General features: G+C 45.2%; 2 protein-coding genes across 2 annotated transcripts in view; one reads left to right on the top strand and one right to left on the bottom strand.

Annotated features, from left to right (window-relative positions):
• Window positions 1–647, top strand: part of LOC109746005 (endoglucanase 11-like) — a 1,993-nt gene extending 1,346 nt beyond the window's left edge. Inside the window, exon 4 of the mRNA XM_020305117.4 lies at window positions 1–647. This exon is cut by the window's left edge and continues 132 nt beyond it. Within this exon, the coding sequence (XP_020160706.1) occupies window positions 1–489 (489 nt within the window). The 3' untranslated portion in view covers window positions 490–647.
• A 24,796-nt stretch (window positions 648–25,443) lies between these two features.
• LOC109775609 (uncharacterized) lies at window positions 25,444–30,159 on the bottom strand. The gene is made up of 10 exons (XM_020334336.4): window positions 29,681–30,159; window positions 28,726–29,205; window positions 28,492–28,649; window positions 28,269–28,352; window positions 28,126–28,178; window positions 27,788–27,869; window positions 27,128–27,235; window positions 26,711–26,834; window positions 26,283–26,368; window positions 25,444–26,115 (listed from the first exon to the last, which is right to left on the bottom strand). Exons 1-10 carry the CDS (start codon window positions 30,036–30,038, stop codon window positions 25,894–25,896), a joined length of 1,755 nt encoding a protein of 584 aa, XP_020189925.1. The 5' UTR covers window positions 30,039–30,159; the 3' UTR covers window positions 25,444–25,893.
• Window positions 30,160–72,089: the final 41,930 nt, after the last annotated feature.

Genomic DNA, 72,089 nt, shown 5'->3' with positions numbered 1-72,089 from the left:
CGGCGGGGCAACGTGAACATGCAGTACGTCGCCTCGGCCAGCTTCCTGCTCACCACCTACGCCAAGTACATGGCCGCCTCCCGCCGCCGCGCCTTCTCCTGCCAGAACAGCCACCCCGTCACCCACAGGGCCCTCAGGGCCCTGGCCAAGCGGCAGGTGGACTACGTGCTGGGCGACAACCCGCTGGGGATGTCGTACATGGTGGGCTACGGCGCGCGCTACCCGCAGAGGATCCACCACAGGGCGTCCTCGATGCCGTCCGTGGCCGCGCACCCGGCGCGCATCGGCTGCCAGGAGGGCTACCGGAGCTACCTCAACGCCGCCGGCCCTAATCCCAACGTGCATACCGGCGCCGTCGTCGGCGGGCCGGATGAGAACGACGCGTTCCCGGACGACCGCGCCGACTACGCGCGGTCGGAGCCCGTCACCTACACCAACGCGCCCCTCGTAGGTTGCCTCGCCTACTTCGCCGGGAGATACAAGAACTGACCACCGCTGCCGTGTGGATCTTAATTTATTGTGTGATACATACAGTTTTTTTTTCCAAGAAAACTTCCAATAAACTACATCATTAATCATGGCAGTACAATCGATGATTAATGATCAATAAACCGGATCCCGATACAATAACAAAAAATTGCTGGTTGCATGCTGGCGTTTTTTTTCTTTTTTTTCTGTGGGCTACTACGTCAGAAGAATTGGAAGAGGCACCTTGCAAGGCATATGAAAGGATGATGAGCCCAACTAGGGCGTGTTTGGTTGCCCGCATTAGGCCCAGCCTGGCCCGCGCGGGAAGAAAGTGGCCTGTTTGGCGGCATGCGTTCACTGTGCGGCCCGCATCGCACGAACCTTAAAGCACGTCCAGGCCAAGCTCATGAGAAACGTCCAAATCGGCACTAGCTCGCGAGCCTGGCTGAGGCGAGCGCACAAGGTGGGCCACTTGCAGGAGGGAAGATGGGAGAGATACGAGCTGGTATGCAGCCTGTGCGTGCTTATCTTCTCCTGCCTCCAGTAACCATCCCTCTAATTCTGTTCTTCCTAACCCCTTCCGATCTACACAACGGTGCTTCGATTCGAGGTATGCTCTACACGAAAAAGATGCACCTAGATGCTACGGTTCCATTCAGGCGATCGGTTCGTAGTTTCATCGGCCGTAAGTTCTTAATTTCGTCTTCCCGTTTGAAGCTGTTCTTGACGAATTTTGTCAGATTCGTCGCACACGATCGATCGGTTGAATTTTCCTTTGACCAGCAGCCTAATCTCGCAGTTCCTCACAACATTCGTGTTGTAAGTTTTTGGTTTCGACGACATAGCTTCATCTCTCTTTGAGCAGCAGTCTACTGCACTGACACCGCCATGTCGAGTTCCTCTGTCCTCTGCTCAGAGCCCTCCTATTCGTCCCTCTCGACACCGTAGCCCTTCCCCTTGATCTCCTTGCCCACGTCCTACTACACTAGAGTTGTTTCAGGCGTCGCTCATCTCGGCCTACTCTCTGTCGTCTTCCTACTGCACTGATGCTGCAATGGCGTGCACACTGCTTTCTTGTGTCCTCTGCCTCCGTGCACACTGCAGTTCGCCACGCCGCCGACGGAGTCGATCATCTTGGCCTCCTCTCTCTCGCCCTACTACACTGGAGTCATTTCCGGTGTCGATCATCTCGGCCTCTCCACTGCACTGACGATACCATGGCGCGGGCACTGCATTCTCCTCCTCTGTCGACTGTCTTTGCGCGAGCACCGCAACTAGTTCGCCGACGGTGTCGCTCGCCGTGCCGCCGACGGGGTCGCTCGTCCACGACTCCATGCTCGTCATGTCGGACACGGCGCCACGGCCACTATCCACCGCAGTCACCATGGTCCGGCGCACACTGCATTTCTTCTTCCACTTCCTCTGCTATCTCTTAATCCTGTGTGCTAAGTGCAAGTGCTAGCTCTTAATCATACCCCATGCGGGCAACCAAACAGCGTGTAGTTGCATGCGCCGAGACAATGCAGGCAACCAAACAACGTGCCAAAGTTGATCTCCTAATGCAGGCAGTCCATATGCAGGCAACCAAACAACTAGCAGATGGCGTATTAGGGCCTGTTTTTGCTCAACCAGGCTGGGTTGAGAAGTGCATGCGATGCAGGAACTGTTAACAACGGCAACCAAACACGCCCCTAACCAATGGTTACCCTCTGGGGGGCTCCCGCAAGGGTCATTCTTTTTTCCTAGGAGTGTGCCAAGTGGTGCATCAAGCCGCCACCACGCGTCGCCTGCTGGGCGCTTCATTTGGATTTAGTTTTTTTGGACGCGTTTTGGGTGGACCAGAATTGACATGGCAGGTTGTTATTGTTTTGAATAAATCAAATAGCTTGATGCAATCCTTCCACTAGAAAGAGCCCTTGTTGTTGCAAGCACGGCGGGCCTCATTATTTTGGTAATATGCCTTCCAAAGTAATTTTACCCAAGGTATATCCGCATGATTGTAGAACTTATAGAGATGTTTGATAAGAAGAGCTTTGTTTTGAGTTCTGAGATTATGCACTCCAACCACAGATAATGTATGTGAGCCTACCAGAGTGGTTCATAAATCTGGCCACCCCAGATAATCTTCTGTCTATCTTAGTAATCACTGGTATAAGATCTTGGACAATGGGCTTAGTTGTACCCAGGGGAAGTCCCAGGTAAGTAAATGGCAGACTCTCAAATTTGCATTGCATCCAAAAATGTTGGTCAGTTTAGAGACTGTTTGCATATCAATGTTAGTAGGAACCATGGATGACTTGCTATAATCACAAAGAGACCAATGGATAGGCTAAATAAATGGAGCAGGTATTTGAGATGAACAAGTTGATCTTCATTTGTTGGCATGATCATTAATGTATCATCATCATATTGAATACTTGGATAATCTTGACCATAATCATGGTTTATTGGGAGTGTAATTTCACCATTTGCCCATGCAACATTGATAACAGACTGAAGTAGGTCAGCAGCAATAACAAAGAGAAGAGGGGAATAAGGGTCCCCTTGTCTAACACCTCTTTTGCACATAATTTTTTGCCAGCAACTCCATTAAGTAGAACAGAAGTGGAGGCAGAGTTCGGTATGTTGGACACCCAATTAATCCATTTAGGGCCAAAACATTTAGCCTTAAGCATAGCAATAATAGCCTTGTATTCAATTTTGTCAAAAGCCTTTTCAAAGTCAAGCTTGAGAATGATGATAGGCTTCTTGGATTGATGGCATAGGTGTAGATATTCAAAAGCACAGCCCAGGCAGTCCTGAATGTTTCTACCTTTAATGAACCCATAATGGTTCTAATGAATAACAGAGGTGATAATCTTTTGAGCTCTGTTGGCCATTAACTTGGTAAAAAAATTAGTGGTAAACTAACCAAGGATATAGGCCGAAAATCATTCATTGTCTCAGGATCAGCAATTTTAGGAACGAGGGTGATAAATGCAGTGTTGATGCTTTGAATATCACAATTGCCCTCAAATAAATCCCAAATCATAGTGTAGAAATCCTGTTTAATAAAATCCCAGCATTTTCTCAAGAATAATCCATTGAAACTGTCAGGCCCTGGTGCTCTGTCAACAGGGAAATCTTTAGCAACCGAGTCAATTTCATCAATGGAAAAAGGTGCATCTAGATCAGAGAGATCATGAGACTGGATGAGTTCATCAAGGTTGAAAAGCATAGTAGGGTTAATGGATTTGCCAAGTCTGTCTTTGCAAGATTACCAGATGATGGCAGCTTTATGATCATGGTTTTGGTATGTGATGCAATCATCATTGAGGATGGAAGTAATGTAATTCTTCTTGAAACTCTGAGTTTCCATGGCATGGAAAAAATCAGTGTTTTCTTTCATCAAGTCTGACACTTCTCATTTCAAACCTGGTCTTCCAATAAATTCTTTTTTCTTCCAGGGGTTTGGAGGTGTGTTTTCTTTGTATTTTCCTAAATTAGATTCCATAACAGAAAGTGGCCTTTGGTCCTCAATACCATCCAAGATGGTGAGAACAAAGTTGCAAGCAGCAGTAGTGGTGTTCAGTCTGGAAAGGTTATTGCTACATTTTCTTAAACCTTGTCTGAGACATTTAAATCCGGCAGAGACATCTTTAGCAGAATTACTCAATTATTGATTTATGTTCCAGCATTGTATCACAGTCTCATAAAATCCACCAAACTCAAACCAATAATTTTCAAACCTGAAGATAGAGGCTCTTGGGATCTCACTGCCAATTTGAATATGGATGGGAACATGGTCAAATGAAATTTTGGCTATGGATGAGCCATTGTATTTGTTGGGGAACGTAGCAGAAATTCAAAATTTTCTACGCATCACCAAGATCAATCTATGGAGTAATCTAGCAACAAGGGAAGGGGAGTGCATCTACATACCCTTGTAGATCGCTAAGCGGAAGCATTGCAAGAACGCGGATGAGGTAGTCGTACTCGTTGCGATTCAGATCGCGGTTGATTCCGATCTAAGCGCCGAACCACGGCGCCTCCGCGTTCAACACACGTGCAGCCCGGTGACGTCTCCCATGCCTTGATCCAGCAAGGAGAGAGGGAGAGGTTGGGGAAGACTCTGTCCAGCAGCAGCACGACAGCGTGGTGGTGGTGGAGGTGTGTGGCACTCCAGCAGGGCTTCGCCAAGCACTGCGAGAGACGAGGAGGAAGAGGGGTAGGGCTGCGCCAAGAGGGAGAGCAAATCATGTGTTGGGTAGCCCCCATAGCTCAAGTATATATAGGGGAAGAGGAGGGGCTGCGCCCCCACATAGGGTTCCCTCCCTAGGGGTGGCGGCAGCCCCCAGATCCCATCTGGGTGGCGGCCAAGGGGGAGAGAGGGGGGCGCACCTAGGATGGGCCTTAGGGCCCATCTGCTCCTAGGGTTTGCCCCCTCTCCTCTTGAGGGCGCCTTGGGCCTTGGTGGGAGGCGCCCCAGCCCACCTAGGGGCAGGTCCCTTCCCACTATTGGCCAACGTAGGCCTCTGGGGCTGGTGGCCCCACCTGGTGGACCCCCGGGACCCTCCCGGTGGTCCCGGTACGTTACCGATAGCACCCGAAACTTTTCCGGTGACCAAAACAGGACTTCCCATATATAAATCTTTACCTCCGGACCATTTCGGAACTCCTCGTGACGTCCGGGATCTCATCCGGGACTCCGAACAACATTCGGTAACCACGTATATCTACTCCCTATAACCCTAGCGTCATCGAACCTTAAGTGTGTAGACCCTACGGGTTCGGGAACCATGCAGACATGACCGAGACGTTCTCCGGTCAATAACCAACAGCGGGATCTGGATACCCATGTTGGCTCACACATGTTCCACGCTGATCTCATCGGATGAACCACGATGTCGTGGATTCAATCAATCTCGTATACTATTCCCTTTGTCTATCGGTATGTTACTTGCCCGAGATTCGATCGTCGGTATCCCGATACCTTGTTCAATCTCGTTACCGGCAAGTCTCTTTACTCATTCCGTAACACATCATCCCGTGATCAACTCCTTGGTCACATTGTGCACATTATGATGATGTCCTACCGAGTGGGCCCAGAGATACCTCTCCGTTTACACGGAGTGACAAATCCCAGTCTCGATTCGTGCCAACCCAACAGACACTTTCGGAGATACCTGTAGTGCACCTTTATATATAGTCACCCAGTTACGTTGTGACGTTTGGTACACCCAAAGCATTCCTACGGTATCCGGAAGTTGCACAATCTCATGGTCTAAGGAAATGATACTTGACATTAGAAAAGCTCTAGCAAACGAACTACACGATCTTGTGCCATGCTTAGGATTGGGTCTTGTCCATCACATCATTCTCCTAATGATGTGATCCCGTTATCAACGACATCCAATGTCCATGGTCAGGAAACCGTAACCATCTATTGATCAACGAGCTAGTCAACTAGAGGCTTACTAGGGACATGGTGTTGTCTATGTATCCACACATGTATCTGAGTTTCCTATCAATACAATTTTAGCATGGATAATAAACGATTATCATGAACAAGGAAATATAATAATAACCATTTTATTATTGCCTCTAGGGCATATTTCCAACAGTCTACCACTTGCACTAGAGTCAATAATCTAGTTCACATCGCCATGTGATTAACACTCATAGTCCACATCGCCATGTGACTACACCCAAAGAGTTTACTAGGGTTTGATCATGTTCTGGTTGTGAGAGAGGTTTTAGTCAACGGGTCTGCAACATTCAGATCCGTGTGTGCTTTACAAATCTCTATGTCATCTTGTAGATGTACCTACCACGTGCTACTTGGAGCTATTACAAATAACTGCTCTACTATACGAATCCGGTTTACTACTCAGAGTCATCCGGATTAGTGTCAAAGTTTGCATCGACGTAACACTTTACGACGAACTCTTTTACCACCTCCATAATCGAGAAAAATTCCTTAGTCCACTAGATACTAAGGATAAGTTCGACCGCTATCATGTGATCCATTCCCGGATCACTCTTGTACCCCTTGACCAACTCATGGCAAGGCACACTTTAGGTGCGGTACACAGCATAGCATACTGTAGAGCCTACGTCTAAAGCATAGGGGACGACCTTCGTCCTTTCTCTCTCTTCTGCCGTGGTCAGGTCTTGAGTCTTACTCAATACTCACACCTTGTAACACAGCCAAGAACTCCTTCTTTGCTGATCTATTTTGAACTCCTTCAAAATCTTGTCACGGTATGTATTCATTTGAAAGTACTATTAAGCGTTTTTGATCTATCCTTATAGATCTTGATGCTCAATCTTCAAGTAGCTTAATCCAGGTTTTCCATTGAAAAACACTTTTCAAATAACCTTGTATGCTTTCCAGAAATTCTATATCATTTCTGATCAACAATATGTTAACAACATATACTCATCAAAATTCTATAGTGCTCCCACTCACTTCTTTGGAAATACAAGTTTCTCATAAACTTTGTACAAACCCAAATCTTTGATCATCTCATCAAAGCGTACATTCCAACTCCGAGATGCTTACTCCAGTCCTTAGAAGGATTGCTGGAGCTTTGCATACTTGTTAGCATCTTTCAGGATTGACAAAACCTTCTGGTTGTATCACATACAACCTTTCCTCAAGAAAATCGTCGAGGAAACAATGTTTTGACATCCTATCTGCAAGATTTCATAAATAATGCAGTAACTGCTAATATAATTCCAACAGACTCTTAGCATCGCTACGAGTGAGAAAGTCTCATCGTAGTCAACTCCTTGAACTTCTCGGAAAACATCTTAACGACGAGTCGAGCTTTCTTAATGGTGACACTTACCATCATTGTCTGTCTTCCTTTTAAAATCCATCTGCACCCAACAGCCTTACGACCATCAAGTAGTTCTTCCAAAGCCTATACTTTGCTTTTATACATGGATCCTCTCTCGGATTTCATGGCCTCGAGCCATTCGTCGGAATCTGGGCCCACCATCGCTTCTCCATAGCTCGTAGGTTCATTGTTGTCTAGCAACATGACTTCCAAGACAGGATTACGTACCACTCTGAAGTAGTACGCATCCTCGTCGTCCTACGAGGTTTGGTAGTGACTTGATCCGAAGTTTCATGATCACTATCATAAGCTTCCACTTCAATTGGTGTAGGTGCCACAGGAACAACTTCTTGTGCCCTGCTACACACTAGTTGAATTGACGGTTCAATAACCTCATCAAGTCTCCACCATCCTCCCACTCAATTCTTTAGAGAGAAAAATTTCCTCGAGAAAAGACCCGTTTCTAGAAACAATCACTTTTGCTTCCAGATCCGAAATAGGAGGTATACCCAACTGTTTTGGGTATTCTATGAAGATGCATTTATCCGCTTTGGGTTCGAGCTTATCAGCCTGAAACTTTTCACATAAGCGTCGCAGCCCCAAACTTTTAAGAAACGACAGCTTAGGTTTCTCTAAACCATAGTGTTGGAAATATGCCCTAGAGGCAATAATAAAATGGTTATTATTATATTTCCTTGTTCATGATAATTGTCTATTGTTCATGCTATAATTGTATTAACTGGAAACCGTAATACATGTGTGAATACATAGACCACAACATGTCCCTAGTAAGCCTCTAGTTGACTAGCTCGTTGATCAATAGATGGTTATGGTTTCCTAACCGTGGACATTGGATGTCATTGATAACGGGATCACATCATTAGGAGAATGATGTGATGGACAAGACCCAATCCTAAGCATAGCACAAGATCGTGTAGTTCGTTTGCTAGAGCTTTTCTAATGTCCAGTATCATTTCCTTAGACCATGAGATTGTGCAACTCCCGGATACCGTAGGAATGCTTTGGGTGTACCAAACGTCACAACGTAACTGGGTGGCTATAAAGGTGCACTACAGGTATCTCCGAAAGTGTCTGTTGGGTTGGCACGAATCAAGACTGGGATTTGTCACTCCGTATGACGGAGAGGTATCTCTGGGCCCACTCGGTAATGCATCATCATAATGAGCTCAATGTGACTAAGGAGTTAGTCACGGGATCATGCATTACGGTACGAGTAAAGTGACTTGTCGGTAACGAGATTGAACGAGGTATTGGGATACCGACGATCGAATCTCAGGCAAGTAACATACCGATAGACAAAGGGAATTGTATACGGGATTGATTGAATCCTTGACATCATGGTTCATCCGATGAGATCATTGAGGAGCATGTGGGAGCCAACATGGGTATCCAGATCCCGCTGTTGGTTATTGACCGGAGAGTCGTCTCGGTCATGTCTGCGTGTCTCCCGAACCCGTAGGGTCTACACACTTAAGGTTCGGTGACGCTAGGGTTGTAGAGATATTAGTATGCGGTAACCCGAAAGTTGTTCGGAGTCCCGAATGAGATCCCGGACGTCACGAGGAGTTCCGGAATGGTCCGGAGGTAAAGATTTATATATGGGAAGTCTTATTTTGGTCGCTGAAAAAGTTTCGCGCATTATTGGTATTGTACCGGGAGTGCCGGAAGGGGTCCGAGGGTCCACCAAGGGGGTCCACCAGCCCCGGGGGGGCACATGGGCTGTAGGGGTGTGCGCCTTGGCCTATATGGGCCAAGGGCACCAGCCCCAAGAGGCCCATGCGCCAAGAGATAAGGGAAAGGGAGAGTCCTAAAGGGGGAAGGCACCTCCGAGGTGCCTTGGGGAGGATGGACTCCTCCCTGGCCGCACCCTTCCTTGGAGGAAGGGCCAAGGCTGCGCCCCCCCCCCTCTCCCTTGGCCCTATATATAGTGGGGGGGAGGGAGGGCAGCAATACCCAAGCCCTGGCGCCTCCCTCTCCCTCCCGTGACACATCTCCCTCCTCCCGCGGCGCTTGGCGAAGCCCTGTTGGAATGCCGCTACTTCCACCACCACGCCTTCGTGCTGCTGGATCTCCATCAACCTCTCCTCCCCCCTTGCTGGATCAAGAAGGAGGAGACGTCGCTGCTCCGTACGTGTGTTGAACGCGCAGGTGCCGTCCGTTCGGTGCTAGGATCATCGGTGATTTGGATCATGACGAGTACGACTCCATCAACCCCGTTCTCTTGAACGCTTCCGCTCGCGATCTACAAGGGTATGTAGATGCACTCCTCTCTCTCGTTGCTAGCATCTCCTAGATTGATCTTGGTGACACGTAGGAAATTTTTTGAATTATTACTACGTTCCCCAACACATAGTTCATATGGTGTCGTCTCAACGGAATTTCGTGGTGCCCTATTTAAAGTGAATGCGGTTGTCTCTAATGCCTAACCCATAAACGATAGCTGTAATTCGATAAGAGACATCATGGTATGCACCATATCCAATAGGGTGCAGTTATGATGTTCGGACACACCATCACACTATGGTGTTCCAAGCGGTATTAGTCGTGAAACAATTTCCACAATTTCTTAATTGTGTGCCAAACTCGTAACTCAGATATTCATCTCTATGATCATATCACAGACATTTTATCCTCTTGTCACGACGATCTTCAACTTCACTCTGAAATTACTTGAACCTTTAAATAATTCAGACTTGTGTTTCATCAAGTAAATACACTCAGCATCTACTCAAATCATCTGTGAAGTAAGAACATAACGATATCCACTGCATGCCTCAGCACTCATTGGACTACACACATCAAATGTATTACTTCCAACAAGTTGCTCTCTTGTTTCATCTTACTGAAAACGAGGCCTTTCAGTCATCTTGCCCATGTGGTATGATTTGCATGTCTCAAGTGATTCAAAATCAAGCGAGTCCAAACGATCCATCTGCATGGAGTTTCTTCATGCATATATACCAATAGACATGGTTCGCATGTCTCAATCTTTTCAAAAACGAGTAAGTCCAAAGATCCATCAACATGGAGCTTCTTCATGCGTTTTATACCAATATGACTCAAGTGGCAGTGCCACAAGTATGTGGTACTATCATTACTATCTTATATCTTTTGGCATGAACATGTGTATCACTACTATCGAGATTCAATAAACCATTCATTTTAGGTGCAAGACCATTGAAGGTATTATTCAAATAGACAGAGAAACCATTATTCTCCTTAAATGAATAACCGTATTGCGATAAACATAATCCAATCATGTCTATGCTCAACGCAAACACCAATCTCGATGGTAGAGGGAGCATGCGATGCTTGATCACATCAACCTTGGAAACACTTCCAACACATATCGTTATCTCACCTTTAGCTAGTCTCCGTTTATTCCGTAGCCTTTTATTTCGAGTTACCAACACTTAGCAACCGAACCGGTATCTAATACCCTGGTGCTACTAGGAGTACTAGTGACACATTAATATACTTCTGTCGACCTTGCCTGCCTTCTCATCTACCTAGTATCTGGGGTAGTACTGCTTCAGTGACCGTTCCCCTCATTACAGAAGCACTCAGTCTCGGGTTTGGGTTCAACCTTGGGTTTCTTCACTAGAGCAGCAACTGATTTGTTGTTTCATGAAGTATCCCTTCTTCCCTTGCCCTTCTTGAAACTAGTGGTTTTACTAACCATCAACAATTGATGCTCCTACTTGATTTCTACTTTCGCAGTGTCAAACATCACGAATAGCTCAAGGATCATCATATCTATCCCTGATATGTTATAGTTCATCACGAAGCTCCAGTAGCTTGGTGGCAGTGACTTTGGAGAACCATCACTATCTCATTTGGAAGATAACCCCACTCGATTCAAGCGATTGTAGTACTCAGATAATCTGAGCACACGCTCAACGATTGAGCTTTTCTCCCTTAGTTTGTAGGCTTAAGAAACTTGTCGGAGGTCTCACACCTCTTGACGCAGGCACGAGCCTAAAATCCCAATTTCAGCTCTTGGAACATCTCATATGTTCCGCGACGTTTCAAAAATGTCTTTGGTGCCACAATTCTAAACCGTTAACATTACGCACTGAACTATCACGTAGTCATCAAAACGTGTATGTCAGATGTTTCGCAACATCTACAGACGACGCTGAGGTTCGGCACACCGAGCGGTGCATTAAGGACATAAGCCTTCTGTGCAGCAATGAGGACAATCCTCAGTTTACGGACCCAGTCCGCATAATTGCTACTATCAACTTTCAACTAAATTTTCTCTAGGAACATATCTTAGTAGAACTAAAGCGTAAGCTACGACATAATTTGCAAAGACCTTTTGACTATGTTCATGATAACTAAGTTCATCTAATTATTTAATGAACTCCCACTTAGATAGACATCCCTCTAGTTATCTAAGTGATACATAATCCGAGTCAAACTAGGCCGTGTCCGATCATCACGTGAGACGGACTAGTCATCATCGGTGAACATCTCCATGTTGATCGTATCTACTATACGACTCATGTTCGACCTTTCGGTCTCTTGTGTTCCGAGGCCATGTCTGTACATGCTAGGCTCGTCAAGTCAACCTAAGTGTTTTGCTTGTGTTCCGAGGCCATGTCTGTACATGCTAGGCTCGTCAACACCCGTTGTATGCGAACGTTAGAATCTATCACACCCGATCATCACGTGGTGCTTCGAAACAACGAACCTTCGCAACGGTGCACAGTTAGGGGGAACACATCTCTTAAAATTTTAGTGAGGGGTCATCTTATTTATGCTACCGTCGTTCTAAGCAAATAAGATGTAAACATGACAAACATCACATGCAAATCATAAAGTGACGTGATATGGCCAATATCATCTTGCGCCTTTGATCTCCATCTTCGAGGCGCGGCATGATCACCTTCGTCACCGGCATGACACCATGATCTCCATCATCATGATCTCCATCATCGTGTCTTCATGAAGTTGTCTCGCCAACTATTACTTCTACTACTATGGCTAACGGTTAGCAATAAAGTAAAGTAATTACATGGCGTTTTCATTGACACGCAGGTCATACAATAAATTAAGACAACTCCTATGGCTCCTGCCGGTTGTCATACTCATCGACATGCAAGTCGTGATTCCTATTACAAGAACATGATCAATCTCATACATCACATATATCATTCATCACATCCTTTTGGCCATATCACATCACACGGCATATGCTGCAAAAACAAGTTAGACGTCCTCTAATTGTTGTTGCAAATTTTTACGTGGCTGCTATAGGTTTCTTAGCAAGAACGTTTCTTACCTACGCCAAAACCACAACGTGATATGCCAATTTCTATTTACCCTTCATAAGGACCCTTTTCATCGAATCCGATCCGACTAAAGTGGGAGAGACAGACACCCGCTAGCCACCTTATGCAACTAGTGCATGTCAGTCGGTGGAACCTGTCTCACGTAAGTGTACGTGTAAGGTCGGTCCGGGCCGCTTCATCCCACGATGCCGCCGAATCAAGATAAGACTAGTAACGGCAAGTAAATTGACAAAATCGACGCCCACAACTACTTTGTGTTCTACTCGTGCATAGAAACTACGCATAGACCTAGCTCTGATACCACTGTTGGGGAACGTAGCAGAAATTCCAAATTTTCTACGCATCACCAAGATCAATCTATGGAGTAATCTAGCAACAAGGGAAGGGGAGTGCATCTACATACCCTTGTAGATCGCTAAGCAGAAGCGTTGCAAGAACGCGGATGAGGTAGTCGTACTCGTTGCGATTCAGATCGCAGTTGATTCCGATCTAAGCGCCGAACCACGGCGCCTCCGCGTTCAACACACGTGCAGCCCGGTGACGTCTCCCATGCCTTGATCCAGCAAGGAGAGAGGGAGAGGTTGGGGAAGACTCCGTCCAGCAGCAGCACGATGGCGTGGTGGTGGTGGAGGAGTGTGGCACTCCAGCAGGGCTTCGCCAAGCACTGCGAGAGACGAGGAGGAAGAGGGGTAGGGCTGCGCCAAGAGGGAGAGCAAATCATGTGTTGGGTAGCCCCCATACCTCAAGTATATATAGGGGAAGAGGAGGGGCTGCGCCCCCACATAGGGTTCCCTCCCTAAGGGTGGCGGCAGCCCCCAGATCCCATCTGGGTGGCGGCCAAGGGGGTAGAGAGGGGGGGCGCACCTAGGGTTGGCCTTAGGGCCCATCTGCTCCTAGTGTTTGCCCCCTCTCCTCTTGAGGGCGCCTTGGGCCTTGGTGGGAGGCGCCCCAGCCCACCTAGTGTTGGGGAACGTAGTAATTTCAAAATTTTCCTACGCACACGCAAGATCATGGTGATACATAGCAACGAGAGGGGAGAGAGTTGTCCACGTACCCTCATAGACCGACAGCGGAAGCGTTATCCCAACGCGGTTGATGTAGTCGTACGTCTTCACGATCCGACCGATCAAGTACCGAACGTACGGCACCTCCGAGTTCTACACACGTTCAGCTCGATGACGTCCCTCGAACTCCGATCCAGCCGAGTGTTGAGGGAGAGTTTCGTCAGCACGACGGCGTGGTGACGATGATGATGTTCCACCGACGCAGGGCTTTGCCTAAGCTCCGCAACGGTATTATCGAGGTGTAATATGGTGGAGGGGGGCACCGCACACGGCTAAGAGATCTCAAGGATCAATTGTTGTGTCTCTGGGGTGCCCCCCTGCCCCCGTATATAAAGGAGCAAGGGGGAGGCAGCCGGCCAAGGGGAGAGGCGCGCCATAGGGGGGAGTCCTACTCCCACCGGGAGTAGGACTCCTCCTTTCCTTGTGGGAGTAGGAGAAGGGAAGGGGGAAGGAGAAAGAAGGAAGGGTGCGCCCCCTTCCCTAGTCCAATTCGGACCAGACCATGGGGAGGGGTGCAGCCACCTTTTGAGGCCTTTCTCTCCTTTCCCGTATGGCCCATTAAGGCCCAATACGAATTCCCGTAACTCTCCGGTACTCCGAAAAATACCCGAATCACTCGGAACCTTTCCGAAGTCCGAATATAGTCGTCCGATATATCGATTTTTACGTCTCGACCATTTCGAGACTCCTCGTCATATCCCCGATCTCATCCGGGACTCCGAACTCCTTCGGTACATGAAAACTCAATAAAACTGTCATCCTAACGTTAAGCGTGCGGACCCTACGGGTTCGAGAACTATGTAGACATGACCGAGACACGTCTCCGGTCAATAACCAATAGCGGGACCTGGATGCCCATATTGGCTCCCACATATTCTACGAAGATCTTTATCGGTCAGACCGCATAACAACATACGTTGTTCCCTTTGTCACCGGTATGTTACTTGCCCGAGATTTGATCGTCGGTATCTCGATACCTAGTTCAATCTCGTTACCGGCAAGTCTCTTTGCTCGTTCTGTAATACATCATCCCGCAACTAACTCATTAGTCACAATGCTTGCAAGGCTTATAGTGATGTGCATTACCGAGTGGGCCCAGAGATACCTCTCCGACAATTGGAGTGACAAATCCTAATCTCGAAATACGCCAACCCAACAAGTACCTTTGGAGACACCTGTAGAGCACCTTTATAATCACCCATTTACATTGTGACGTTTGGTAGCACACAAAGTGTTCCTCCGGTAAACGGGAGTTGCATAATCTCATAGTCATAGGAACATGTATAAGTCATGAAGAAAGCAATAGCAACATACTAAACGATCGAGTGCTAAGCTAACGGAATGGGTCAAGTCAATCACGTCATTCTCCTAATGAGGTGATCTCGTTAATCAAATGACAACTTATGTCTATGGCTAGGAAACATAACCATCTTTGATTAACGAGCTAGTCAAGTAGAGGCATACTAGTGACACTCTGTTTGTCTATATATTCACACATGTATTATGTTTCCGGTTAATACAATTCTAGCACGAATAATAAACATTTATCATGATACAAGGAAATAAATAATACTTTATTATTGCCTCTAGGGCATATTTCCTTCAGTCTCCCACTTGCACTAGAGTCAATAATCTAGATTACACAGTAATGATTCTTACACCCATGGAGCCTTGGTGCTGATCATGTTTTTCTCGTGGAAGAGGCTTAGTCAACGGGTCTGCAACATTCAGATCCGTATGTATCTTGCAAATTTCTATGTCTCCCACTTGGACTAAATCCCGGATGGAATTGAAGCGTCTTTTTATGTGCTTGGTTCTCTTGTGAAATCTGGATTCCTTTGCCAAGGCAATTGCACCAGTATTGTCACAAAAGATTTTCATAGGACCCGATGCACTAGGTATGACACCTAGATCGGATATGAACTCGTTCATCCAGACTCCTTCATTTGCTGCTTCCGAAGCAGCTATGTACTCTGCTTCACATGTAGATCCCGCCACGACGCTTTGTTTAGAACTGCACCAACTGACAGCTCCACCGTTCAATGTAAATACGTATCCGGTTTGCGATTTAGAATTGTCTGGATCAGTGTCAAAGCTTGCATCAACGTAACCATTTACGATGAGCTCTTTGTCACCTCCATATACGAGAAACATATCCTTAGTCCTTTTCAGGTATTTCAGGATGTTCTTGACCGCTGTCCAGTGATCCACTCCTGGATTACTTTGGTACCTTCCTGCTAGACTTATAGCAAGGCATACATAAGGTCTGGTACACAGCATTGCATACATGATAGAGCCTATGGCTGAAGCATAGGGGACATCTTTCATCTTCTCTCTATCTTCTGCAGTGGTCGGGCATTGAGTCTTACTCAACTTCACACCTTGCAACACAGGCAAGAATCCTTTCTTTGCATGATCCATTTTGAACTTCTTCAAAACTTTATCAAGGTATGTGCTTTGTGAAAGTCCAATTAAGCGTCTTGATCTATCTCTATAGATCTTGATGCCCAATATATACGCAGCTTCACCGAGGTCTTTCATTGAAAAACTCTTATTCAAGTATCCCTTTATGCTATCCAGAAATTCTATATCATTTCCAATTAGTAATATGTCATCCACATATAATATCAGAAATGCTACAGAGCTCCCACTCACTTTCTTGTAAATACAGGCTTCTCCAAAAGTCTGTATAAAACCAAATGCTTTGATCACACTATCAAAGTGTTTATTCCAACTCCGAGAGGCTTGCACCAGTCCATAAATGGATCGCTGGAGCTTGCACACTTTGTTAGCTCCCTTTGGATCTACAAAACCTTCTGGTTGCATCATATACAACTCTTCTTCCAGAAATCCATTCAGGAATGTAGTTTTGACATCCATTTGCCAAATTTCATAATCATAAAATGCGGCAATTGCTAACATGATTTGGACAGACTTAAGCATCGCTACGGGTGAGAAGGTCTCATCATAGTCAATCCCTTGAACTTGTCGAAAACCTTTCGCAACAAGTCGAGCTTTATAGACAGTAACATTACCATCAGCGTCAGTCTTCTTCTTGAAGATCCATTTATTTTCAATGGCTTGCCGATCATTGGGCAAGTCAACCAAAGTCCATACTTTGTTCTCATACATGGATCCCATCTCAGATTTCATGGCCTCAAGCCATTTTGCGGAATCTGGGCTCACCATCGCTTCTTCATAGTTCGTAGGTTCGTCATGGTCTAGTAACATAACTTCCAGAACAGGATTACCGTACCACTCTGGTGCAGATCTTACTCTGGTTGATCTACGAGGTTTGGTAGTAACTTGATCTAAAGTTACATGATCATCATCATTAACTTCCTCACTAATTGGTGTAGGAGTCACAGGAACAGATTTTTGTGATGAACTACTTTCCAATAAGGGAGCAGGTACAGTTACCTCATCAAGTTCTACTTTCCTCCCACTCACTTCTTTCGAGAGAAACTCCTTCTCTAGAAAGGATCCATTTTTAGCAACGAATGTCTTGCCTTCGGATCTGTGATAGAAGGTGTACCCAACTGTCTCCTTTGGGTATCCTATGAAGACACATTTCTCCGATTTTGGATTTGAGCTTATCAGGATGAAACTTTTTCACATAAGCATCGCAACCCCAAAATTTTAAGAAACGACAACTTCGGTTTCTTGCTAAACCTCAGTTCATAAGGCGTCGTCTCAACGGATTTTGATGGTGCCCTATTTAACGTGAATGCAGCTGTCTCTAATGCATAACCCCAAAACGATAGTGGTAAATTGGTAAGAGACATCATAGATTGCACTATATCCAATAAAGTACGGTTATGACATTTGGACACACCATTATGCTGTGGTGTTCCAGGTGGCATGAATTTGTGAAACTATTCCACATTGTTTTAACTGAAGGCCAAACTCGTAACTCAAATACTCTTCTCTACGATCAGATCGTAGAAACTTTATTTTCTTGTTACGATGATTTTCCACTTCACTCTGAAATTATATGAACTTTTCAAATGTTTCAGACTTATGTTTCATTAAGTAGATATACCCAAATCTGCTCAAATCATCTGTGAAGGTGAGAAAATAACGATATCCGCCACGAGCCTCAATATTCATTGGACCACATACATATGTATGTATGACTTCCAACAAATCTGTTGCTCTCTCCATAGTTCCGGAGAACGGCGTTTTAGTCATCTTGCCCATGAGGCACGGTTCGCAAGCATCAAGTGATTCATAATCAAGTGATTCCAAAATCCCATCAGTATGGAGTTTCTTCATGCGCTTTACACCAATATGACCTAAACGGCAGTGCCACAAATAAGTTGCACTATCATTATTAACTTTGCATCTTTTGGCTTCAATATTATGAATATGTGTATCACTACGATCGAGATCCAACAAACCATTTTCGTTGGTGTGTATGACCATAGAAGGTTTTTATTCATGTAAACAGAACAACAATTGTTCTCTAACTTAAATGAATAACCGAATTGCAAAAAACATGATCAAATCATATTCATGCTCAACGCAAACACCAAATAACACTTATTTAGTTTCAACACTAATCTCGAAAGTATAGGGAGTGTGCGATGATGATCATATCAATCTTGGAACTACTTCCAACATACATCGTCACCTCGCCTTTTACTAGTCTCTGTTTATTCTGCAACTCCCGTTTCAAGTTACTACTCTTTAGCAACTGAACCAGTATCAAATACTGAGGGGTTGCTATAAACACTAGTAAGTACACATCAATAACATGTATATCCAATATACCTTTGTTCACTTTGCCATCCTTCTTATCCACCAAATACTTGGGGTAGTTCCGCTTCCAGTGAACAGTCCCTTTGCAGTAGAAGCACTTAGTCTCACGCTTAGGACCAGACTTAGGCTTCTTCACTTGAGCAGCAACTTGCTTGCCGTTCTTCTTGAAGTTCCCCTTCTTCCCTTTGCCCTTTTCTTGAAACTAGTGGTCTCGTCAACTATCAACACTTGATGTTTTTCTTGATTTCTACCTTCGTCGATTTCAGCATCACGAAGAGCTCGGGAATTACTTTCGTCATCCCTTGCATACTATAGTTCATCACGAAGTTCTACTAACTTGGTGATGGTGACTAGAGAATTCTGTCAATCACTATTCTATCTGGAAGATTAACTCCCACTTGATTCAAGCGATTGTAGTACCCAGACAATCTGAGCACATGCTCACTAGTTGAGCGATTCTCCTCCATCTTTTAGCTATAGAACTTGTTGGAGACTTCATATCTCTCAACTCGGGTATTTGCTTGAAATATTAACTTCAACTCCTGGAACATCTTATATGTTCCATGACGTTCAAAACATCTTTGAAGTCCCGATTCTAAGCTGTTAAGCATGGTGCACTAAACTATCAAGTAGTCATCATATTGAGCTAGCCAAACGTTCATAACGTCTGCATCTGCTCCTGCAATAGGTCTGTCACCTAGCGGTGCATCAAGGACATAATTTTTCTGTGCAGCAATGAGGGTAATCCTCAGATCACGGATCCAATCCGCATCTTTGCTACTAACATCTTTCAACATAATTTTCTCTAGGAATCATATCAAAAATAAACACAGGGAAGCAACAACGCGAGCTATTGATCTACAACATAATTTGCAAAAATACTATCAGGACTAAGTTCATGATAAATTTAAGTTTAATTAATCATATTACTTAAGAACTCCCACTTAGATAGACATCCCTCTAATCCTCTAAGTGATCACGTGATCCATATCAACTAAACCATGTCCGATCATCACGTGAGATGGAGTAGTTTCAACGGTGAACATCACTATGTTGATCATATCTACTATATGATTCACGCTCGACCTTTCGGTCTCCGTGTTCCGAGGCCATATCTGTTATATGCTAGGCTCGTCAAGTTTAACCTGAGTATTCCGCGTGTGCAACTGTTTTGCACCCGTTGTATTTGAATGTAGAGCCTATCACACCCGATCATCACGTGGTGTCTCAGCACGAAGAACTTTCGCAACGGTGCATACTCAGGGAGAACACTTATACTTTGATAATTTAGTGAAGGATCATCTTATAATGCTACCGTCAAACAAAGCAAGATAAGATGCATAAAGGATTAACATCACATGCAATCAATATAAGTGATATGATATGGCCATCATCATCTTGTGCTTGTGATCTCCATCTCCGAAGCACCGTGCTTGTGATCTCCATCTCCGAAGCACCGTCATGATCACCATCGTCACCGGCGCGACACCTTGATCTCCATCGTAGCATCGTTGTCGTCTCGTCAATCTTATGCTTCTACGATTATCGCTACCGCTTAGTGATAAAGTAAAGCATTACATGGCGATTGCATTGCATACAATAAAACGACAACCATATGGCTCCTGCCAGTTGCCGATAACTCGGTTACAAAACATGATCATCTCATACAACAAATTATATCACATCATGTCTTGACCATATCACATCACAACATGCCCTGCAAAAACAAGTTAGACGTCCTCTACTTTGTTGTTGCAAGTTTTACGTGGCTGCTTTGGGCTTAGCAAGAACCGTTCTTACCTACGCATCAAAACCACAACGATAGTTTGTCAAGTTGGTGCTGTTTTAACCTTCGCAAGGACCGGGCGTAGCCATACTCGGTTCAACTAAAGTGAGAGAGACAGACACCCGCCAGTCACCTTTAAGCAACGAGTGCTCGCAACGGTGAAACCAGTCTCGCGTAAGCGTACGCGTAATGTCGGTCCGGGCCGCTTCATCACACAATACCGCTGAACCAAAGTATGACATGCTGGTAAGCAGTATGACTTATATCGCCCACAACTCACTTGTGTTCTACTCGTGCATAGCATCAACGCATAAAACCTGGCTCTGATACCACTGTTGGGGAACGTAGTAATTTCAAAATTTTCCTACGCACACGCAAGATCATGGTGATACATAGCAACGAGAGGGGAGAGTGTTGTCCACGTACCCTCGTAGACCGACAGAGGAAGCGTTATCACAACGCGGTTGATGTAGTCGTACGTCTTCACGATCCGACCGATCAAGTACCGCACGTACGGCACCTCCGAGTTCTACACACGTTCAGCTCGATGACGTCCCTCGAACTCCGGTCCAGCCGAGTGTTGAGGGAGAGTTTCGTCAGCACGACGGCGTGGTGACGATGATGATGTTCCACCGACGCAGGGCTTCGCCTAAGCTCCGCAACGGTATTATCGAGGTGTAATATGGTGGAGGGGGGCACCGCACACGGCTAAGAGATCTCAAGGATCAATTGTTGTGTCTCTGGGGTGCCCCCCTGCCCCCATATATAAAGGAGCAAGGGGGAGGCAGCCGGCCAAGGGGAGAGGCGCGCCATAGGGGGGAGTCCTACTCCCACCGGGAGTAGGACTCCTCCTTTCCTTGTGGGAGTAGGAGAAGGGAAGGGGGAAGGAGAAAGAAGGAAGGGTGCGCCCCCCTTCCCTAGTCCAATTCGGACCAGACCATGGGGAGGGGTGCGGCCACCTTTTGAGGCCTTTCTCTCCTTTCCCGTATGGCCCATTAAGGCCCAATACGAATTCCCGTAACTCTCCGGTACTCCGAAAAATACCCGAATCACTCAGAACCTTTCCGAAGTCCGAATATAGTCGTCCAATATATCAATTTTTACGTCTCGACCATTTCGAGACTCCTCGTCATATCCCCGATCTCATCCGGGACTCCGAACTCCTTCGGTACATGAAAACTCAATAAAACTGTCATCGTAACGTTAAGCGTGCGGACCCTACGGGTTCGAGAACTATGTAGACATGACCGAGACACGTCTCCGGTCAATAACCAATAGCGGGACCTGGATGCCCATATTGGCTCCCACATATTCTACGAAGATCTTTATCGGTCAGACCGCATAACAACATACGTTGTTCCCTTTGTCACCGGTATGTTACTTGCCCGAGATTTGATCGTCGGTATCTCGATACCTAGTTCAATCTCGTTACCGGCAAGTCTCTTTACTCGTTCTGTAACACATCATCCCGCAACTAACTCATTAGTCACAATGCTTGCAAGCCTTATAGTGATGTGCATTACCGAGTGGGCCCAGAGATACCTCTCCGACAATTGGAGTGACAAATCCTAATCTCGAAATACGCCAACCCAACAAGTACCTTTGGAGACACCTGTAGAGCACCTTTATAATCACCCATTTACGTTGTGACGTTTGGTAGCACACAAAGTGTTCCTCCGGTAAACGGGAGTTGCATAATCTCATAGTCATAGGAACATGTATAAGTCATGAAGAAAGCAATAGCAACATACTAAACGATCGAGTGCTAAGCTAACGGAATGGGTCAAGTCACTCACGTCATTCTCCTAATGAGGTGATCTCGTTAATCAAATGACAACTTATGTCTATGGCTAGGAAACATAACCATCTTTGATTAACGAGCTAGTCAAGTAGAGGCATACTAGTGACACTCTGTTTGTCTATATATTCACACATGTATTATGTTTCCGGTTAATACAATTCTAGCACGAATAATAAACATTTATCATGATACAAGGAAATAAATAATACTTTATTATTGCCTCTAGGGCATATTTCCTTCACCTAGGGGCTGGTCCCTTCCCACTATTGGCCCACGTAGGCCTCTGGGGCTGGTGGCCCCACCTGGTGGACCCCCGGGACCCTCCCGGTGGTCCTGGTACGTTACCGATAGCACCCGAAACTTTTCCGGTGACCAAAACAGGACTTCCGTTATATAAATCTTTACCTCCGGACCATTCCAGAACTCCTCGTGACGTCCGGGATCTCATCCGGGACTCCGAACAACATTCGGTAACCACATATATCTATTCCCTATGACCCTAGCGTCATCGAACCTTAAGTGTGTAGACCCTACGGGTTCGGGAACCATGCAGACATGACCGAGACGTTCTCCGGTCAATAACCAACAGCGGGATCTGGATACCCATGTTGGCTCCCACATGTTCCACGATGATCTCATCGGATGAACCAAGATGTCGGGGATTCAATCAATCCCGTATACAATTCCCTTTGTCTATCGGTATGTTACTTGCCCGAGATTCGATCGTCGGTATCCCGATACCTTGTTCAATCTCGTTACCGGCAAGTCTCTTTACTCGTTCCGTAACACATCATCCCGTGATCAACTCCTTGGTCACATTGTGCACATTATGATGATGTCCTACCGAGTGGGCCCAGAGATACCTCTCCGTTTACACGGAGTGACAAATCCCAGTCTCGATTCGTGCCAACCCAACAGACACTTTCGGAGATACCTGTAGTGCACCTTTATAGTCACCCAGTTACGTTGTGACATTTGGTACACCCAAAGCATTCCTACGGTATCCGGAAGTTGCACAATCTCATGGTCTAAGGAAATGATACTTGACATTAGAAAAGCTCTAGCAAACGAACTACACGATCTTGTGCCATGCTTAGGATTGGGTCTTGTCCATCATATCATTCTCCTAATGATGTGATCCCGTTATCAACGACATCCAATGTCCATGGTCAGGAAACCGTAACCATCTATTGATCAACGAGCTAGTCAACTAGAGGCTTACTAGGGACATGGTGTTGTCTATGTATCCACACATGTATCTGAGTTTCCTATCAATACAATTTTAGCATGGATAATAAACGATTATCATGAACAAGGAAATATAATAATAACCATTTTATTATTGCCTCTAGGGCATATTTCCAACAGTATTAGGAAAAGATAAAGTTCAATTAGCAGAAGTAAATATCCAGTCAAGTTTTTTCAGAAGTGGCAAATCTCGCATATTACTCCAAGTAAAGTTTCTGCCCTTTAATGGTATTTCCATAAGATCCAGCTGTTGAATAAAACTATTAAACAACAACATGTTATTTGCGTCTCCTCCAGGTCTGTTTCTATCATGTGGGCTTATGGTCAGGTTGAAATCACCAACAAGCATCCAGTGATCCGTAAGGGTGGCATCCATATTATTCAACCAATTGAAAAAGTCAGCTCTGTCTTCATTGTGGCAAGGGCCATATACATTTGTGATATGAAAAACGTGTCCAGATAAGTTGCAAGCTAGTTTGACAGTAATTTGAAAGTTGGTTTGGCTGATGATAGATCCAGTGAATAGACTACCATTCCAGATATAGTGATTAAACCTCCAGAGTTTCAAACAGAAGGGTTGTATGCATATTGATTATATCTTTTGGGGGAGAAATTTCCGAGGCATGTCAGATCAAAAGTGTCTCTTTTAGTTTCCTGTATACATATAATGCCATAGTTACTCTCTTCAATTTTTGCTCTCAAGTCATCCCATCTAGTTTGAGAATTTATCCCTCTTACATTTCAGTTGAGAATATTCCATGATCTATTCAAAATGAAAATGTTGTGGGATGTGCTCATATCCAGGTGATGACTTAATCATCCATGCAACAACTGACTGCTGGTAATGCTGTGGCAAACAAATTCAACCCAAGGACATAACCATATCAACACAGAGCAACATAACATAATAAACTTTTCATGACCATTCAGACACCTCTCATAGTGATAAGATAAGCAGTATGAAATATCATGATAAAAGTGCCTTATTATGGAGTATAACTTCTTACAAACCAAAAGCATGAGTTCAACATAGCATAAAGACCAACGGAGTGTGACATAACAATAAAAGGACGAAAGGTCTAAGGAGGTCTTGACACTATTACAAGACCAATAAGCAAGATAGCTAAAATTATTCATGATCAGCAGTGGCCTTCAATAGCTCTCCAGAGACCTCCTCGGGAGGGATCTGACACTGCTCCGTGGCAATGGCTTGGATGGTAGCCAGTGGAAGTTCAGGTGGGGGCGCAGCCAGTGGATCACGGAGTTCATATTCAATTCAGCAGAGAGGTTTTTCTTGCAGTTGATCAGGTTCTTGGCTTTGGTAGCTGCAACCTTATCTTTGAAACCCACACTGAGACCAGCTAAACGGCGGATGCGGCGTAGCTCAAGGACATCCAAAGGAGCGTTGACCTTCTTGCGCTTGTTGACAGCAGGTGAGGCATTGATTGCAGAGCTCATAACGGTAGGATCACCAAGGACTAGGGAGTTACTGGTGGGGAGCACATTCTCCAACTGAGCAGGTAAGATAGGGTACTCTAGCTCCACAATGTTGTTGTGCTCCACAACTTCAGAAAATTCAGTGATGGTAGCAGAAGGAGCATGGCGTTGGACTTGCCCTATAGTTTATCAAATCCAACTAACTATATTCTAACTCTTTCAATATGGAACTATGTCAATTCATCAACTCATCATGTCATCATGCACACACATGGAGAAAAACCCATCTTAAGATGCACTAAGCATGCAACTCATTTACAATAAATATTCTACAACTACGCAAGTTTAATACAAAAAATTATATGTATTCAGTTATCAAATCCAACTAACTATATTCTAACTCTTTCAATATGGAACTATGTCAATTCATCAACTCATCATGTCATCATGCACACGCATGGAGAAAAACCCATCTTAAGATGCACTAAGCATGCAACTCATTTACAATAAATATTCTACAACTGTGCAAGTTTAATACAAAAAATTATATGTATTCAGTTTTAAATTTTCATAATGTTAATCCAAATACTAATGATTCATACTACCATATACTGTATCATTGAAATAATTTCAACCAATCTCCGGAGTAATGCACGGAGTACCATCTCTATTTTGAAGTAAATAGTCAAGCCATTATAAAAAACACTAACGAAAACAAAATATAACACATCCAACCTTCACAGTTGATGCAAGTATTCAGCATTTCACACAGCCACATCTCAAGAACATAGTTTGCATATGTTTATACAGATCATCGCCTCCTCTGATGACATGACCAACATTAGATTAACCAAGTATTTCTCACCGCTAATAAAATCCTCAACAAACTGTGATTCCTTTCGGTTAAACTTAATTTATTGACAAGGCCTGGTAAGAGAGCATTCGCGCAAGTCGACACTCCGTGTCAACTGAGTAAACTTAAAGACAAATCTCTTTCTTTGCCACTGCAATACTTTCTCATCGCTTGCGTCAACGACATGTGGGGCCTGCCCCCACCTTCTCAGTGACACTACCATGACGAGGGGTTACAAAATTTTCCAGTGGCGTGTAAGGTGATTTCCCAGTTGAGAAAGGCAGAGTATATTTTGGGACCAAAATTGTACATTCAGCACGCGCTCGCGGCTAGCTAGGACACCTTGTGCGAGATTTTTATGTAGTTCATGAGCCTTCTCAAAGCATTACCGCTGTCGATGGCTTCTCTTGCCCTGTCAAGCGCGGAGTTGATATCCTGAGCTCCGCTACAGCCTAACAAGTGGTCGGCCATAGCTGCGTTAAGAACTATTCGGTCATAAGCAGGCCCTTTGTCTCCACCCAGCGCTGACAAACCCAGCTCCAAGTTTTTCAGTACCTGGTTCAGTTTGGCAACACAGTAAGTTAAAAATAATAACAACTATGCATAGAGAAAACACGTGGCGTTAACAAGTTGAATGGGTAACAGGTGTCCTTGATTGGAACGCGGTGGTAGAACTATGAAATGGAGATAGTGGCGACCACAGCCTGGGAAAAAAGACTTACTGATTTATCAGTTCTTGGAGTTTCAGTGGATTTGAAACCAAGTTCCTGAGCATTCACAGCAACTCTGAAGCTCTCTCTAGAAATACCTGTAAGATACACGAGACAAGCTCAGACTGGAATCATATCATAACCAAGTTCTCGGGCATTCAAAAATCAGAGCAGGCTGTCCTAATTGAAAATCTTAGTATTCTTTGTGCTTATCAATGGCATAAAGATGCATCTTCTTCTATATGAATGGGCTACCAAGAAACCAAGGTATAACACAAATCTCGAACGTGAGAAAATTCAAGATATTCTGAACTTCAATAAGGAAATTCCCCTCCACCTAAGTGGTAGAATAAAAAATGCCCTGCCATCTCCAGTATACACAATAGTGACCACTGTGAATATATAAGTAATAAAAAGGGTGGAGGGTTTCATGTTTGTACCGTCAGTTTCGGAGAAGTTTGCGCTGCTTGGTGTCCGGAACCCTGAGCAGTGGTTCACTGGAATCCCTTTGGAAGCATGGGCCGATCTTTCTTTGGTTGTCAAAGAAAGTGCACCTTCCTCACCCTAAGTAGATACCATAAATTTGTCTTAGCAGGAGTAAAAAAAAAATTGAGAAATGAACCGTATTTAACGACTCAAAATGATATTGATGCAACCAGGCCAAGTTTTCCACAAGTGAGTTATTAAGAAAATCACATAAATAATACTCCCTCCAATCCATATTAATTTGTCTAAAGCAGCGACAATTAATATGGATCGGAGGGGGTAATAAATTTGGGTTAGGTACGGCAAACAAATAACAGTAACATTAAGTTCAAACCCTCATGGCACGAGAGAAAGGAAAAAAAAATACTTACCTTCACAACTAATCCAGCATGAACAGTTCTCCTTCTCATAAGCATAAGCAATGGATCTTCATAGCCCACATGATAAAATCCAGCAACCATTGACTCCCTTCCCCGTGCCTGGTGAAAAACAAATAAAGACATAAACCAGTAGCATTAAGTGAAGCAGCATTTGCAACTTTTACAACAGAACAGATATGTACATGATCAAATAACAAAAAGACATTTCGATACTTCTCAACAGATACTCCTATAATCATATAAGGTAGGTGATACCTATAAGATATGTCTAATACCTTCAATGACGTGGAATTGAATAATTAAAAAGAAATAACTCCAGTCATCTTTACTTGCTGTATTCAAAACAATATTTTAACAATTTGTATAGAATATCATCCCAGGAAACACTTTGCAAACGTAAGTTTTTTAACTGACAGTCAACTTACTATCAAATGGAAACATTAGGTTGCACTACATAATTGTATAAATAGTTTATTGAAGGTCTGGCAGCTGTGAAATTGTGAGCAATATCTCTGCATAATAAGCACAAATGATTACTGTAAATATAGCATACCAATACATATAGTTGAACAATTACTATATCATAGAATTGCTCTCATGCTATCAGTTCTTAACTTCTTACAATAACACACAATGGGAAGAGTTACTCACTCTCACAAATTGTTGAACTTTCTCAGAGGTAGCCAACGGTGGTCTTTTCTTAATATGCTCCCTGAGCCCGATAATCGAATATCTACAGTAGCACCAAGTAAGTAAACATCTTTGCATGCAAGACGAGTATACCACTAACTTACTTGAGCAAATGATTTGTTTTAATACAGGATTACAGATCAAATCAAAGAGATGGTTTCACACTGAAAGTATATAAGGTTCTTGCTATTTCTAATATGCAAAGCCAGTTTACATCCAAAATGGAACATCTGCAGGAGTGTTCAATCAACAATGCCTTGAGACATTGGTACATAGCTACCAAGAAAATATGGACTTACAATGGTGGGCAAGCTTCTTGGAGATTCAGATATGCAAAACCAGTATCCTTATCCTGAAAGCAACCAAACATTTCATGTGTCAGATGCAACCAGCAGTAAAATATAAAAAGTTGTCAGCAAAGTATGCAGAACTGCACACACACCTCCAATAGTGTTTTGGCCTGTGTAGGAGACAAGTGTGTGTTTGCACCCATGAATTTAAGCATCTGCCCTTCTGTTATGCCACCCTGAAAACCTTGATTTTAAGTAATACACAGGATTTTCTTATATTATATAACAGATAAGCCTGTCATCAAATCACAAGATTGATACTACTAAGAATACTCTTATGTACGATGACTACTGCAGCATATGCTTCACACTGACCTTAGGTGGCATCCATTCAACGCCATGAAGGAGACAAGCCTCACCATAGCAGGCTCTAACAGCCGCAACAAACAGAGTACTCCTAAAGAAGCGTGTATTCCCATCATAGGGCTCACCATAGTGTGTCAAGGAATTAACATCAGCAATTGGGGGAGGGCCTGATAAAAAAGTGGTGTTAATGAAATTGTTGTTTTTTTCTACACAGTTTAAGAAAATAAGCCCACTTAGTGCTACCTAGTTCATCATCAAAGGCTAGACAATATCCTTTTAGCTCACGATCGGTTTCCCTATTCATCCGCTGTCCAATTAAAAATGCTGCTAGCAGTGCTTCACTAACTGATGGTGAACTTGCACCCATCGATCCAAATGGTAGAACATCCTTTAGTACACACTGAATTTCCTCATAACCTAAATGGCCACCAGCAAGCACTTCCCTCAAAGCACCAACGAGTCTCATCTCTGCAGTTCCTTGACCAATATAACGAGGTCCTGTTAAACCATTTGCTCCCATGATTGTTCCTTCAGGGTCTGCTATAAACTTCACCTCCGGAGGAAGAACATGCACAAGGCGTGGCCAGAATAGGCTCATGGCACGTCGCTCCCCCTCACTCCATTGGGTGGCCTCCGGAAAACAATTAGCTCTTATTGTCATGCCAGCAAAGAATGCACCCAGCTGTGCACTGGACACCGGCTCGTCTTTGAGTTCCCCCGTCGCTACACATGAGTTCAAACAGAAGATATAACATGAAATTTGATGGAAGGCAATGAAAGTAAACAAATTCCAAAGAAGACCTATCAGTGCCTTTCAAATAAAACCTTACAAGCAAATTGCAAACAATAAGAATTGAGTAAATGCCATGGTACTTGAACTCTACAATGTGTCTAGGACAACAGATAGCAGGCATCAGACTTGCAGCAAACTTCTAAATTCCAGTCACTCGCAAGTCGCAATCAATCACCATGGATGCCAATGAAAGCAACACTTGTAAGCAAAATTAGCCAATTTACATTCTACAGGCAGCAGCGCACATGAGTGACTTGTCAAGCTATCTCATCAAAAGTACTACATCATCTACATGTGAAAATCCACCAACCATGCTCGCTAGCGCCGCAAATTGTCGCCAGAAATGCAGAATCGAAGCTAGCGATCACCGAAAACGAAGCCTCCGAAGAGTGGGGGGAGGCTAACCGGAGCGGAGGATGGTGTCGAGGACGCGCATGGCCTGCTCCTCCCCGAGCGGCCGCGTCTGCTCGGGCCCCGTGCACACCCGCCCCTGCGCCTCCAGCACCGTGCCGTTGGGCCGGGGCAGCCCCGCCGGCCGGTAGGACTCCGACAACGCCGGGTTCCGCCGCACAGCCTCCTCAAGCACCGCCGTCCCCGCCTCCTCCATCCACGCCCCCGCCGCCGCAACGCCGCCGCGACGGCATCTCCCGTCGCGGGGCCAGGCCACCGCGCCGGGACGCCTCTGCGCCGCTGGGGAGACGCGACCGACTAGGCTCCCGCTCGTGGTCGCGCTCGGGAGCGGCCTGAGAAGTAGAGAGTTCATGGCGACGCTAGCCAGAGTCAACGCCGCCGAGGCGAGGAGGGAGACGACGACGAAGACGACACCACTTTAGCCGGAAGAACCGAGGAAGCACCCAGCTAGCGGTTGGATCGAGCCCAATGGCCATATGTACGGTGGGCCGGGTTCCGGTCTACAAAGCCCGCGTCTCCAACATCGGTTTCACCAAAAAAGAAATCTGTTTCTCAAAAAAAAATCTTTCCTAAAAAACAAAAAAAAATCGAATACTATTTGGTTTTTCCTAAAAAGAAAAACCAAATTCACGAAAAGAAAAACTAAACCAAACATTGGAGGCTGCAGCGACATATCCTTCATATTCCGTCCCTCCCTCTCCCGGTGATAAGGATCGAAGGTGGTGCGACAGTAGCTAGATGCGGAGAGGTGAGGTTCTCAACCTGCTTCTGGTGTTTTCTTGAGTGAAGCGGGCGGACGTTGGGCTCTCTCACCCACGAGATTCAGCTAGCAAGAAGGTGTCGGCCATTAGAGAGGTTGCTGCCAGTGACGATTTCAACAAGGATGCAGATTCTTCGGGGGGAAACCGTGGATATCGCCTCTGACTAGACCATGCATTTTCCACATTAGTGCATTGTGCCCTTGTTGAAGGTGTTCGTTCAAAACTCGACTTCGGGAACGTAAATCCCAAGCTCAACATTTGGTTGTACCTATCGACAACGCCCGTGCGATAATCCATTCTTGAAATTTTCTGTCTAGGATAAGTGTACTCATTGTTCAATCACATGTCAACTGTGGGTTATGTTCCATGCCTCCATGGGCACATGGTTTGTGGAGATATTGCTTGAGATAGTGAAAGTGCTAGTTATCGACTAGAGGGGGGGTGAATAGGCGATTTTTATGAAAGTCTTCAAAACATGGGAGCTTTGAAGACAAACAATAAAAATGAACCTATTGATATGCAGCGGAAGGTAGACTACACTAGACAAGCCATAGTTAAGTAAGCAATGAAGCGAAAGCACGAAGACTATAGGCAGCTAGGCAGTATAGATCAGAATGGAAGAAGGTATGAAGCCAAACAACAATAGTCGTCACACAGTGAAGTCAAACAGACCAGGCAAGCATGCAAATGACTTCACGAAGACAAAATGTAAATAAGTGAGGGAGGAGATAGAACCAGTTGCTTGGTGAGGACAAGGATTTGTTGGAGCAGTTCCAGTTGCTGTGACAACTGTACGTCTGGTTAGGGAGGCTGAGATTCAACTCAGAAGACCGTGTCTTCACCTTATTCCCCTTGAGCTAAGGACACTTAGTCCTCGCCCAATCACTCTGGTAAGTCTTCAAGGTAGACTTCCAAACCTTCACAAACTCCGTTCACCGGCAATCCACAATGACTCTTGGATGCTCAGAACGCGACGCCTAACCGGCTGGAGGATTCAAAGTCCTCAAGTGTAACAAGTCTTCAGGTCACGCGGACAGAAAAACTTCAGTGATGCCTAACACTCTTTGGCTCTGGGTGTTTTGGGTTTTGTCCTCGCAATGATCTTTCTCTCAAAGGCTTCGAGGTGGGTTGCTCTCAAACGACAAAAGCCGTGCACTAACTCTGAGCAGCCACCAATTTATGGTGTAGGGGGTGGGCTATTTATAGCCACTAGGCAACCCGACCTGATTTGTCCGAAATGACCCTGGGTCACTAAGGAACTGACACGTGGCCAACGGTCAGATTTCAAACACACGCGGCAGCTTGACTTGGGCTACAAGTAAAGCTGACTCATCCAGCTCTGGATAAGATTTGCTCTCGTTGTCTTCGCTCGAAGACATATGATTTGGTTGAGCATCACTTCAGTCACTCTGACTTTGTTCACTTGGACCCCACTTAACAGTACGGTGGTTCCTATGACTCAACAAAGAAGAAAAGGAAACTACGAAACATCTATGTCTTCGCACCTCATAGTCTTCAAATGAATGTCTTCTCGAGTCATAATCTTCGTTGTGGATATCTTCACACACCACCATTATCTTCAATGTCTTCATACATTTTTAGGGGTCATCTCCGGTAGGTAAACCGAATCGATGAGGGACTACTACCTGTGTTATCCTGCAATTCTCACAAACACATTAGTCCCTCAACCAGGTTTGTCGTCAATACTCCAAAACCAACTAGGGGTAGCACTAGATGCACTTACAATCTCCCCCTTTTTGGTGATTGATGACAAACTGGTTGAAGTTTTCAACGGGGATAAAAGTATGTGAAATTGTAGGGGTTAAGGTATTGTCTTCATAAGTAGCAAAAAGGCTCCCCCTGAAGATGTGCATATAAGTATTTTGCTTTTGAATGCAAATGCACATGGCAGGTTGTACTTGTGGAGATCCTCTTCAACTTGAGAAGACAATGACATGCATAATGAAAAATGGACGTCTGCTGAATGACTTCGTGCGGAATTTATCATCGCACATGCGGAATTTATCGTCGCATCACATAGTTGAAAGAAAAGGTAGCAGACGACCATCAAGTTTAAGTGTTACAACTCAAAGAACCAAATGTATCAAAAGCGAGAGTTGTAAACACTTGGCAAAAAGTATAGCAACCACCCATAAGGACCTGCTTGAAGACTATCAACTCATATGCTTCTCCCCCTTTTGTCAGTAGGGACCAAAAAGGTTTGAAGACATAGAGCCTCTACTCGTTCCCATGAGGAGTAGGTGAAGGTGCAGGGTCGATGTTGGAGTCCGGTGGTGCAGAAGAACTTGGCGCAGTGTCGATACATGGCGAAGTTGTAGTTGGTGAAGTAGCATCATCTTCATCATCGATGACTCTGGCATTGACAGTGGCCGCTGAGGAGGAGTACTCAGAGTCTTCGAGAGAGGGAGTCCGACGCAAGACAGCGTTCCTGGGAGGAGTGGAATCAAATTTGAATCTCTCTGTGAAGCCATCTTGTTGAAGATCATCTTCAGAACTGAGCAATGTCAGACTCTTCCACGACCGCCGACAGGTTTCATGAGTGATAAATGCACTCTTGGTGGCAAGATTTCAAATGCGATTAACATCCACCAAGAGGCTCTGCATCTGACGCTTGAACCAGTCATGATGCTTATCCTGTTTTTGATGTAATGCCACGAGAAGCTCTCGGTCATTGAGCACACGAGATCGCTTTCGAGGCCTTTGAGCTATAGTGCTTTCAGTGGCTTCAGTTGTTGCACGATGAGGTGCACGTGTAATACCAGCTAGAGGATAAACTCGAGTTGCAGCAAGAAATCCTTCAATAGGTTGTGTGAAGCTTTGGTGATCTGCATTGTGAAGATATATAGGCTCCTTGGCAGGTTCAGGGTAAATGGCTTCGACAGACATATCAACCTCTGGAAAGAACATAAGATGGTTGCGCGCAGAGGGCTGATAGTTGATAGAAGAGTGAAGCTTGATGAGGCGCATTACCCATGGAGCATAAAACTTTAGACCAAAGAGATCAGAGCTAGATGCAGCAAGTTGCCTGATGAAGAGATCCTGAGCATTGAAGCTGGTGCCATTGAGGATATAGAAAACCAATGTCTTCATTGCTCCTTCAAGCTTCGCTGCAGGAGAATGTCCTTTGACAGGCCAGAGAGTTCGCCTGATGATATGATAAATGGTGCGGGGCAGATACTCCAGGTCTTCAACAAAGAATTCCTTTGGATATTCAGCATCTTGTGGCAGTGGCTTCATCATGCTCAACATTTGGCTCATATTCGGCTCAGGCTTCTGGAATATGCTCTCCAAAGCATTGCGGTGAAGCTGACAACCAGGTTCATAGAGTTCACCTGGAGTGGGCAGGACAGTAAGCTCAATAATATCTTGGGCTTTGGCTTCATGGTGTACATTGCCTGTCATCCACTCAAGGACCCAAGTCTTCGGATCCCTGTTGTTGCCGCGAATATGAAGAGTTGCATAGAATTGTAACAGAAGTTCTTCATTCCAATTTTCTTTGTCGATTACGAACTACAGAAGACCAGCATCTCTGAAGCAGTCTAGGGCTTCTTCCAAGTAGGGCAGGCCAGCAATGGCTTCGCAGTCTAGACGCATATGGGGAAAAATGCGCCCTTGATTGTATAAGACACAAGAATAATAACTGCGATGCTGATAGCTCCAGAACCGATCAGATGAAATTCTTGGCTTCAAATATGGGTTCTTGGAACTATCAAAGAAGGTGTTGTGTGCTTTGAAGCCATTCACATTGAATGGTCCTGGCGAAGACGCAGTACCTGGAAACCTTGGCAGCCTGGGCTTTGGCTTCTGGACCTGAGGCCTGTGCTCCACATGATAGTCAAATTATGGTCCGGGAGCAGGAGGAGGAACCAGAATAGGCCATCGGACCATGATAGGTTGGTCGCGGTCAAATGCCAGCTCAATAGTGTGAGGCCTTGGAGGAGGTACAGGAGCGTTGGCATTGACATGGGCTTCAAGCTGCACAATGGCTTCAGGTGCAACATTAGCTTCAGGCACTGTATCTACTTCAGGCGCCACATTAGCTTCAGCCATGACAGTGTCATTGGCTTCAGTAGTGCTGTTGGTGGCCACCTCAGTATTTTCAACCTCCACTTGAGTAGCTGGAGGGTCGGGCACAGACTCGTTCTCCTCGAGAACAACTTCTTGGTTGGTAGGGGGTGTGGCAACGCGCTCTTCTTCTTCATGGGGTTCTTGTTGGTCATCGGCTGATGTAGCCGGAATGTCTTCAGCAGCTTTTGCTTTAGACTCAGAGATGTTCGCAGTTGGAGTGGCGTCAGGAAACATTTGTCGTGCCACTGAGTTGTTTTGCACTTCTCCTTCTGGAACACTCGGCAGAGAAACTTGTGGCCTTGGTCCTTTGCAAAGCCTGCGGAATGCGGGCGACGCTTTTGGAGAGGGAGTTGGCTGGACCACATAGTCGTCATCGTCAAGCACCGGAGTGGTGACTTGAGGTGGGGGAGTACTGGGTGATTCTTGACTTGGTGTAGCTTGTTGGGGGTGATCAGCCCACGATGCATGCTGTGCAATTGGCGTCAAGGGACGACCAATGCTGATGAGTTCGCTGTTAGTGAGAACAGACGATGATACCAGTTGGTGCTCGATCTGAGGAAGGACTTCATCATCATCTACATTGTCTTGTGGACCAATGTCTTCAACTGCGGTGGGGTCAACAGCTGGAACTTCTTCAGCTTCAGGAGCCTTTGTGGAAGCAGGCTCGTGAACTACTAGCTGACGCTCTCTGTTTTCGGATGCAGGACGAGCAACTGAGATGGGTTCGACAAAAAGGGGCTCTGAGGGAGCAGCCCGATCTTTCTTCGAAGAATTTTTGTCTTCCTCTTCTTGGTCTGTGGAGCATCGTCAGTGGCATTCTTGTTCTTGCGTTTTCTAGCTTCGGCCTCTGCTGCCCTTGTCTTCTTCAGTTCTGAAGCAGCTGTGGGGACCTTTTGTAACATCCCAAATTTTCAATTTGGTATGTTATACATAGATCATCATTGCATATCATATTTTATTGCATTTGACGAATCCTCGATAAATCCTAAGCAACTCAAGGACCCTCGGAGAGAGTTGGGGATTTTCTCAAATTTTCATATTTGATTTTCATCAAATAATAAAACGAGGATTTTGGTTTTAATTATTTTCTCTCCGGGAAAAATATTTCATTTAATAATAAATGAGAGGAGAAAATATGACTTCTCCAAAACAATTGAAATATTGGAGGAAAAGTGTTAAAATCATTTATTGGATTTTATTCGGAGTTTTGTTTGCAATTTTAATTGCATTAAAAAAATATTGCATGTTTTCAAAATTTATTTTGTGTTAAAAAAATGTTCACCCTGTTCTAAATTTTCTAACTAGACGGGGAAAATTTGTTTTATCTTTTTTGGATTTTTATTTATTTTTCTACGAATTTTTCGGCGGAACGTTTTAAAAAAAAAATGACTTAACCCTAGCCCCGCCGCGAGCGCCCCGAGCCCCGCCGCCCCGAGCCCCGCCGCCCCTCGCCGGAGCCCGCCCCGACGAGGTATTACCTCGCCGTCGTTTGTCGGTTTTGTTTTAAAAAAAACCCTAGATCGGTTTTTTTTTGGTTTTGTTATTTTGTGAGCGTTCACGGACTCGTTCGTTTTAACGAACGCGTTCGTCGGAGTTTCTCTGTTAACGAACGTCCGTTCTTTAACCGTTCGTCCGTTTTTCTTTTTCGTCGGATTTTTCCGCGATTACCTCAGATCTCGATTTCTGATCGAATCTTCGTTTCTGTTTAACTTTTCGCTCGTTTATCGGAATCAGGCGATTCAAGCGCCTAGAGTTTCGTCTCGAAATTCTCTTTCCGTTTAACCTACTCAAATAAGTTTTTGCTACTGTAAAATTTGACCTAGATCCAGATTAGTAGACGAAGCTTGTTTCTTTCGCAGTTTGACTTTCGTTGCTTCGTTCGAGTTGATTTTTTTTGCAAACCGGAGTTCTTAAGTTGAACTTTCCGGTTGGATCTTTCATTCGAGTTTTACCTGTGCATTAGATGAGTACTGATTGTCTGCTTGTTTGTTTGCGATAGAGTACCCAGAGTGTGGCGCTTGTTACTTCGAATCGCTAGGTTTCGCGGATCATCAGCAAGGCAAGTAACACTTTGATCATACCTTCCATACCCAGTTTTATTGCATTAGATCTATTCCTCAAACATTGCATGATTAGGATCTAATTAAATTGTGGGTATTGGGAAGTAGTTGAGGTAGTACCTATTACCTGTTTCAATTATCAAACCCTTGGGAGTTACTTCTACGTTGCTATTATATTGCCATGCTATGCTCGTAGACGTGGATTGGGTTTGAGAGATATTCATGACAGATGTGAGATTGTTAATAATGGTTTACCTAAGGTGGCAACTAAAACTCACATCTGGGTGGATTGAGGCACCTGGAGAATCCAGTGTTGTCTGTTTGTATAAGGACCGCCACCCAGGCTCAAAGGGATCATAAGATTATTCATGCTAGAAACTTCCGTGTGCAGCCACAAGCTATTATGGGCTCTAGCATAGCTGAGTAGGTTACATGATCTCTTGAAGAGGTGGGCTAGCAGATGTAGGGGAAAGTAGGTGTACCGGTCCACCCGGAGTAAAGAGTGATTGTTCCTGAAAGACTGTGTCTCGGTCATCCGTTTCTCAAACATCATGCAGTGCGAGAATCAAGCGGAGGCGATCGAGTCTTGTGGGGAAAAGTGCGCAAACCTCTGCAGAGTGTACAAACTAATCATGGTTAGCCGTGTCCCCGGTTATGGACAATTTGAGTATCTAGTACCTGGATTATCATTTGAATCTCATCACCATGATACTTTTAATTAATTTTGTTGGGTTAATGATGATTCTTAATTGGGATTGAGATGCTGTCAACCATCTCAATGTTTAACAACCACCATGATAGTTAAATAAAATTTATTCCTTTGGAGTAGGGAAAAATTGGCTTTTTCGCAAAAAACTTTAAACCATAGAGCTTTCCACCAGCCATATATGCATGTAGTATAGCATTACTATTGTTCATTATTCTCTATGTGTTACATTGCCAGCATATTCTATGTGCTGACCCGTTTTCGGGCTGCAACGTTTCATGTTGCAGACTTTTCAGACGACGAGTAAGGTGCCTTAGGTCGTGGTCTTATACTCAGTGATGCCGCTGGAGTTGATGGACTCACTTATCTTCCAAGTCTTCCGCTGTATCGTTTTAGATGGCCTTAAGCCATATTTATCATACTTAATCTCTTTGGAGATATTCGATGTAATAAGTGTGTGATTGCTACTCTGTTATAAATCCTCCATTTGTACTGTGCGTGTCAGCATTACTGATCCAGGGATGACACTGGTGCACAGCAGCACAGACCATTTGAGGTCTGGTCGTTACAAAGGTGGTATCAGAGCACACGCTGACTGTAGGACACGACCACTAAGCTTAAGCCCTCGAACACTTCTCTCTTCTCATTTCTGACCCCTCTCCACTTTCTATTCTTTTAGGAATGGCGGATGCAAGGAGCAAGTTCATGCAACCAGATGAAGACACGCTTTTTGGACGACACTTGAAGGAAGTCACTAAGTATTTGAACATAGGAATACCAAGCATCACCGTAATCTACAACGCCACATTACCCGAAGAGGAGAGCTGGAAGATTCAAGTTCACATTCCAGGAAGGACGTTTGTGCCAGTTACTGAACCCATAAGATTGGTTTTCGAAGCACCAACCTGGAGTTTAGGGAAGAGCATGGCCGCACACATCGCTATGGGACGCATTGGAGAAGTCTACCACCAGGAGCTTAAGGATACAATTTATCAGATTTGTGGACGCCGAGACGCGCAACGGGAGATGATCAGAACCAAGAAGGATGGATCAATTGCAGCTTTCATCCAGGAGCAAAACCAACACATTCGTCGCCAGGAGAACCAGATGTGCACGGACAAGGAAGAACTGAAGAAGGCATTAACCAAGATCAAGGAGCTGGAGGAAGAACTCAAGGCTACACGCGAGGATTATATGGAGGAAATCATCGCACTGGTAGGGAAGAATGACGACCTGGAGAAGAAGATTGGAGTATTCATGGGAAATCCAGTGCCAAAAGCAAAGGATGACGAATGCACTTGCCTAGATAACTACATCATCATCGACGCCACTGACTCAGAACCAAGTGAAGATGACTTTGTTGACGAAGCTGGAGCAGACATCATGGAGTCTTCAACAGATCAGAATTTCTAGTAGACCACCATATCAGTAGTAGTTTTCCCCCATTTAATAGTATAGTTCAAGCACTTTGTAACGCTAGTTAGATCGATTGTTATGCCTGGTTTGAATTGATTGAGTGATATTGATTGTATTTGTCTCATGAGCATATGGGTAGTGTTTTCTCTCTAGACCTCATTCTATTCTTAACTCTCATCTTTTCTAACCTATCAGATGCCTCCGAGACGCGACACCGGATTTGTTTTCCCACCGGAGATCACCCAGTTGATTCAGCAACAGAATGCCCTGATGCAAGTGTTAGTGCAGAACCAAGGCAACAACAACAACAACAACCCACCGCCACCACCACCTGTTGATCACTTAGCCCGTTTCTTGAGGCTAAACCCGCCGGTGTTTTCCAGTAGCACCGAGCCGATTGTTGCAGATGATTGGCTCCGCAAAGTTGGAAGGGAGTTGACCACTGCAGGATGCACAGATGCGGAAAGAGTGCGTTTTGCCGCACATCAGCTTGATGGACCCGCAGCATCATGGTGGGAGAATTATACAGCCACGCACCCTATTGACACTGTCACATGGGACCAGTTTCAGCAAGCTTTCTGTACAGCTCATGTTTCAGCAGGAGCTATGGCTATGAAGAAGCGCGAGTTTCGCAACCTACGCCAAGGAGGACGCACCGTAGGCCAGTATGTGGAGGATTTCAGTAAGTTAGCATGTTATGCACCAGATGACGTTGCTACAGATGCTGCCAAGCAGGAGAAATTTTTGGAAGGACTGAATGATGAACTGAGTATGCAGTTGATGGTAGCAACCTTCAACAACTACCAGGAGCTGGTAGATAGAGCTCTCATGATTGAAGGGAAGCAACAGCAGATTGAAAACCGTAAGAGGAAGTATGGACAAGGGAAGTACAATTCTGGAGCTCAGCAGAAGTCACGATTTGCCCCGAAACCGGGAGGACAGTTTCAGCATACCCATGGAGGAGGTAGTTCGCACAACCATAATGGCTCCAAGAATGGTAATGGGAATGGAGGAAGCAACGGACAGAACCGTACCAACCCATCTACCCCAGCCAAGAGGGATCTAAGTCATGTTACTTGCTTCAAGTGCTAGAAGACTGGACATTATGCAACTGATTGTCCTGAAGCCCAAAATGGAAATGGCAATGGAAGCTCTGGGAAGAAGCCGAACCCGTTCAACAAAGGACATGTGAACCACGTGAGCGTGGAGGAGGTTGAAGCTCAGCCTGATGCAGTAATAGGTAAGTTTTTGGTTAAGTCATTTACTGCAACCATTCTTTTCGATACTGGTGCATCGCATTCATACATATCAAGGGGATTTGTGAATAAGTTTAAGCTGTCCACCCAAGTTCTCAAAACCCCTATGTTAGTAACCTCGCCAGGAGCAGAGTATATGGCAAGCCAAGGATGTTTTCAGATACCATTGGCCATTGGTAGGCATGTTTTCCCCTCAGACCTAATAGTTTTGGAGTCGCAAGGTTTGGATGTGATTTTGAGAATGGATTGGCTATCGTTGTATGGAGGAAACATCGATTGTGCCAGCAAGACGATTTTGCTTACCACCCCGGAAGGAAAAAGGATCAAGTATGTATCCAGGCATATGCCGAAGAGGACTCAAGTGAATTCCTTATCAGGAATTGTACAGGAGGAAGTACCAGTGGTGAAGGATTATCCGGATGTATTTCCAGAAGAGTTGCCAGGCATGCCGCCAGATAGAGACATTGAGTTCTTGATTGAACTTTTGCCAGGCACAGGGCCAATATCTAAGAGACCGTACAGGATGCCCGCAAAAGATTTGGAGGAAATCAAGAAGCAGATCAAGGAGTTACTGGATAAAGGCTATATTCGCCCAAGTTCGTCACCTTGGGGATCACCAGTACTTCTAGTGGAGAAGAAAGATGGATCGCTGAGGATGGTTGTTGATTACCGTGGATTGAATGAAATGACCATCAAAAACAAGTACCCGCTGCCGATGATCAATGATTTGTTTGACCGCCTACAAGGAGCTAAAGTATTTTCCAAGATAGATCTACGATCGGGATACCATCAGTTAAAGATTCGAGAGCAGGATATACCTAAGACGGCTTTTACCACCAGATATGGATTGTATGAGTATACCGTTATGTCATTTGGTCTGACTAACGCACCTGCCTATTTTATGAACCTGATGAACAAAGTATTTATGGAGTTTTTGGATAAGTTCGTCGTGGTGTTCATTGACGATATTTTAGTCTTTTCCAAGAATGAGGAAGAGCATGAGGAGCATTTGCGATTGGTACTTGAGAAGCTCAGAGAACATCAGTTATACGCCAAGTTCAGCAAGTGTGAATTTTGGCTGAAGGAAGTTGGATTCCTCGGACATGTTATTTCTGGAGAAGGAATAGCAGTAGACCCTGCCAAGGTTGATACAGTGACAAGTTGGGAATCACCCACGACAGTTGGAGAAATCCAGAGTTTTCTTGGACTTGCAGGATACTACCGGAGATTCATCGAGAATTTCTCGAAGATTGCTAAGCCCATGACTGAGCTATTGAAGAAGGACACCAAATTCAATTGGACTGAGGAATGTGAAGCTTGTTTCCAAGAATTGAAGAAACGATTGGTTACATCACCAGTGTTGATTCTGCTAGATCAACGCAAGGATTATGAAGTTTATTGCGACGCTTCTTGTCGGGACCCCGATTCTAAGTCACACCGATCTAGCATGTAACACCTCATATCACTTTGCAGCCTCACGCACGGTACTCCCACGGGTGTCGCCTTACCATGGCCCGGGACCGTTTGCGCCTTTTGGCTCACGTATATGACAATGTCGCTAGCATCCATATGACAGAGAACCCGGGCCGACATGGCTAGTCGTGAACCCAAAGCGGCACTAACGTATGGGGACAGGCATACATGAATCAACATTGAACGTGCCGGTCAGCAGCGTGTGAATCCGGGCTGTAGCACTAGGCTAACAGGACTCCGGGAACGCGGGCTGTAGCAGGCTAGGCAGGACTCCGGATGTCACCGCGTGACATTTCCCCGAAGGGACAGACACAGGAACGATGTGAAACACATGCCGGCCAGTCAAGTGTCCAGAGCAGTAGTGCTGGGCTAGCAGGACTCCGGTGAACCGGGCTGTAGCGGACTACTATGGCTCAAGGAGGCACTAGACTACATTTCCCCATAAGAGAGGCTGCCAAGGATAAACCACTAGATTGTCGGATCCCACACATAGCAATACACGTTACACGTACGCATAACATGCAAGTATGTGCTGTACAACATGGCATCACAACATAACGCGAACTCATATAGATAAAAGGCCCAGAAGAGCCACATAGCATTAAGTACAAACAGGGGTCACATGACCCATCATTCAGAGCATACAAGCAACGGAAGCATTACATGTCTGAGTACAGACAACCACAAAAGAAAAAGACTGAGAAGCCTGACTATCTACAAGACCCTCCCAAGGGTGCAAGATCGTAGCTGAGGTACAAGCTACTCGTCGAAGTCCAAGCGGAACTACTAGTAAGACCGAAGTCTCCGCTGCAAAAACATAAATAAAGCAACATGAGTACAAAGGTACTCAGCAAGACTTACATCAGATCCTATCGTACATGCATTTGTATCAAGAAGGTAGTGTGGGGTTTAGTTGCAGCAAGCCAGCTTTGACTCAGTGGCTATCCTGTTCTACGACTACGAGAAACTTCTTTGAGGTAAGAAGGCGCACACGAGTCCACTCATCACCACCTCAATACACCACTATGGATCCATTCCCGTCTCACTACGAGAAGCCATCCATAGCACTCACACTTATCTTGAGCATTTTAGAGTATCCACTTCAAGTTGTCTATGTACCACGTAAGCATCCAAGAAGTCCATAACCGAGGACACGGCTATTCGAATAGATCATGATAACCCTGCAGGGGTGTACTGCGTCACACACGCTCTCGCCACTTACCGCCATGTACACGTCATGTACCTCGGCAACCTTCAAGCGGAAGCCTGGCGAGGGTGTCGGCCACGACCTGACTAACCACGCAAGACTCTAGTCCAGGTTTATCGCCTATTCGGGTTCCATCCGCAAGGAGATCCGGCCGGGGTGTCGCTCACGGCCCCAAACGATGTGTGCAGGGTTCCCGAGCCCACCATCCGGGTGCCACTCGGTACACCAGGCCACGTGTGCCTAGTCTGTCCCAAGCCCACCCTGCCGGGTGCCACTCGGTAGAAAAATAGCACCACCTACAAACACCAGAAACTAGTTGCAACTCCTGGACAGAGACCAAGTTGGTTAATAAGTCGAGAGGGGTCGAGTTACCGGAACCCAATGTGTGGTAGTAGCTAGTCATTGGACAACTTACACAGAACTCGGTTCTTAAGGACGGTCCCAATGAGACAACCCACCATGTACTCCTACATGGCCTCTCACCGCTACCTTTACCAAATCGTGTTCACACGCTTAACTCTCGGCACCAGAACATATCGTAACACTCCAATTCATTCCCAATGAACCAGACCTGACACAACTCTAAGCAATAGCAGGCAAGGAATGGTAGGAACACAACATGGCTCAATCAACTCCTACACATGCTAGTGGGTTTCAACTATTTACTGTGGCAATGACAGGTCATGCAGAGGAATGGGTTCAACTACCGCAGCATAAAGTAGCAGTTGGATCGTTGTTGTCCTAATGCAGTGAAAGAGAGCAGGAGCGAGAGAGTAGGTTTGTATCGGAATGAACAAAGGGGGTTTGCTTGCCTGGTAGATCAACAGGGTGGCACTGCTCCTCAGACAGGTACTCTGGAACACTCTCCGGAGCAGGACCTATCGAGAGGGAACGGTGTCGACAGTCAAAACACAATCATATGCAACAATATGATGCATGAATATGGCATGAATATGTGATGTATTTGAGCCAATGCATTTAGCATTCAACTTGGAAGAGATCCATTTGAACCAAAGGTTCAAATGCAACTCTAATTTAAGTCCTTATATATGCCATTTATATGTTTTCACTTATACAGTAGGTATAAGTTGGTTTGTCATGCCTGAAACTAGTACAGATGGATAGATTGCATTTTTCTGATAATTTTTCATATATAAATTATTTAAATCTGAGCTACGGTTGAATTTCTATGAATTTTAGAAGTTTTGAACATTTTCTGGAATTTCCTGATTTAATTTAAATCCAGAAAGTCCTTTACTGCGTCAGCATGACGTCATCGCTGCGTCAGCAGGTCAACGGTGCTGACCTGGTCAACCTGACGTGTGGGGGCCACACGTCAGTGTCATACGTTTTAAACAGAGGGTTTAATTTGTTCTAATTATAGGATTAGGCGCAGGGGCCCACTGTCAGTGTCACAGGGGGGGTAATTAGTGCGGTTTGACCCGGGTTGACCGGCGGTTAGTCGCCGGCGAGGCCGAGCGCGGCGGAGCTCGTCGGGTTCGTCGCTCCGGCGACCATTTGGGCAGCGGAGGCCACCTACGCGAAGCCCAGGCTCGCGCGCATCCAGTGGGACACGCGGAAGACCGTGGGGTGGTCGGAGCTCGCCGGAGCGAGGCTCGCGGCGGTGGCCGGAGTTCGGCCAAGGCGGGCGCAGTGCTGCGGTGCACGGGGGCGTGAGCGGAGAGGCGCTACGGCCTCCTGGCGTCACCAGAAGCACGGTGACGCGCTCGGTTGCGGCTGCGGTGGCCAGGGCGGCGGTGGTGACATGGACGGCGGCGAGGAGCTACGGCCATGGTGAGGGTCGGGGCTACAGCGCGGGAACGGAGAAACGGAGAGAGGGGAACGGGGCAGGAGCTCACGGTGGACTCGACGGCGTCGTCGGAGAGCTCGGGACGCACTGGAGACGGTGGGGCCGCGAAGACGATCTCCGGCGGCCGGAGTTGAGGACGACGGCGATGGAGGCGCTCCAGGGCGTTCCGGCTTGCGTGGCTCAGCGGAGGGGTTCAGCGCGAGGAGGCGGAGCTCTGGGACACGACGGAGGTGCGAGGGGATGGCGGGGAGCGCGGGGCAGCGAACGGCGGCGACCGGCGCGTTCGGGCGTCGCGGGAGAGAGGCGCAGGAGAGAGCGAGTGAGGCCTGGAGGGGTCGTGGCGTCGTCCAGGCGACCGAGGCGTCGAGGGAGGGGAGGGCAGGCAGGCAGCTGCCGTGGCGCGCATGCGCGCGGCGTGCGGCGACCACGCGCCCTGTCCCTCTGGCGCGAGGAGGGGGACGACTGGCGCTGGCTAGTCAGCTGGGCTGGCCTGCTGGGCCGGGCCAGGCCGCACAGTGCCAGGCCGCAGGTAAGCTCCCTTTTCCTATTTCTTTTTCTTTTCTAATTTTCTGACATTTGTTTGGTTTAATAAAAATACTAAACCATTTTATTTACTTATGCCAATTTTTATAGGGGCTAGTGGTATTATTCCAGAACTCCTCAACAAATGGCATAATTTTTGGACAATATTATATATATATAACAATATATATCCAAAGCAAATAATTACTGCATTAATTCCAAATGCCCAACATAAATATTTATGATCTCCTAAAAATATTGGTTTGGTTTTTATCTCTGTCCAATATTTTCAGAGAGCAACAAGAACATTTTCTTGGACCCTTTTGGAGCAATTTTTATCTGGGACATTTCCAGAAATGATTCTGAGGGTTTCACAGATCCCCATTTCAAATTTAAATGAAATTTAGACATGATGCACACATGACTAGCTAGTCTAGGTCATACCAGAACTAGGGACGTGACAACTCGCCCCCACTTGAAAGAATCTCGTCCCGAGATTCAGGGGTCGATGGAAAGAAGGTGGGGTACTCCAGTCGAAGACAATCTTCTCGCTCCCAAGTAGCTTCTCTCTCAGAATGATGAGACCACTGAACCTTGAGAAACTTGATGTTCTGACGTCGGGTGACACGCTCTGCTTGATCAAGAATGCGAATAGGGTACTCTCGGTATGTGAGGTTATCTTGGAGATCAAGCGTTTCATGGTCCACTCCGCGGATGGGATCCGAGAAGCAACGCCTGAGTTGAGAGACGTGGAAGACATCATGGACTCGATAAAGATGTGGGGGTAGTTCTAACTGGTAGGCAACCTCTCCTCGTTTAGCGAGAATGCGAAAAGGACCAATGTAACGAGGAGCCAACTTGCCCTTGATACCGAAACGATGGGTACCCTTTAGGGGAGTAACCCGAAGGTAAGCCTTGTCGCCAACTTCATAAGCCACTTCCTTATGACGACGGTCATACTGGCTCTTTTGACGAGACTGGGCTGATTTCAAATTCTCACGAATGATGCGAACTTGCTCTTCTGCTTCCTGGATCATGTCCGGTCCAAAGAATTGTCTTTCACCGGTTTCTGACCAGTTCAAAGGTGTTCGACATCTTCGTCCATACAGAATCTCGAAAGGAGCTTTCTTAAGACTGGATTGATAGCTATTGTTATAAGCAAACTCGGCGAAAGGTAGGCATTTCTCCCAATCCATACCGAATGAGATAACGCAAGCTCTAAGCATGTCTTCGAGAATTTGGTTGACCCTTTCCACCTGACCACTTGATTGAGGGTGGAAAGCGGTACTGAAGGAAAGATGGGTGCCCATGGCAGTTTGGAAACTCTCCCAAAAATGAGAAGTGAAGAGGCTACCACGGTCTGAATTGATCTCTAGTGGAACACCATGAAGTGACACTATTCGAGAAATATATAAGTCAGCGAGCTGACTAGCAGTGATACTCTCTCGAACAGGTAGGAAGTGAGCCACTTTGGAAAGACGATCGATGACTACGAAGATAGCGTTATTCCCTTTCTTGGTCCTGGGAAAACCGGTGATGAAATCCATACCAACTTTATCCCATTTCCACTCAGGAATGGCTAAAGGTTGAAGGGTGCCAGCAGGTCTTTGATGTTCTGCCTTAACACGACGACAAACGTCACAGTTAGCTATGAACTCAGCAATTTCTCTCTTCATCCTAGTCCACCAGAACCTCTGGCGTAGGTCCTGATACATCTTAGTACTACCGGGATGAATCGTGAGAGGGGATTCATGCGCCTCCTTAAGGATCAATTGCCGAAGATGTTGCTTCTTGGGAACCACCAGACGGTTCTCGAAGAGAACAACACCTCGATCATCTATAGAAAAACTACCAGCAATACCCTTGGCAATGTTTCTCTTGATCCGGGTAATCCCCGTATCATGCTTCTGGGCTTCTATGATATGATCCACAAGAGTAGGCTTCGCCACCAGGGTAGAAAGGAATCCTTGAGGAGCAATGTGAAGATTAAGCTTACTGAATTCCTCATGGAGAAGTGGTTGGCCCTGCTGCAACATAAGATTGTTGCAATAGGACTTACGACTTAGTGCATCAGCCATGACATTGCCCTTGCCTGGGGTGTAGGTAATCCCTAAGTCGTAATCTGAGATCAACTCCAACCAACGTCTTTGTCTAAGGTTCAAATCTGGTTGGGTGAAAATATACTTGAGACTCTGGTGATCGGTGTAAATCTCGCAACGTTTACCAAGAAGGTAATGTCGCCATGTCTTAAGTGCATAGACTACGGCTGCAAGCTCTAGATCATGTGTAGGGTAATTCTCCTCATGTGGATGCAACTGTCGAGATGCATAGGCAATCACATGATGATCCTGCATAAGAATGCAGCCTAGTCCCTGTCGTGAGGCGTCGCAGTAGATAACAAAGTCTTTAGTGAAATCCGGTGGCACCAGTATGGGAGCAGAAGTCAGGCGTCTTTTCAGTTCCTGAAAACTGTATTCACACTGTGGGGACCACTCAAACTTTTTATCTTTCTTGAGAAGTTCCGTGAGGGGTTTGGCTACTTTGGAGAAGTTTTCAACGAAGCGGCGACAATAACTGGCTAGACCAAGGAAACTCCTAACTTGTTTAACTGTTTCAGGTGGAGTCCAATCAAGAACGGCCTGAACTCTCTCAGGATTGACAGCAATGCCCTTACCAGAGATCACGTGGCCTAGGTAGGTCACTTCTGGCAACCAAAATTCGCACTTGGAGAACTTGGCATAAAGGCGGTGCTCTCTGAGTTTTTCTAACACAAGTCTAAGATGTTCGGCATGCTCTTCCTCGTTCTTCGAGTAGATAAGGATATCATCGAGGTAAACCACGACGAACTTATCTAAGTACTCCATGAAGATCGAGTTCATCAAGCGGGAGAAGGTAGCTGGAGCATTGGTTAGACCAAAAGACATGACGGTGTACTCGTACTGGCCATAACGAGTGACAAAAGCCGTCTTAGGAATGTCCCCGTTTCTAATCTTGATTTGGTGGTAGCCTAACCTCAAATCCATCTTGGAAAAGACCGAGGATCCAGCGAGTTGATCATACAGGTCATTGATCCTGGGGAGCGGATACTTGTTCTTTATCGTGACCAAATTAACGGGACGATAATCTACAACCATCCGGTCCGTACCATCCTTCTTCTTGACGAAGAGGACGGGGCAAGCCCAAGGAGAAGAACTAGGTCGGATGAAACCCTTTTGCAAGGACTCATCAAGTTGTTTCTTAAGCTCAGCTAGTTCTAAAGGTGCCATCTTGTAAGGTCTCCTAGAAATTGGGGCGGTTCCTGGGATAAGATCTATGACAAACTCTACATCCCTGTCAGGTGGAATACCTGGCAGTTCTTCTGGAAAGACATCCGGAAAGTCACGGACTACCGGGATATCTTCAAGGTCTGGAAGAGGACTGGCATTAAGAGAATAGAGTTGACGCTTTGCAACTCTGGTGGAAACAGTGACTAACCTGCCAGATGGGTGTGTGAGTTGAACAGACCTGGTGTAACAATCAATCTTGGCATGATGAGCTGTCATCCAGTCCATACCCAAGATGATGTTAATGTCTGTAGACTTGAGGGCTATAAGTGAGGCAAGGAATACAAGTCTGTCAACAAGGATTTCATTACCATGGCTTATTCTGGTAGTTTGCCATCTAGACCCTGGAGTTTGGATTTCAAGTGGAGTTGGCATATCACAAAACGACATGTCGTGCAAACGGGCATAGCCTTCAGAGATGAAGGAGTGAGATGCTCCAGTATCGAATAGAACCGAAGCTGGATGGCAATTGACAAGGAGTGTACCAAGAACGACATCCGGATCATCATGAGCGTCTTTAGCTGAGACGTGATGCACACGTCCACGCTCAGTGGGAGCTGACTTGACACTGATCATCTTGCGTGATGGCTTACCACTGCCAACAGACTTCTCAGACAGGGGTGGGGCATAGTTAGTTTGAGAGCATTCACGTGCATAGTGTCCTGGCTTCCCGCATGTGAAGCAAGTCCCTGAAGTTGGACGTGGACCTGCATTGACAAGCGGTCTACCAATAGGCCTGGGTGGAGCATACTGCTGGACTGGGTGAGGCGCCACATAAGATGGCCTCGGTGCATATCCAGGTGGAAGAGCGGAGTTCGGAACCCAAATCCGGCGCTTATGAGAACTAGAACCAGAGGAAGAAACCAAATCACGGGTGTGCTTACGAGACTCCTCGTATGTGAGCTGAGCTGTCTCCGCATTAATGGCCTTGTTCACAAGAGCCTGGAAAGTATTGCAATGGTGCAAGTGGAGATCACGACGCAACTTGGGGTTGAGACCCTTCCGGAACCTAGCCTGCTTCTTAGCGTCCGTGGACACTTCTTCTGTAGCATAGCGGGCGAGGTTCTCAAACTCTCTACTGTAAGCATCAACAGCCATCTTACCCTGGGTGAAACTACAGAACTCTTCTCTCTTGCGGTCAATGAGAGCCTGAGGAATGTGATGCTCGCGAAAAGCCTCAGTGAAATCTCTCCAGGTCGGTATCTGGCCAGCTGGAAACATAGCCTCATAGTTCTGCCACCAAAGACTAGCAGGACCTTCCAGGTGATATGCAGCATAAGTGACCTTGTCACCTTCAGCTACGTTCGCAGAACGCAACTTGTGTGTGATACTACGGAGCCAGTCATCTGCATCGAGTGGTTCAATGGAATGATGGAAGGTAGGTGGTTTCAAACCAATGAAATCATAGATGGTCGCTGACTCTTTGCACTGGGGTGCGGTGTTCTCCTCGATACGTGCTAACAAGCGGTTAGACTCGTGCTTGTTCCTCTCCATCTCTAACATAAACTTTGCCAACGAAGGCTGGTCGGGAGGATCCTCCTCATCCCTACCACCTCCGTGGTTCAGGCAACGAGCAACAGAACTTCGGTTAACTGACGACATCCTGAGAAACGGAACCAAGGACGAGGTCAACAACAACTATAGGATGCAACATGTAGCATAAGAAAATTTAGTACCTCTCAAACTCCTAGGACAAATTCGGCAGCATAACGGCAGTAAAATGCTCAAAATGAGACATTCCGCAAAGGGCGGGGTAGCACCATACTCAACATCGTCACTCAAGGTTCTGAGATATTACTAAACAGGCTACACTGGAGGTACTCAAACTGGGATATGACTCTGATCAACCAATCCTAAGAGACTACAGTGTAGTAACACGTGATCCTGATAGACAGAAGAGGAAGCCTAGTTCCTTAACCCCGTAGGAAAGATAGGATGACTCAGATCAGAAGGGCATGAGGTAAAAGAAGTAAAAAGAGCCTTACGTTCCCTTCCACAATCAATTCCCTTACATAACTAAAGAATTTCTAGACTCAACTTCGACCAGGTTGGCTTGGAAATCCTACAGGCAGTCAGGCTCTGATACCAAAGCTGTCGGGACCCCGATTCTAAGTCACACCGATCTAGCATGTAACACCTCATATCACTTTGCAGCCTCACGCACGGTACTCCCACGGGTGTCGCCTTACCATGGCCCGGGACCGTTTGCGCCTTTTGGCTCACGTATATGACAATGTCGCTAGCATCCATATGACAGAGAACCCGGGCCGACATGGCTAGTCGTGAACCCAAAGCGGCACTAACGTATGGGGACAGGCATACATGAATCAACATTGAACGTGTCGGTCAGCAGCGTGTGAATCCGGGCTGTAGCACTGGGCTAACAGGACTCCGGGAACCCGGGCTGTAGCAGGCTAGGCAGGACTCCGGATGTCACCGCGTGACATTTCCCCGAAGGGACAGACACAGGAACGATGTGAAACACATGCCGGCCAGTCAAGTGTCCAGAGCAGTAGTGCTGGGCTAGCAGGACTCCGGTGAACCGGGCTGTAGCGGACTACTATGGCTCAAGGAGGCACTAGACTACATTTCCCCATAAGAGAGGCTGCCAAGGATAAACCACTAGATTGTCGGATCCCACACATAGCAATACACGTTACACGTACGCATAACATGCAAGTATGTGCTGTACAACATGGCATCACAACATAACGCGAACTCATATAGATAAAAGGCCCAGAAGAGCCACATAGCATTAAGTACAAACAGGGGTCACATGACCCATCATTCAGAGCATACAAGCAACGGAAGCATTACATGTCTGAGTACAGACAACCACAAAAGAAAAAGGCTGAGAAGCCTGACTATCTACAAGACCCTCCCAAGGGTGCAAGATCATAGCTGAGGTACAAGCTACTCGTCGAAGTCCAAGCGGAACTACTAGTAAGACCGAAGTCTCCGCTGCAAAAACATAAATAAAGCAACATGAGTACAAAGGTACTCAGCAAGACTTACATCAGATCCTATCATACATGCATTTGTATCAAGAAGGTAGTGTGGGGTTTAGTTGCAGCAAGCCAGCTTTGACTCAGTGGCTATCCTGTTCTACGACTACGAGAAACTTCTTTGAGGTAAGAAGGCGCACACGAGTCCACTCATCACCACCTCAATACACCACTATGGATCCATTCCCGTCTCACTACGAGAAGCCATCCATAGCACTCACACTTATCTTGAGCATTTTAGAGTATCCACTTCAAGTTGTCTATGTACCACGTAAGCATCCAAGAAGTCCATAACCGAGGACACGGCTATTCGAATAGATCATGATAACCCTGCAGGGGTGTACTGCGTCACACACGCTCTCGCCACTTACCGCCATGTACACGTCATGTACCTCGGCAACCTTCAAGCGGAAGCCTGGCGAGGGTGTCGGCCACGACCTGACTAACCACGCAAGACTCTAGTCCAGGTTTATCGCCTATTCGGGTTCCATCCGCAAGGAGATCCGGCCGGGGTGTCGCTCACGGCCCCAAACGATGTGTGCAGGGTTCCCGAGCCCACCATCCGGGTGCCACTCGGTACACCAGGCCACGTGTGCCTAGTCTGTCCCAAGCCCACCCTGCCGGGTGCCACTCGGTAGAAAAATAGCACCACCTACAAACACCAGAAACTAGTTGCAACTCCTGGACAGAGACCAAGTTGGTTAATAAGTCGAGAGGGGTCGAGTTACCGGAACCCAATGTGTGGTAGTAGCTAGTCATTGGACAACTTACACAGAACTCGGTTCTTAAGGACGGTCCCAATGAGACAACCCACCATGTACTCCTACATGGCCTCTCACCGCTACCTTTACCAAATCGTGTTCACACGCTTAACTCTCGGCACCAGAACATATCGTAACACTCCAATTCATTCCCAATGAACCAGACCTGACACAACTCTAAGCAATAGCAGGCAAGGAATGGTAGGAACACAACATGGCTCAATCAACTCCTACACATGCTAGTGGGTTTCAACTATTTACTGTGGCAATGACAGGTCATGCAGAGGAATGGGTTCAACTACCGCAGCATAAAGTAGCAGTTGGATCGTTGTTGTCCTAATGCAGTGAAAGAGAGCAGGAGCGAGAGAGTAGGTTTGTATCGGAATGAACAAAGGGGGTTTGCTTGCCTGGTAGATCAACAGGGTGGCACTGCTCCTCAGACAGGTACTCTGGAACACTCTCCGGAGCAGGACCTATCGAGAGGGAACGGTGTCGACAGTCAAAACACAATCATATGCAACAATATGATGCATGAATATGGCATGAATATGTGATGTATTTGAGCCAATGCATTTAGCATTCAACTTGGAAGAGATCCATTTGAACCAAAGGTTCAAATGCAACTCTAATTTAAGTCCTTATATATGCCATTTATATGTTTTCACTTATACAGTAGGTATAAGTTGGTTTGTCATGCCTGAAACTAGTACAGATGGATAGATTGCATTTTTCTGATAATTTTTCATATATAAATTATTTAAATCTGAGCTACGGTTGAATTTCTATGAATTTTAGAAGTTTTGAACATTTTCTGGAATTTCCTGATTTAATTTAAATCCAGAAAGTCCTTTACTGCGTCAGCATGACGTCATCGCTGCGTCAGCAGGTCAACGGTGCTGACCTGGTCAACCTGACGTGTGGGGGCCACACGTCAGTGTCATACGTTTTAAACAGAGGGTTTAATTTGTTCTAATTATAGGATTAAGCGCAGGGGCCCACTGTCAGTGTCACAGGGGGGGTAATTAGTGCGGTTTGACCCGGGTTGACCGGCGGTTAGTCGCCGGCGAGGCCGAGCGCGGCGGAGCTCATCGGGTTCGTCGCTCCGGCGACCATTTGGGCAGCGGAGGCCACCTACGCGAAGCCCAGGCTCGCGCGCATCCAGTGGGACACGCGGAAGACCGTGGGGTGGTCGGAGCTCGCCGGAGCGAGGCTCGCGGCGGTGGCCAGAGTTCGGCCAAGGCGGGCGCAGTGCTGCGGTGCACGGGGGCGTGAGCGGAGAGGCGCTACGGCCTCCTGGCGTCACCAGAAGCACGGTGACGCGCTCGGTTGCGGCTGCGGTGGCCAGGGCGGCGGTGGTGACATGGACGGCGGCGAGGAGCTACGGCCATGGTGAGGGTCGGGGCTACAGCGCGGGAACGGAGAAACGGAGAGAGGGGAACGGGGCAGGAGCTCACGGTGGACTCGACGGCGTCGTCGGAGAGCTCGGGACGCACTGGAGACGGTGGGGCCGCGAAGACGATCTCCGGCGGCCGGAGTTGAGGACGACGGCGATGGAGGCGCTCCAGGGCGTTCCGGCTTGCGTGGCTCAGCGGAGGGGTTCAGCGCGAGGAGGCGGAGCTCTGGGACACGACGGAGGTGCGAGGGGATGGCGGGGAGCGCGGGGCAGCGAACGGCGGCGACCGGCGCGTTCGGGCGTCGCGGGAGAGAGGCGCAGGAGAGAGGGAGTGAGGCCTGGAGGGGTCGTGGCGTCGTCCAGGCGACCGAGGCGTCGAGGGAGGGAAGGGCAGGCAGGCAGCTGCCGTGGCGCGCATGCGCGCGGCGTGCGGCGACCACGCGCCCTGTCCCTCTGGCGCGAGGAGGGGGACGACTGGCGCTGGCCAGTCAGCTGGGCTGGCCTGCTGGGCCGGGCCAGGCCACACAGTGCCAGGCCGCAGGTAAGCTCCCTTTTCCTATTTCTTTTTCTTTTCTAATTTTCTGACATTTGTTTGGTTTAATAAAAATACTAAACCATTTTATTTACTTATGCCAATTTTTATAGGGGCTAGTGGTATTATTCCAGAACTCCTCAACAAATGGCATAATTTTTGGACAATATTATATATATATAACAATATATATCCAAAGCAAATAATTACTGCATTAATTCCAAATGCCCGACATAAATATTTATGATCTCCTAAAAATATTGGTTTGGTTTTTATCTCTGTCCAATATTTTCAGAGAGCAACATGAACATTTTCTTGGACCCTTTTGGAGCAATTTTTATCTGGGACATTTCCAGAAATGATTCTGAGGGTTTCACAGATCCCCATTTCAAATTTAAATGAAATTTAGACATGATGCACACATGACTAGCTAGTCTAGGTCATACCAGAACTAGGGACGTGACACTTCTCGTCGAGGACTTGGAGCAATGCTTATGCAGGAAGGAAGAGTTGTGTCATATGCTTCACGACAACTTAAACCCCATGAGAAGAATTATGCTACGCATGATTTGGAGTTAGCAGCCGTGGTGCATGCATTGAAGACATGGAGACATTTTCTCATTGGAAACCATTGTGAGGTGTACACAGATCACAAGAGTCTGAAGTATATTTTCACGCAGAAGGAGTTAAATCTCAGACAGCGGAGATGGCTGGAGCTTATTAAGGATTATGATATGAGATTGCATTATCACCCAGGAAAGGCTAACGTAGTAGCAGACGCGTTGAGCCGCAAGAGTCATGTCAACACCCTCATGACAGGAGAGTTACCTCAGGAGTTAGCCGAGGACCTTTGCGAGCTATGTTTGGAGATAGTCCCAAGAGGCTATTTAGCGACCCTGGAGATTCAGTCTATCAGAGAAGCTCAGAAGACAGACAAGGAGATTGAAGAGATAAAGGAGAAGATGAGCAAAGGAAAAGCCAAGGGATTTCGTGAGGATGAGCACGATACCTTATGGTTTGAGGACCGCGTATATGTGCCAAATGATCCGGAGATCAGGAAGTTGATTTTGCAAGAAGCCCATGATTCACCGTACTCGATTCACCCAGGGAATACCAAGATGTATTTGGATCTGAAGAATACTTTCTGGTGGACCGGAATGAAGAAGGATATTGCAGAATATGTAGCAGTTTGTGATGTATGTCAGAGAGTGAAGGCAGAGCATCAGAAGCCAGCAGGATTGCTACAACCATTGCCGATACCCGAATGGAAGTGGGATAAAATAGGCATGGATTTTATCACGGGATTACCCAGGACTCATTCGGGCTATGACTCAATATGGGTTGTAGTCGACCGTTTGACGAAAGTGGCTCATTTCATTCCAGTGAAGACCACTTACACCAGTGCTAAGTTGGCAAAGATATACATGACCAGGATCATATGTTTGCATGGAGTTCCGAGGACCATTGTACCAGACAGAGGAACCCAATTTACCTTGAAGTTTTGGAAGCAGTTACATGAAACATTGGGAACCAGGCTAGAATTTAGTACAGCTTTTCACCCACAGACAGATGGACAGACCGAGAGAGTCAACCAGATTTTTGAGGACATGTTAAGAGCTTGTGCACTAGATTATGGATCTAGTTGGGACGACAACTTGCCATATGCAGAGTTTTCATATAACAACAGTTATCAGACCAGTTTGAAGATGGCCCCTTTCGAAGCCTTGTACGGAAGGAGGTGTAGAACACCGTTGTTATGGGACGAAGTTGGAGACCGTCAGTTGTTTGGACCAGATTTGATTAAGGAGTCTGAACAGAAAGTAAGGTTGATTCGCGATAGGCTCAAGGTAGCCCAGTCCAGGCAGAAGAGCTATGCTGATTCTAAACGAAAGGAGACAGTTCACGAAGTCGGAGACCGAGTTTATCTTCGAGTATCACCACTTCGAGGAGTGAAGCGCTTTGGAGTTAAGGGAAAGTTAGCGCCCCGTTTTATCGGACCATACAGAGTTGTGGAACGTATGGGAGAGGTTGCCTACAAGCTGGAATTGCCCAAGGGATTGTCTGGAATTCATGATGTATTTCACGTTTCCCAGTTGAAGAAGTGCCACGCAGAGATGGCTGAGATACCACTGAGAGATACTGTGCTGCTGGAAGCGATTCAGCTGGAAAGTGATTTGACCTATGAGGAGAAACCAGTTAAGATTCTTGAGTATGCCAGCCGAGTTACCCGCAGTAAGGCTATCAAGTTTTGCAAAGTCCAGTGGAGTCACCACACGGAAGATGAAGCCACCTAGGAGCGAGAGGAAGATCTACGGAAGGACCACTCCAACCTGTTTTCTAGCCAACCCGAATCTCGAGGGCGAGATTCATCTTAAGGGGGGTAGGTTTGTAACATCCCAAATTTTCAATTTGGTATGTTATACATAGATCATCATTGCATATCATATTTTATTGCATTTGACGAATCCTCGATAAATCCTAAGCAACTCAAGGACCCTCGGAGAGAGTTGGGGATTTTCTCAAATTTTCATATTTGATTTTCATCAAATAATAAAACGAGAATTTTGGTTTTAATTATTTTCTCTCCGGGAAAAATATTTCATTTAATAATAAATGAGAGGAGAAAATATGACTTCTCCAAAACAATTGAAATATTGGAGGAAAAGTGTTAAAATCATTTATTGGATTTTATTCGGAGTTTTGTTTGCAATTTTAATTGCATTAAAAAAATATTGCATGTTTTCAAAATTTATTTTGTGTTAAAAAAATGTTCACCCTGTTCTAAATTTTCTAACTAGACGGGGAAAATTTGTTTTATCTTTTTTGGATTTTTATTTATTTTTCTACGAATTTTTCGGCGGAACGTTTTAAAAAAAATAATAAAAAAAATCCGCGCCGCGCCCGACCGGGCCGAGGCCCAGCCGAGCGGCGGCCCACCCCGCCGTCTCCCTCGCGCAGCCGCCAGCGCCGCCGCCATGCCGAGTCCGCCTCGAGCACGGGAGCCACCGCCGCCTTGCCCCCTCCCCAACGCCACCAGCCCCCCCCTCATAAATACCCCGCCGCCGCCGCCCTCCCTCTCACCCGAGCCCGCCCGAGCCACCGCCGCCCCGAGCCCGCGCCGCCGTCGCCTTGCGCCGCCGCCCCGAGCCCGCTCGCCGCCGCCGGAGCCGCCCCGCCGCCCCGAGCCCCGCCGCACCCCGCCGCCCCTCGCCGGAGCCAGCTGAGCCCCGCCGGAGCCCGCCCCGACGAGGTATTACCTCGCCGTCGTTTGTCGGTTTTGTTTTAAAAAAAACCCTAGATCGGTTTTTTTTTGGTTTTGTTATTTTGTGAGCGTTCACGGACTCGTTCGTTTTAACGAACGCGTTCGTCGGAGTTTCTCTGTTAACGAACGTCCGTTCTTTAACCGTTCGTCCGTTTTTCTTTTTCGTCGGATTTTTCCGCGATTACCTCAGATCTCGATTTCTGATCGAATCTTCGTTTCTGTTTAACTTTTCGCTCGTTTATCGGAATCAGGCGATTCAAGCGCCTAGAGTTTCGTCTCGAAATTCTCTTTCCGTTTAACCTACTCAAATAAGTTTTTGCTACTGTAAAATTTGACCTAGATCCAGATTAGTAGACGAAGCTTGTTTCTTTCGCAGTTTGACTTTCGTTGCTTCGTTCGAGTTGATTTTTTTTGCAAACCGGAGTTCTTAAGTTGAACTTTCCGGTTGGATCTTTCATTCGAGTTTTACCTGTGCATTAGATGAGTACTGATTGTCTGCTTGTTTGTTTGCGATAGAGTACCCAGAGTGTGGCGCTTGTTACTTCGAATCGCTAGGTTTCGCGGATCATCAGCAAGGCAAGTAACACTTTGATCATACCTTCCATACCCAGTTTTATTGCATTAGATCTATTCCTCAAACATTGCATGATTAGGATCTAATTAAATTGTGGGTATTGGGAAGTAGTTGAGGTAGTACCTATTACCTGTTTCAATTATCAAACCCTTGGGAGTTACTTCTACGTTGCTATTATATTGCCATGCTATGCTCGTAGACGTGGATTGGGTTTGAGAGATATTCATGACAGATGTGAGATTGTTAATAATGGTTTACCTAAGGTGGCAACTAAAACTCACATCTGGGTGGATTGAGGCACCTGGAGAATCCAGTGTTGTCTGTTTGTATAAGGACCGCCACCCAGGCTCAAAGGGATCATAAGATTATTCATGCTAGAAACTTCCGTGTGCAGCCACAAGCTATTATGGGCTCTAGCATAGCTGAGTAGGTTACATGATCTCTTGAAGAGGTGGGCTAGCAGATGTAGGGGAAAGTAGGTGTACCGGTCCACCCGGAGTAAAGAGTGATTGTTCCTGAAAGACTGTGTCTCGGTCATCCGTTTCTCAAACATCATGCAGTGCGAGAATCAAGCGGAGGCGATCGAGTCTTGTGGGGAAAAGTGCGCAAACCTCTGCAGAGTGTACAAACTAATCATGGTTAGCCGTGTCCCCGGTTATGGACAATTTGAGTATCTAGTACCTGGATTATCATTTGAATCTCATCACCATGATACTTTTAATTAATTTTGTTGGGTTAATGATGATTCTTAATTGGGATTGAGATGCTGTCAACCATCTCAATGTTTAACAACCACCATGATAGTTAAATAAAATTTATTCCTTTGGAGTAGGGAAAAATTGGCTTTTTCGCAAAAAACTTTAAACCATAGAGCTTTCCACCAGCCATATATGCATGTAGTATAGCATTACTATTGTTCATTATTCTCTATGTGTTACATTGCCAGCATATTCTATGTGCTGACCCGTTTTCGGGCTGCAACGTTTCATGTTGCAGACTTTTCAGACGACGAGTAAGGTGCCTTAGGTCGTGGTCTTATACTCAGTGATGCCGCTGGAGTTGATGGACTCACTTATCTTCCAAGTCTTCCGCTGTTATCGTTTTAGATGGCCTTAAGCCATATTTATCATACTTAATCTCTTTGGAGATATTCGATGTAATAAGTGTGTGATTGCTACTCTGTTATAAATCCTCCATTTGTACTGTGCGTGTCAGCATTACTGATCCAGGGATGACACTGGTGCACAGCAGCACAGACCATTTGAGGTCTGGTCGCTACACCTTTGGCTTCGAGCCTGTCATGCTGGAAGGGAAGACAATTCGAGGTTCTTTTTGGCAGCCAACTTGGGGTCGATGCCAGGACGCCGAAGTGCCTTGCACTTTTCGGCTTCATTGTGAACTTGAACACATTTGTTGGCGGAGAGCTTCATCCGCTCTCTTGATCCTTTTGCTGCTTCACGTTTCTTTTGAAACTGCTCCTTGAGCTCATGCATCATCTTGTTGAAGCTTTGAACATCAGCGACACTGAGATTGGTGATACGTCTCCAACGTATCTATATTTTTTGATTGTTCCATGCTATTATATATTCTGTTTTGGATGTTTAATGGGCTTATTTATACACTTTTATATTATTTTTGGGACTAACCTATTAACCGGAGGCCCAGCCCAAATTGCTGTTTTTTTGCCTATTTTCAGTGTTTCGCAGAAAAAGAATATCAAACGGAGTCCAAATGGAATGAAACCTTCGAGAACGTAATTTTCGGAACAAACGTGATCCAGAGGACTTGGAGTGGACGTCAAGCAACATACGAGGAGGCCACGAGGTAGGGGGGCGCGCCCACCCCCACCAGGCGCGCCCTCCACCCTCGTGGCCCCTCGTGGCTCCACCGACCTACTTCTTCCTCCTATATATACCTACGTACCCCCAAACCATCAGAGGCATCCACGAAAGCCTAATTCCACCGCCGCAACCTTCTGTACCCGTGAGATCCCATCTTGGGGCCTTTTCCGGCGTCCTGCCGGAGGGGGCATTGATCATGGAGGGCTTCTACATCAACACCATAGCCTCTCCGATGATGTGTGAGTAGTTTACCTCAGACCTTCGGGTCCATAGTTATTAGCTAGATGGCTTCTTCTCTCTCTTTGGATCTCAATACAAAGTTCTCCTCGATTATCTTGGACATCTATTTGATGTAATCTTCTTTTGCGGTGTGTTTGTCGAGATCCGATGAATTGTGGGTTTATGATCAAGATTATCTATGAACAATATTTGAATCTTCTCTTAATTCTTTTATGTATGATTGGTTATCTTTGCAAGTCTCTTCGAATTATCAGTTTGGTTTGGCCTACTAGATTGATCTTTCTTGCCATGGGAGAAGTGCTTAGCTTTGGGTTCAATTTCGCGGTGCTCGATCCCAGTGACAGTAGGGGAAACGACATGTATTGTATTGTTGCCATCGAGGATAAAAAGATGGGGTTTATATCATATTGCATGAGTTTATCCCTCTACATCATGTCATCTTGCTTAAAGCGTTACTCCGTTCTTATGAACTTAATACTCTAGATGCATGCTGGATAGCTGTCGATGTGTGGACTTATAGTAGTAGATGCAGAATCGTTTCGGTCTACTTGTCACGGACGTGATGCCTATATACATGATCATGCCTAGATATTCTCATAATTATGATCAATTCTATCAATTGCTCGACAGTAATTTGTTCACCCACCGTAATGCTTATGCTATCTTGAGAGAAGCCACTAGTGAAACCTATGGCCCCGGGTCTATTTTCCATCATATTAATCTCCTGTTATTTCCATTACTGTTTACTTGCTTTCTTTACTTTTACTCTTTATCATAAAAATACCAAAAATATTATCTTATCATCTCTATCAGATCTCACTCTCGTAAGTGACTGTGAAGGGATTGACAACCCATTTATCGCGTTGGTTGTGAGGTTCTTATTTTTTTTTGTAGGTGCGTGGGTGATACGTCTCCAACGTATCTATAATTTTTGATTGTTCCATGCTATTATATTATCTGTTTTGGATGTTTATGGGCTTTATTAAACACTTTTATATTATTTTTGGGACTAACCTATTAACCCAGAGCCCAGTGCCAGTTTCTGTTTTTCCCTTGTTTCAGTGTTTCGCAGAAAAGGACTATCAAACGGAGTCCAAACGGAATGAAACCTCCGGGAAAGTTATTTTTGGAACGGAAGCAATCCAGGGGACTTGGAGTGCACGTCAGGGAATCAACGAGGAGGGTACGAGGCAGGGGGCGCGACCACCCCCCTGGGCGCGCCCTCCACCCTCGTGGGCCCCTCGTGGATCCCCTGGCTTATTTCTTCCTCCTATATATACCAATATACCCTAAAACCTTCGGGGGACAGAATAGATCGGGAGTTCCGCCGCCGCAAGCCTCTGTAGCCACCAAAAACCAATCGGGACCCTGTTCCGGCACCCTGCCGGAGGGGGGATCCCTCACCGGTGTCCATCTTCATCATCCCGGCGCTCTCCATGACGAGGAGGGAGTAGTTCACCCTCGGGGCTGAGGGTATGTACCAGTAGCTATGTGTTTGATCTCTCTCTCTCTCGTGTTCTTGATTTGGCACGATCTTGATGTATCGCGAGCTTTGCTATTATAGTTGGATCTTATGATGTTTCTCCCCCTCTACTCTCTTGTAATGGATTGAGTTTTCCCCTTGGAGTTATCTTATCGGATTGAGTCTTTAAGGATTTGAGAACACTTGATGTATGTCTTGCCGTGCTTATCTGTGGTGACAATGGGATATCACGTGATCCACTTGATGTATGTTTGGTTGATCAACTTGCGGGTTCCGCCCATGAACCTATGCATAGGGGTTGGCACACGTTTTCGTCTTGACTCTCCGGTAGAAACTTTGGGGCACTCTTTGAGGTTCTATGTGTTGGTTGAATAGATGAATCTGAGATTGTGTGATGCATATCGTATAATCATACCCACGGATACTTGAGGTGACATTGGAGTATCTAGCTGACATTAGGGTTTTGGTTGATTTGTGTCTTAAGGTGTTATTCTAGTACGAACTCTATGATAGATTGAACGGAAAGAATAGCTTCGTGTTATTTTACTACGGACTCTTGAATAGATTGAGTAGAAAGAATAACTTTGAGGTGGTTTCGTACCCTACCATAATCTCTTCGTTTGTTCTCCGCTATTAGTGACTTTGGACTGACTCTTTGTTGCATGTTGAGGGATAGTTATATGATCCAATTATGTTATTATTGTTGAGAGAACTTGCACTAGTGAAAGTATGAACCCTAGGCCTTGTTTCAACACATTGCAATACCGTTTTCGCTCACTTTTATTGCTTGCTACCTTGGTGTTTTTATATTTTCAGATTACAAAAACCTATATCTACCATCCATATTGCACTTGTATCACCATCTCTTCGCCGAACTAGTGCACCTATACAATTCACCATTTTATTGGGTGTGTTGGGGATACAAGAGACTCTTTGTTATTTGGTTGCAGGGTTGCTTGAGAGTGACCATCTTCATCCTACGCCTCCCACGGATTGATAAACCTTAGGTCATCCACTTGAGGGAAATTTGCTACTGTCCTACAAACCTCTGCACTTGGAGGCCCAACAACGTCTACAGGAAGAAGGTTGTGTAGTAGACATCAAGCTCTTTTCTGGCGCCGTTGCCGGGGAGGCTAGGTAAGCGACACTCACACCCCGTCAACTAAGCTCTTTTCTGGCGCCGTTGCCGGGGAGGTGAGTGCTTGAAGGTATATCTTTAGATCTTGCAATCGAATCTTGTAGTTTCTTGTTTTATCACTAGTTTAGTTTATAAAAGAAACTACAAAAAATGGAATTAAGGTTGCCTCATATGCTTCATCTTTTTAATGTCTTTCGTGAAAATGATGGGAAGGAAAATTGTGCTCAAGTACTAGAAGAAGAATTACATAGAATTCTTGGCATAAAATATGTGAATTATGAACATGATTGCAATGTTGTTAGTATGAATTCTTTGAATATCCATGATGCTAACGATATGCAAAGCCACAAGCTTGGGGATGCTATGTTTAATGAAGATGATATTTTTTGTCCCACAAGTTTTGATGAGCAAATTTATTATGATGAAAGCATGCCTTCTACCTATGATGATTATAGTGATGAAAGTGGGTTAGGAAGAGTGTCAACTTTAGGAAGTAATGATCCCACTATTTTGGATGATGTTGAATCTTATAATATTTATGAAAGTGGATTTGGAGAGGTCATGACTTTATTTAGTGATGAGTCCACTATCTTGGAAGAGGTTTCAATCGATTATGATGAGAACAAAGTTGCTACTTATGATGATTATTGTGATGAAACTTATGCTATAAAAAGTAGTGATGATTATATTTATAAAACTTGTCATGATTATGATTACCCTTTTTCTGAACATTACTCTTTTAATATGGAAACAATTTATAGTATTCGAGTTTCTTATGATACTCCCACTATTCCGAATGAGAAGAATTTTGCTTATGTAGAGAGTAGTAAATTTTCTATGCTTGTAGATCATGAAAAGAATGCTTTACGTGCTGGTTATATTGTTGAATTCATTCATGATGCTACTGAAAATTATCATGAGGGAGGAATATATGCTTATAGGAATTGCAATGATATCAAGTTTCCTCTCTATGTGCTTAAAGTTTTAAAGTTATGCTTGTTTTGCCTTCCTACGCTAGTTGATTATTGTTCCCATAAGTTGTTTACTCACAAAATCCCTATGCATAGGAAGTGGGTTAGACTTAAATATGCTAGTCATATTCTTCATGATGCTCTCTTTATGTTTCAATTCTTATCTTTTATGTGAGCATCATTGAAATCATGCCTAGCTAGGGGCGTTAAACGTTAGCGCTTGTTGGGAGGCAACCCAATTTTATTTTTGTTCCTTGGTTTTTGTTCCTGTTTAGTAATAAATAAATCATCTAGCCTCTGGTAGATGTGGTTTTATGTTTTAATTAGTGTTTGTGCCAAGTAAGACCTATAGGATCTTCTTGGATGATAGTTATTTGATCTTGCTGAAAATTCCAGAAACTTTCTGTTCACGAAAATAATTGTTTAAAATCACCAGAACGTGATAAAATACTGATTCCAATTGCAGCAGATCAATAATAAAATTATCTAGGTCGTCCTATTTTGGTAGATTTTTCTGAGTTCCAGAAGTTTGCGTTAGTTACAGATTACTACAGACTGTTCTGTTTTTGACAGATTCTGTTTTTCGTGTGTTGTTTGCTTATTTTGATGACTCTATGGCTAGTAAAATAGTTTATAAACCATAGAGAAGTTGGAATACAGTAGATTTAACACCAATAAAAATAAAGAATGAGTTCATTACAGTACCTTGAAGTGGTGTTTTGTTTCCTTTCGCTAACGGAGCTCACGAGATTTTCTGTTAAGCTTTGTGTTGTGAAGTTTTCAAGTTTTGGGTAAAGATTCGATGGACTATGGAATAAGGAGTGGCAAGAGCCTAAGCTTGGGGATGGCCAAGGCACCCCAAGGTAATATTCAAGGACAACCAAGAGCCTAAGCTTGGGGATGCCCCGGAAGGCATCCCCTCTTTCGTCTTCGTTCATCGGTAAATTTACTTGGAGCTATATTTTTATTCACCACATGATATGTGTTTTGCTTGGAGCGTCATTTTATTTTCTTTTGTTTGCTTGATGTTTGAATAAAATACCAAGATCTGAAATTGTTAAATGTTAGAGAGTCTTCACATAGTTGCATAATTATTCGACTACTCATTGATCTTCACTTATATCTTTCGGAGTAGTTTGTTGTTTGCCCTGGTGCTTCACTTATATCTTTTAGAGCACGGTGGTGGATTTATTTTGAAGAAATATATGAACTCTCATGCTTCACTTATATTATTTTGAGAGTCTTAAACAGCATGGTAATTTGCTTTGGTTATGAATTTAGTCCTAATATGATGGGCATCCAAGAGGGATATAATAAAAACTTTCATATAAAGTGCATTGAATACTATGAGAAGTTTGATTCTTTATGATTGTTTTGAGATATGAAGATGGTAATATTAGAGTCATGCTACTGAGTAGTTGTGAATTTGAGAAATACTTGTTCTAAAGTTGTGATTCCCGTAGCATGCACGTATGGTGAACCGTTATGTGATGAAGTCGGAGCATGATTTATTTATTGATTGTCTTCCTTATGAGTGGCAGTCGGGGACGAGCGATGGTCTTTTCCTACCAATCTATCCCCCTAGGAGCATGCGCCTAGTACTTCGTTTCAATAACTAATAGATTTTTGCAACAAGTATATGAGTTCTTTATGACTAATGTTGAGTCCATGGATTATACGCACTCTCACCCTTCCACCATTGCTAGCCTCTCTAATACCGCACTTTTCGCTGGTATCATACACCCACCATATACCTTCCTCAAAACAGCCACCATACCTACCTATTATGGCATTTCCATAGCCATTCCGAGATATATTGCCATGCAACTTACCACCGTTCCATTTATTATGACACGCTTCATCATTGTCATATTGCTTTGCATGATCACGTAGTTGACATCGTATTTGTGGCAAAGCCACCGTTCATAATTCTTTCATACATGTCACTCATGAGTCATTGCACATCCCAGTACACCGCCGAAGGCATTCATATAGAGTCATATTTTGTTCTAAGTATCGAGTTGTAATTCTTGAGTTGTAAGTAAATAAAAGTGTGATGATATTCATTATTAGAGCATTGTCCCAGTGAGGAAAGGATGATGGAGACTATGATTCCCCCACAAGTCGGGATGAGACTTCGGACGAAAAATAAAAAAAAGAGGCCAAAAAAAAGAGAAGGCCCAAAAAAAACAAAAAAAAACAAAAAAATGAGAGAAAAAGAGAGAAGGGGCAATGCTACTATGCTTTTACCACACTTGTGCTTCAAAGTAGGACCATGATCTTCATGATAGAGAGTCTCCTATGTTGTCACTTTCATATACTAGTGGGAATTTTACATTATAGAACTTGGCTTGTATATTCCAATGATGGGCTTCCTGAAAATGCCCTAGGTCTTCGTGAGCAAGCGAGTTGGATGCACACCCACTTAGTTTCTTTTTGAGCTTTCATATACTTATAGCTCTAGTGCATCCGTTGCATGGCAATCCCTACTCACTCACATTGATATCTATTGATGGGCATCTCCATAGCCCATTGATACGCCCAGTTGATGTGAGACTATCTTCTCCTTTTTGTCTTCTCCACAACCACCATTCTATTCCACCTATAGTGCTATGTCCATGGCTCACACTCATGTATTGCGTGAAGATTGAAAAAGTTTGAGAACATCAAAAGTATGAAACAATTGCTTGGCTTGTCATCGGGGTTGTGCATGACTTAAATATTTTGTGTGGTGAAGATAGAGCATAGCCAGACTATATGATTTTGTAGGGATAACTTTCTTTGGCCATGTTATTTTGAGAGGACATGATTACTTTGTTAGTATGCTTGAAGTATTATTATTTTTATGTCAATATTAAACTTTTATCTTGAATCTTATGGATCTGAATATTCTTGCCACAATAAAGAGAATTACATGGATAAATATGTTAGGTAGCATTCCACATCAAAAATTCTGTTTTTATCATTTACCTACTCGAGGACGAGCAGGAATTAAGCTTGGGCATGCTGATACGTCTCCAACGTATCTATAATTTTTTATTGTTCCATGCTATTATATTATCTGTTTTGGATGTTTATGGGCTTTATTAAACACTTTTGTATTATTTTTGGGACTAACCTATTAACCCAGAGCCCAGTGCCAGTTTCTGTTTTTTCCCTTGTTTTAGTGTTTCACAGAAAAGGAATATCAAACGGAGTCCAAACGGAATGAAACCTTTGGGAAAGTTATTTTTGGAACGGAAGCAATCCAGGGGACTTGGAGTGCATGTCAGGGAATCAACGAGGAGGGCATGAGGCAGGGGGGCGCGCCCACCCCCTGGGCGCGCCCTCCACCCTCGTGGGCCCCTCGTGGCTCCCCTGACTTATTTCTTCCTCCTATATATACCAATATACCCTAAAACCTTCGGGGAACAGAATAGATCGGGAGTTCCGCTGCCGCAAGCCTTTGTAGCCACCAAAAACCAATCGGGACCCTGTTCCGGCACCCTGCCGGAGGGGGATCCCTCACCGGTGTCCATCTTCATCATCCCGTCGCTCTCCATGACGAGGAGAGAGTAGTTCACCCTCGGGGCTGAGGGTATGTACCAGTAGCTATGTGTTTGATCTCTCTCTCTCTCTCGTGTTCTTGATTTGGCACGATCTTGATGTATCGCGAGCTTTGCTATTATAGTTGGATCTTATGATGTTTCTCCCCCTCCACTCTCTTGTAATGGATTGAGGTTTCCCCTTGGAGTTATCTTATCGGATTGAGTCTTTAAGGTTTTGAGAACACTTGATGTATGTCTTGCCGTGCTTATCTGTGGTCACAATGGGATATCACGTGATCCACTTGATGTATGTTTTGGTGATCAACTTGCGGGTTCCGCCCATGAACCTATGCATAGGGTTTGGCACACGTTTTCGTCTTGACTCTCCGGTAGAAACTTTGGGGCACTCTTTGAGGTTCTATGTGTTGGTTGAATAGATGAATCTGAGATTGTGTGATGCATATCGTATAATCATACCCACGGATACTTGAGGTTACATTGGAGTATCTAGGTGACATTAGGGTTTTGGTTGATTTGTGTCTTAAGGTGTTATTCTAGTACGAACTCTATGATAGATTGAATGGAAAGAATAGCTTCGTGTTATTTTACTGCGGACTCTTGAATAGATTGAGCAGAAAGAATAACTTTGAGGTGGTTTCGTACCCTACCATAATCTCTTCGTTTGTTCTCCGCTATTAGTGACTTTGGACTGACTCTTTGTTGCATGTTGAGGGATAGTTATACGATCCAATTATGTTATTATTGTTGAGAGAACTTGCACTAGTGAAAGTATGAACCCTAGGCCTTGTTTCAACACATTGCAATACCGTTTTCGCTCACTTTTATCGCTTGCTACCTTGCTGTTTTTATATTTTCAGATTACAAAAACCTATATCTACCATCCATATTGCACTTGTATCACCATCTCTTCGCCGAACTAGTGCACCTATACAATTCACCATTGTATTGGGTGTGTTGGGGACACAAGAGACTCTTTGTTATTTGGTTGCGGGGTTGCTTGAGAGAGACCATCTTCATCCTACGCCTCCCACGGATTGATAAACCTTAGGTCATCCACTTGAGGGAAATCTGCTACTGTCCTACGAACCTCTGCACTTGGAGGCCCAACAACGTCTACAAGAAGAAGGTTGTGTAGTAGACATCAGTGGGACTCGAGCATAGTCTCCTACTGGATTGATACCTTGGTTCTCAAAAATTGAGGGAAATACTTACGCTACTTTACTACATCACCCTTTTGTAGCGACCAGACCTCAAACAGTCTGATCTCTTTTCATAAGTGTCATCCCTGGATCGGTAATGCTGACACACACAGTACTTGAAGGATTTATAACAGAGTAGCAATCACACACTTATTACATCGAATGTCTCAAAAGAGAACTTATTACAATAAATATGGCTTAAGGCCATCTAAAACGATAGCAGCGGAAGGCTTGGAAGATAAAGTGAGTCCATCAACTCCGACGACATCACTGAGTGAAAGACCACGACCTAAGGCTCCTTACTCGTCATCTGAAAAGTCTGCAACATGATACGTTGCAGCCCGGAAACGGGTTAGCACATGGAATATGCTGGCAATGTAACACAAGAGAGTAATGAACAGAATAATGCTATCACTACATGCATATATGGCTGGTGGAGGCTGTATGGTTAATATGTTTTGCGAAAAGCCAATTTTTTCCTACAACAAAGGAATAAATTTTTATTTAACTATCATGGTGGTTGTTAAACATTGAGAAGGTTCACCCAACTCAATCCCAATTAAGCATCATCATTAAACCCAATCAAATTATATTAAGAGTGATGAGATCCACATGATAATCCAAGAACCAGATACTCAAGATGTCCATAACCGGGGACACGGCTAACCATGATTAGTTTGTACACTCTGCAGAGGTTTGCGCACTTTTCCCCACAAGACTCGATCTCCTCCATTTGATTTCTCGCACTACATGATGTTTGAGACACGGATGACCGAGACATAGTCTTTCAGAAGCGTTAGCACCTTACGATGGGTAGACCGTACCACCTACATCCCCTACATCTGCTAGTCTACCACTGTAAGAGTTCACACGACTTAATCAACTATGCTAGAGCCCATAATAGCTTGTGGCTGCACACGGAAATTTCTAGTATGAATAATCTCATGATCCCTTTGAGCCTGGGTGGTGGTCCATAGAAGAATCACACGGTACCCCGGAATTTCCAAAAATACAGGCAATCACTGGATACCCCAGGTGCCTCAATCCACCCAGATGTGTATTTAAGTTGCCACCTTAAGTTTAACTATTAAGTAAAAATCTCACATCTGCCATGAATACACTCAAACCCAATCCACGTCTACGAGCATAGCATAGCAATATAAGCATAACGTAGAAGTAACTCCCAGGGTTTGATAATAAACATGTGAATAGGTACTACCTCAGCTACTTCCCAACCCACAAATTAATTCAGATCCTAACCATGCAATTGTTTCAGGATTGATCTAATGCAATAAAACTGGGTAGTAAAGAGGTATGATCAAAGTGTTACTTGCCTTGCTGATGATCCGTGAAACCTAGAGACTCGTAGAAGCACGCTTCGCACTCCGGGTACTCTATCGCAAACAAACAAGCATACAATAAGCAAACAAGCAAGGGCACAGGTAAAACTCAAATAAGATATCTAACCAGAAAGTTCAACTTAAGAACTCCGGTTTGCAAAAAGAATCAAATCAAACGAAGCAACAAAACTCAAACGGCGAAAGAAACAAGCTTCGTTTACTAATCTGGACTAAAGTCAAATTTTAAAGTAGCAAAAACTTGTTTAAGTTGGTTAAACAGAAAGAGGGTGCCGAGACGAAACTCTAGGCGCTTGAATCGCCTGATTCCGATAAACGAGCGAAAAGTTATAGTAGAACGAAAATCGGATCAGAAATCGCGATCGAAAATAATCGCGGAAAATCCGAGAAAAAGAAAAACTAACGAACAGGCTAACGAATGAACGTTCGCTGTCTGCGGTTAAACGGTGAAAACCGTTCGTTAAAACGAACGAACGAACGGGCGTTCGCTAAATAACTAAACCAATAAAAATAAACCGAACCGATCTAAAAAAACGAAAACTAGGGTTTACGAAATAAAACCGATCGGTTTTTTAAAAAACTGGTGGCTACCTCGAACTCCGGCGGGCGGTAGCGCGGCGGCTCCGGCGGCGGTGGTTGGCGGCGATGGGCGGCGGGGCGGCGCGGGGTAGCGGCGTGCGGCGGGGCGGGCAGTGCGGGCGGCGGCGGATCGGGCGGGCTAGGGTTTCGGGCGGCGGCGGGGCTGGTTGGGCTGCGGGGTGCGGGCGGCGGCTTATAAAGGGGCCGGCCCGAGGTCCCCTGGCCGGGTACGGCCCGAAGCCGGTTTGACTTTTTTTAAATAATTCTGACATGCAGAAAAAGAAAGAAAATAAATACTAAACGGACTCCGAAAATACCGAAATAAATTTTTCCCGTCCTCGAAAAATAGGCCGGACAAGGTGAACATTTATTTGGGCCTAAAATGCAATTTTTAAAAATGCATATTTTCCTAATTCAAATAAAATAGCGATAAAATTCCGAATAAAAATCTTATTTGATTTTAATATTAAATCTCCGATATTTCTTTATTTTCAGGAAGTCATTTTATCCTCTCTCTTTTATTTTTAATAAAAGAATTATTTCAGATAAAAATAATTAAAATCAAAGATCCTCTTTTCAAAATTCGAGAAAAACTCGAATATGAAAAGAACGAAATCCCCAACTCTCTCCATGGGTCCTTGAGTTGCGTAGAATTTCTAGGATCAACCAAAATGCAATAGAATATGATATGCAATGATGATTTAATGTATAACATTCCAAATTGAAAATTTGGGATGTTACAAACCTACCCCCCTTAAGATGAATCTCGCCCTCGAGATTCGGGTTGGCTTGAAAATAGGTGAGAGTGATCCTTCCGCAGGTCTTCCTCTCGTTCCCAGGTGGCTTCATTTTCGGTATGGTGACTCCACTGAACTTTGAAGAACTTGATTACTTTGTTGCGTGTAACTCGGCTGGCAAACTCGGGTATCTTGACTGGTTTCTCCTCATATGTCAAGTCACTATCCAACCGTATCGCTTCCAGCGGCACTGTATCTCTCAGAGGAATATCAGCCATCTCTGCGTGGCACTTCTTCAACTGAGAAACATGGAACACATCGTGAACTCCAGACAATCCTTTGGGTAATTCCAACTTGTAGGCAACTTCTCCCATACGTTCCAAAACTCTGTATGGTCCCACAAAACGTGGTGCTAACTTTCCCTTAACTCCAAAGCGCTTCACTCCTCGAAGTGAGGATACACGAAGATACACTCTGTCTCCGACTTCGTAAACTGTCTCCTTGCGTTTAGAATCCGCATAGCTCTTCTGCCTGGACTGGGCTACCTTGAGTCTATCGCGAATCAGCTTAACCTTCTCTTCAGACTCTTTAATCAAATCTGGTCCAAACAACTGTCGATCTCCAACTTCGTCCCACAACAACGGTGTTCTGCACCTCCTTCCGTACAGTGCTTCGAAAGGGGCCATCTTCAAACTGGCTTGATAGCTGTTGTTGTAAGAGAACTCTGCGTATGGCAAATTTTCATCCCAACTAGATCCATAGTCTAGTGCACAAGCTCTCAACATGTCCTCCAGAATCTGATTGACTCTTTCAGTCTGTCCATCGGTCTGCGGGTGAAAAGCTGTACTGAATTCTAGCCTGGTTCCCAAAGTTTCATGCAATTGATTCCAAAACTTTGAGGTAAAATGGGTTCCTCTATCTGATACAATGGTCCTCGGAACTCCATGCAGACATACGATCCTGGTCATGTATATCTTTGCCAACTTAGCACTGGTGTAAGTGGTCTTTACTGGGATGAAATGGGCTACCTTCGTCGAACGATCGACTACAACCCATATCGAGTCATAGCCTGAACGAGTCCTGGGTAATCCTGTGATAAAGTCCATGCCTAGTTTAACCCACTTCCATTCGGGTATCGGCAATGGTTGTAGCAATCCTG

This window comes from Aegilops tauschii, chromosome 6 (assembly GCF_002575655.3).
Source record: "Aegilops tauschii subsp. strangulata cultivar AL8/78 chromosome 6, Aet v6.0, whole genome shotgun sequence".
Classification (NCBI taxonomy): domain Eukaryota; kingdom Viridiplantae; phylum Streptophyta; class Magnoliopsida; order Poales; family Poaceae; genus Aegilops; species Aegilops tauschii.
This window is presented reverse-complemented; position numbering and strand designations above follow the sequence as displayed.

Excerpts from the sequence above, each read along its gene's own strand:
- LOC109775609 (XM_020334336.4), bottom strand. The coding sequence starts at position 30,038 with ATGAACTCTCTACTTCTCAGGCCGCTCCCGAGCGCGACCACGAGCGGG. Across the intron at positions 28,179-28,268 it reads AGGCCAAAACACTATTGGAG|GATAAGGATACTGGTTTTGC; the intron begins GTGTGTGTGCAG and ends GGTTGCTTTCAG. Across the intron at positions 26,835-27,127 it reads ATGCTGGATTAGTTGTGAAG|GGTGAGGAAGGTGCACTTTC; the intron begins GTAAGTATTTTT and ends GTATCTACTTAG.